Genomic DNA, 72,089 nt, shown 5'->3' on the forward strand with positions numbered 1-72,089 from the left:
TTAAATACTTTTTTATGTAATACTATTTTTTTAAAAATAGTAATATTTTTTTAAAAAAATACTATATAACATTAATTTTTGTTAACCCTCTGTTGTCGACGTTTTATGTGTGTGTGTGTGTTATTTTCTAATTGCATGTGGGACAGGAAAATTAAGGAGACACGTGATTTGGTTTCCATATTACTTCTAATTAGTAATGGCCGACCTATACCATCTCCGAGAAGTTTTATTCTAGTTTTGCGTACTGGTCAATGATCATTAATTAGTTCATATTGATCATATACGCTTTTCTGGTGAAGGAATCGGGTATACTTTAAAACCTATGACCAAGAGTACAAGAGCTATCAGTAGTTAAGAAACTAAATTGAAATAAGGAGCAGGAAATCAAACTCCCGAATGTCTGGGATCAGATAAAAGTCATACTATAAAGGCCATATTACATTTTAGCTAATAACATTCATACAAAATATTCATTGATTTGTTTAATGATTAATATCTACTAAAAACTTAAGCAGTTATTTTTAGTTGGATCTCTACTAGTAGTGAGTCCAAAAAAATTATTTAATGGAAACAAAAAATACTTCATAATATTTTCATAAAAAGAATATTATAAATTTTTACAAAATATATAATCTTATATGATACTTTTTTTAAAAATGTCTAAGTTTCTATAAATTAGAGCTGCCTTTTACATATATCAATATATTTTCTCTTTGATTTCTTATAATTTTTTACTTTTATTTTAAAAAAACAATTATCTTATGGGACAACATCTGATTTTTAATGGGGATGGTTTTTTTTATTTATTAAAGATGTCTAAGTAAAAAAAATTGCTAGTGGGGACAATTGTCCCACAGAATTGAATGTACATTTGCGAGTGATCTCTTCCAATATTTTTTTCTATTCGTAAAGATTAAACTTGACACATCGCTTAGAAAGATCGTATCGAATTCAATTCCATTAACCAACAACATATTGGTAAAGGACTAAAGGCCATGCTATATACTAGAATAATTGATTTTATTTCCAAGCCATTAATAAGACTATATATAAAATACAGGTTGCATATACTGATTTCACAATTCGGTAACCTCAAATTTAGAGCTTTCCACAACGATAACCCTGCCTCACTTTAATAGCTGCTAATGTTAAAAGTTAAAACACACATATATGGTACGTCTTTTTCGATATGATTATAAATTTACTGTGATGCTAATTAAGGTAAACCAAGGATAAGGCTCAGAAAGCATGAAGATGAATCACCATAAAAAAGGAAATGAATAAACGGATTGATAACTTCATGATTTGATTCATTTTGTTCATGACAACTACCTATACCCTATATTTTATTTTCTACCCATCTTTTCATGTAACAAGCATATTTAATTATATGGCTAACACGTGGGACCTTCGCCCTTAACCAACAGTCGTATGATAGAAATACACTCGAAGTGTCACGTAATCTCTTTGAAACAAGCTAAGGATGATTAAGTGGAGGAGACATAATTAACTTTGATCCTTATGCCTCCCTCAACTTTCTAAGAGGTAGAAGAAACACAAACAAGGAAGGCCAATAAAAGTGGGGAGCGTTTTCACTCTAAAGTTGGTATAATTTGTTCGCATTTGGAATTGAAGAGTTTTGGCGTAATGATCTAATGGAAATCAGAACATATATATTGGACATAATCATTTGCTTCAAAAGATTAGCCATCTTGGCCGACCTAAGCTTATATTTCTTTTCATTGTGGGACATCCCCACTTATATATCACAAACATATTCACATGTGCTCATACAAGGAATTTATTGTTGAAAAATAACAACAACAATAATATTTTAAGATATATACGTGAATTAAGGTCATATAAGATGATTATTATTTTAAGATTTTGTGATAAGATATTCTACTATATTAAACTATTATTGTAATTCATCTCTTGACCCAATTAATAAAGAATTTTAATTTCAAATTTCCCAAACTCCCCTCAAACTTCTAACATTGAATTGTTTTTATACTATTTGAAGGATCCTGACATTGAATAAACAATATAAACATGACATCAGATGTGTTTTCCATACTAGTGCGGAGTTGAAGGTGGGGCTAAAATGTTTCTGACTTGTCCGCATGTTAGTGTTAAGACGCATAAAAATTTGATTATTTATAATTTAAATATTGATTTTAGTTTTTTTTTTATTTTTAAATCAAGATATTTTTTTTATTTTTTTAAAATAAATAATTTTAATCCTTTCATTAACTGATCATTTCAAATTAAACATTGACTTAATATAACATACTGGTGCTTACATGAAAGGTTAAATAAAGTGGAAAAAAAAAATCTTCACAGAAATTAAATTCATAATCTTTAATTTAAAGATAAGATAATAAAATTACTATAATACTTGTAGAATAGTATTTATAAAATTATCTAAACAAAATTAGTATCTTAATAGTTTATTATTTTATCTTTAAATAAAAAACTATGAGTTTAACTTTACTATTAAGATTATTTTTATTTTTCACTTTATTTAATCTATTGTTACATAAGTACTATGTCAACAGTTTATTGGAGTATCATATTAATACCAATACATTATATCAAAGTTAACATTTAACTTTAGATGATAATCTACCCGTCAATTGACTAAAGGATCAAAATTATACGAAACCAATATCACAATTTAAAATTATAGGAAACTAATATTACAATTTAACCTAAAAAGTAAAACACACACGCAAAGAACACAAAAAATAAAATAGAAAATGATATGAAAACTAAGTACACAAAGAAGACATAAAAAGTGAATGATAGATGCCAGCAGCTCATACGCTATGCTCATTGACGTGAGAGAGATCGATCTGGTTTTGTTGTTTTCATGATTTTCATCCCCGCGATGAAAAGTAACGGAGAGATATTTTTATATATGTTCTGTAATGTGTGGTACCTTATGTCTCACACCTTGATTTATTTTCCATAAAATGAGATGAAGTTGAAACTTAGTTCAGGACTATTTCACAATTGGATGTTTTAACACTTTTTTCTTTCTTGCTTTGAGAAAATAGAAAGAGGGAATTAACAGTTCTAGGGTTTCATACGGTGGTAAGCTCCCAAATGACAGTAGTTAGACCAAAATTATTAATTTATTAAAAAAGTTTGTTAATTTATTCAAAAAATAATATCACAAAATATTTTTTTAAATTTAGTTAGTTTTTTAAATGTTTCATATTTTTTATAATCTCAAAAAAATAATTTTATGAATAAATACGTCAAACCAAGATTTAAATTTAAGCAACAGGTTAAACCTTAAGATAAAAAAAAAGTTTAATATGGTAATTTTCACGGTCGTTTGAAGGGTAGGGAATAAATGGACTTATATTGCATAGATTTGGGATTGGGCCATTTTGTTTCAATCATTCATTTTGGGCTTTTGCTATACATTTCTGATTTTATTAAGTACACTCCCTTCTCTTTGTTAAAATTGAATTACTTAATTACCTTCTTGTTTCAGACCTTTTTCTCTCCCTCGCACACTCCACTTTTCAGCACACAAACACACTCCATCTTTCATAGCAACAATACATTTATTCTCTTTTTCATCACACTCCTTCCTCTCTTTCACTCCCTTCATTCTCGTTCGATTTCTTACTCCAGTCTCCTCCCTTTAGTCCTCCTTTGCTTTATCTCTCATTCAAGCATTATGATTTTTTCATCCTCCAAAACTCCAATGCAATATGTTGTGCTCCCAACTACTTCCCTTCATGTTTCATTTTGTTTAGCCCCACAGCATCATTGATGTCTCTCGTTTTATCTTTCCAGCTAGCAATGTACGGCAATATCTTAAATTTGTTGAAGTTGTTGTAGTGGGATGCCTCTTTGAGTCACCCAAAATGAAGGATCAATTTCAATTATATTCTTTCCCCCACTTTAATTGCTTCACTATTGTACATTTTTCCTTTGTATGGGATTTTTAGATCCTAGTATTGTACTTGAATTTTTCCAAATGTTTTCCTTAACATTTTGGAAAATACTTTGTAGAACACAAAAATAATATTTCAAAAAATATTTTTTGGAATGTTAAGAAAAACAAATTGTTCTTGAAAGTACTTTCCACATCACAATTTTATTTTTTAACATTCTAAGAAGTATTTTCTACAACACAAAACAGTATTCCACAAAGTACTTTTAAGAATGTTAAAAAATACAATTATGTTTCGGAAAGTATTATTTGAAATGTTAAAAAAAATATTATTCAGCAAAGTAAATTTTAGAATAATAATTATGTATCAATGTTATGGGTATAAATGATATATATGATACCATTTCTGGCATTCAAAGCAGTGGCACCAAATTTTCAGGGTAATGACAGCAAAATTTATAATGCAAATCTTCCTAAGCAAAATTTTTTTATTAATAAAATCAGACAAACTCACACAAAAGGTGAAAACATAACCAATGAATTGTATGTCTATACTATTATATATGATGTTAGGTTAAATTTAAAATATTATTCAATAAATATTATATATCAAGTAAGAATATTGCTTTTACAACACTTCAAAAATCTATTGTTAATAAGGACCCTAACGAAGCAAATCGTCTACCAATGAAGAATAAATTTTGCATTATCGGTTTCGTAATGGCGCTAAACTTCTTTTAAAGTCCAAAAAAGTTATAAGATATTTTAATTTAAATTTAAATTAAGTGTAAATAAAAAAAATTCACAAACAAATCATTTAAATTATAATCAGATGCGGTTAATACTTATAAAAAAATAGACTAGTGTAAAATAATTTTATATTATTATTCAATCACAATTTAACATATGATAAGTTTATTAATTTTTAAGATAATTATTCTAAAAATTATATATCAATAATTATTTATGAGTAAACGACACTATAAACTTATTTTATTCTATTTATAATCATTAAACTCATACTTATTTGTGAATTAAGGGAGAGACACGAACGAATTGTATATTTAATCAATTCATTTAGTTCCCCAATTCTCCCTTTTCGCTGCTAAAAATATACAAATAGATAGATATTAAAAGAAAAGAAGAAGACGAAATTCATTTCCCTGTTTTTCAATATGAACGGTGTAATGTAATTATACATGTGTAACTGTGTTTCTCAAATATCCAATTTCAAATGTGAAAAGGAGAAGTAATAGAACAGTGGCAGAAGGATGACTTATATTTGAAGCAACTGAAAGTCTGAAACAAGCAAGAACAAGACATCCCTTCAAATGTTCAAAGCGGAGTCATTTCCAATCCAACAACAAACACCAAAGTACATCAAATGGAGTTATAAAGTTGGTTTGGAAGTAAAAGAAAAAAGTGGTAGGTTCAATTCTTCCCATTAAGAAAAAAAATACTAACATTTGCTGCTGATAAGAAAAAAACAAGAGTACTTCATACGGAAGAAACGTTATTGTTGATGAGTTCATGTTGCAGTGCCTGTTGGAGCCAAAACCACGAGTCCTTCATCAACTGAGGGCTCAATCTGAACATCAAAACGCAGAACTCCATTTCCGAGAGTGCCCCGTCGCCGTCGAGATCCCCTTCCCTCATCATGCTCACAAGCTCCTCCTCCTTCAAATCCTGCAAACCCATCATAGCAGAGTTACTCCTCAAACTCTCCAACGTTATCACCCCTTTCTCCTTATCCATCAATAACCGAAACCCCTTACAAAGCTCCTTTATCAAACCCTCACCCCCCAGTTTACCGGCGATCACCGGTAACAAATCCTCAAACTCAACACCCTTGCCAATCCCAGCCATCCAATCCCTTAAACCAAAAAGTTGTAGATTTTACTCTTTAGAATGTGAATATGTTTTGTGATGGTAGATGGGGAATGGTTTATATAGATGCATGTGTTAAGTGGGTTCAAGGAAAGAGAGGAGAGAAACTTGGTGAAACCTCATCGGATGAAATTTAAGGAACAGAGAGTTATTAGCTAAATGACTTTGGTTCTCCAGAACAAACCGCAATTGCTTCCCTGCTTCCAAGAAGTTTGTCAGGGGCTTTTTCGTCTATTTACGAGGTTTATCTAATCGGGTTTGACTAAGTTCCCCTAACACACTGCTTGCATGCTGCGTCTAATGTCTATTCAATGCAGCCACGAATTAGAACTTTCCGCAACTTACGCAAGTTTAATTAAGTAGATATACATAGTTCGGGTTAGAAAAACAATATGAGTTATTATAACTTTTTTGGTATTTATATTCAGTTTTCACCAATAAAAAAATAGATATATGATAGGTGATTGGAAACTTTTTGGAAGGAAATAATGTTATTAACAAAAGTCCCTTTAAACGTTATAAAAAATGTTTTTTTAATAATTAATTTAAACAAATACATTGTTAAGAGTATGGCTAGCAAAAATGTTAGGATTTCGACAGATTTAATTAGATTAAGTGGTGGTTTTTGGGTTTGGAAAAAATAATAATTAATTGATGTTGCATAAAATAAAAGATTTTAAGATTTACTCATCTATTAAAAAATCAATAAAATATTACATATCAATTTGCTTAAAAGTTCTCAAATTGAAAATTTTGATTCTCTAGTATTTGTCCAATTTCTTAAATCCCATCTCTTGGTGCCAAATAGTAGTCTAAACTGAGAAATTACGTTTTATGACTGCTTTTCTATAACCATTTTTTTTAAAATCATCATTTACTTTCTGCAAATGAGACCAAAGAGATGGTTGTCAAAGGAGGACCAAAAGACCGGGTAAAATATACAAACACTTTATAATAGCAAAATTCACAAGAAACACTTTTTGAAAGAACAAACATGCATGATTGTATTCTGAGTTATCTCATGTCCCTTTTATTTCTCCGGTTATATTGATAAAGGTTGAATAATTAATCGAAAGATTTGAGTCACATAAAGCATTGTGAATTGATTGCGATCTCAGGTGTACCCACCAAGTATAGCTCAACCAAAATTCTTATAACAATTAATGTACTTTTACAAAATAGACATGTAATTGAGTTGGGTAGGAGAATATCAATATGGAAATGTATAATGTGGTTTAGGACCACCGCTGAGCTCACATTTATAGTTGCTATATATATGATATGATATTGCAACATTCTAAAAATATTAAATAATATTCAAATAATTTATTCGCCAATAAACAGATAAATCAGAAGTTGTCTAAAACTGAAGTTAACTATAGATCGAGTTTACACATATATGGGCCGGGATTTATTAAAACATACTCACATATTTTTTACAAAGAATATTTTAGCAAGTTATATACCTTAGAAAGAAATAAATATATATTAGTTATATATAAAGATTTGCTCATGTTACACTCATTTGTTTTTTAGAATGAGTTCAATAAATTTTACTTATTTTAAGATAATCAAAGTTATAACTTAATGAACATATATTTTCTGAAAAAAAAAGGTATAAGTTAGATAAAATTAAAAGAAAAATGCATTTGACCCGCACACTAGATATATATGAAAAAATTAAGAGGTTTTCTAAATAATCATTTCAAAAAATATTTATTCCCAGGATACGCGCAACTCAAAAAATCAAAAGAGCATCTTATATATCTACAATTTATTTTCTTTAAAAAAGAGGGATATGCAAAGTCGGTTCAAAGTTCATAACAACTTGCTAACGACACTGAATATAAAGGATCAAGTATGAACATGTTACTTTATATGATGTGGCAGCATAATTCTATTTGTTAACCCGCGTGGAGTGAATGGTTAATGGTTGACCAACAACCTAGTCTGAACACTGTTTTTGCCAGGTCAAACTGTGGGCTTAGAACATTTTTTTTGTTGTCAACAATACATAATATATAGGTATTAGGTGGTCATTATAAGCAACATAGTTGAGGCATTAATTTCATGTGATTACTGTAACAATGCTACGGGTAGAAATATATGCCTCTCATCTAATTCACGTGAAAATGTGCATGTTATATAGGTTGAAATCTATGGAATTGAAATATGAATTTCACCAAATCGTTGACTCTCCTTTGCTTTGCCCAAGCTCACACCAGCCATAGGCAATGTACAATTAAAGTAACACGGATTACATGTCTTGCTAGTTGCTTGTTACATTTTATCTTCCATTAAAAGTTTAGGGAAGTTGTGTAAGTTATACCACCGGCCATATCAAGAACTAATAATCATATTCACACATGACCGACTTATTAATAAAACATCATCACTAGAATTCAGATCTAAAGTTTTTTTTAGTTATTAAGCCATCTCTCAAACGGAGTTATCGTAGATATGTCTGAATATTCGTTTTTTTTTTTTAAAGGTATGCATATGGCATGGACATGACTAATTGCCCGTGCTTTGAATCTAAGATTGATTTCAATGATGACGAAAGAAAACCTTTAATAAAATAACAAGGTTTCTATATAAACTTATTATTTTATTTTAAAAAGTTAGTCGTAAAACAAGATTAATTTTAAAGACTTAAAAAGTAGTATATAAAGTTTAATTTTGATATATTGAATGTGATGAGTGTAAAGAATTTTATACTTTGAAATTGGTAATTTTAGTTCACGTGATTTTAACTGTTCAAATTAAATCTTCATACTTTTAAAATTAAAGAAATCTAACCTAACACTTAATTTATTGTCAATAACTGTACTTCACCAAATATTTCCTATATTACTGCAATAGGAAGCCAATGTTAAAGATTAAACCATGTCAAATAGAATTGCTTGAAACTGAAGGTTTGGGCATTTAGCAGTGCTGGATTCTATAGCATTATAATGTCTCTTAATTGAATGACCAACCATTTTATCAAAAATCTTTCAAAATTTTCAGAGCACAAATGCACAATCAGACACAGGGAAGAAGCTAAGAGAATATTTTTATCCGCTGTTCTGCTTCAAATCAAAGCTAGTGCAGTGCTATAACAATAATTTGGAACATGATACAAATATTATAGGCAAAGTTGAATACATGATTTGATTGAAAAGCTGGAGATGTCAAATTCATGGGATTTTGTCAATTTCATCCTTTTTATCTAAGTTCCCTTTCCTTTTTTCTTCTTCTTTATTTTATATTTTTATAAAAAATCCTCTAACAAGTGATAGTTAATTGACTTTCATCGATCATCCATGTGGATAATTTTTTCTTTTCTAAGTGCTAGTGTTGAATAAAATACCTGCCTCACTTAGGTAGTCATGTGATAACGGGTTGAGGTTAAATTAACTTTCTGAGTTACTTTTATTTAGCAAAACTTAAAAGACAAAATATATTTTTATAAAATTATACTAGTAGTATGATACATAATATTAACACACTGTTTTGTTCTCAGTGTAAAGACATAGCTGGTAATTTGATTTCCATCAAAGAAAGATTAGGTAATTAATTTTTTTTTTATGATTCAATGGGGCTAACATCTCAAAGCAAACAGATTACATATGTCGCCAAATCAGCACTACAAATAGCATGCCCTCCACAAACTGAGGGGAATAAAAAAGAATACAATCAAAATCAAGCGATAAACCAAATCTAGCAAAAGCATTAACAATGGAATTATGTTCTTTGAGAACAAAGCTCCGGAAAATTTCCTAAGCCTGTTTAGCCAACAGGTGAATTGAAGAAACAATGTGACTATCTTCCTTAGCAACAGCACCACCCCAGGCGATGGTTGATATGGCCTCCATAGAATCCGACTCAACAATGATCTTGAGACAACCTCTGGCCAAGCCATGAAAAATCGCCCACAGTTAAGATTATAGGTAATTCTAATACTTTTTTGTTCATTAATAAATGACAATTTTTCAATTGAGGATGAGGTTCTAGCTTTTATGATCAATCTTCACGTGGGGATAGGCCTTCTACCTTACAGTAACATTTTTTTGATGTGCCTTTATACCTTAACTTGAGGGAATTGTTATTTGTATTCCCATTTTTACTATGACACTCCCCTTTTGACTTTATTTTCCAAAAATATCCCTTAGAATTACACTCCCTTTCACTCTCCAGTCTGCACAAGTCTCTCCCACAGCCTTCTCCAATCTCCACCACTACTGTCGAAGAGACTAGGCATTCCCTACGGATGTTGTCACCATTACAACTCCAAATGCTTCAATAGTTTTTTGACTTCTTATACCAAGGATACTGTTGAGAATTAAGACTCAAGCTAGGTATAAAAGCATAACAATTAATATCGGGGAATGACTTCTCTTATTGAATGGAAGATCTCGTGGTTGTTAAATAGCCTTTACAATACTAATAGAAAAGCAAGAAATACGGTCCACGTTCATGATAACTAAGACATGATTATACATTAGTAGATAAATAATAATAACCTACTCCCCTAGTTAATAGGAACTAATCTACTTATATGATTAGAAGATAAAAGACTCAAACGTAAACAAAACTATTTTATCAGATACACTGCTCATGAATCATGGGGACAATTAATATTGATAAAATTATGATTTGTTGATGGCTCAATCTTGGAAAGGAGAGGGACTCTATTTGTGCCAAATTCCTTTGCAACTCCACTATATATGCTGAGGATTCTTATGTGGGGTATATTTGCCTGTTACTTCTATCTTTTATAGCAATTTTCTATTTTTATAAACACTGGTTTGATTCAGCATCACTATGGCACTACCTTGCTGTAAATTTCATATTTTTTTGGTTATACAAAGGGCTGCTAGGCCAAAATAGAAACAAAACTAACCATGAAAAACCATGCCAGCAGCAACATCTTCCATCAAGAGAATCAAGATGAAAGCTGAAGCAAAATAAAAATTCATAATATGCATGTGAACTAAGCTACGATTTTGATATTGTAAAGATAAATACAGTAAACATTGAATATCCTTATGTTGATGACAATGCGTTTGCCGAGGAAGCGTTGTGCGGCAATGTCATAGGCAGTCGACCTAATCTTTTCGTTAAAAGGAAGTGGATTTTTGGGAAAATAATTAAAAGGGGAGTGTTTTAGTAAAAGATCCGAGTGAATATAGCATTCCCTAACATGAAGATGCGGTTAGTGAAGGTCTATCAATAGAGAGAGAGAGAGAGAGAGAGAGCACGTTACTCTTTAAACTCAAACTGAAGATTTTGGATTTTCTCACCCACAATTTCTAGCCTCACTGCTCTCTGTGATGGCCTTTTTCTTTATTCCGAAAATACCTCTAGAATCATGATTTCATTGACAAAATATACAGTAGAATTATGTTTTGGTTGTGTAAGAAAACTGTAAAAAAAGGAAATACACGATAGAAACATGATTTGGTTGTATATTTTATCAATGAAATCATGTTTACATTGTGTAATTCTTTTGCACTCTCTCTTACACCATGAAAATATGTTTTTTTTTATATATTTGTTATGATTTGTTTTTTTATATATTTGTTATGATTTTTTAATTAATTAGAGATATAAGTTACTTTTTGAAAGTAATCAATTAACTGTAATATAAATATCTTTTTTAAATTGAAATTAGATTAATTAAGATATAATTTAGCATTTTTAATAGTAGTTAGTAACACATAAATTTTCTATTTTAATTAAAATTGAATTAATTAAATAGAAGTTACCATTTATAATGATAATCAAAATAATTATATAAATTAATTTTATTAATGGTAATCTAGTTAATTATGATATTAATTTGTATCATAATTAATTTGATTACAATTAAAAAGGATAACCGACATCATTATTAATTCAAATTTAAATAATAAAAGGTAATGTACATCAATTAGTTCTATTATTGTTGAAAAAATGTTAACTTATATCTGCAATTACTTATAATTTTCGTAAAAAATTAATAAAATAGAAACATATTTTCGTTGTGTAAAAGAAGATACAAAAAAAAGTACACAATATAAACAAAATTATGTTACCAAAATACACAATGAAATAATGTTTTTGTTGTGTATTTTTTTTTTTTTTTTGCATTCTTCCTTACATAATAGAAACTTGATTTTATTGTGTATTTTATTAACGAAATCTTGATTTCTTGGAAAAGACATTTTTGGAAATGAAATGTAAAACACATATGGGGTGTAAATAGAAATTTTGAGGGTGAGAATATCATCCCCTTTTGGGATGAACATTTTTGGCAACTATATATTCTCATAGAAGACATATTTTGATAACAAATAGCAAACGTGTGCCCTTACAAGTCCTCCGTGACTCCTTAGTACAAGGAAAGGAAATTGTGCTAGAGATAAAAACAAGCCTAAAGCTATTCACTTTGTTCAAAGGTAAATGAAATTGAAAGCACAGCTGCTTATGCTAAAAATTATACCTTCTTTTGGGCAGTTAAAGCTTCTCAAAATTGGATTGACTTAAGATGCTTAACAGATTGAACTAATTGATCATTAAATTAAAAGCAATCGATTCGATTTTAAATGGTTGATGAACCAGTTAAACTAGTTTAATATATTTCACCTATTTTCGATTCTGCAGAGAACTTTACATAAGGCGATAATGTTGCTTATAGTAGTAATGGAAATTACAGCAGAATCATGAACTGAAGTTTGTATAAAGATATGCACCCCTGAGCAAGAAAGAAATTATTTGGTTCACTTAAAATATTTCACCTTGAACGAGTATTAATCACATAAACAGAAATTAATTAACTCTATATGGAATCATTTTGTAGAAGCCATTGGCATTTTCAATCCGAGAGAGTATACTTCAATTGATTAAATATTATGTGTGATAACATGAAATATTATTATTTAATGGTAGTTGAATTCAATTCTTGTGAATAAAAGAAAAAATATTATCAATTGAGGGGGAAAAAAACTTAACCGCTTAAGCAATAATTAGTTTAACCACTCAACGAAAACAGTACAAAAACAAATCATATCAAATTATCATTACTTAAACCACTAGTAGCTTGTTTGGGAGCGTGTCCACTGGCTATGTAATTTTGGTTTACTTGGAAGTCAATGAGATGAAATCTCGTATAAATAAAAGTAAAAAAGTTGAATAATATATAAATAAAGAAAAGATTCATAAACCTAAACATTAAGATTATAAATTAAAGTATAGTATCAAATTCTGTTAAGAGGAAAAGACCCATAATTCTCTTACCAAGTACTATAATTTGACAAAATATGACCCCTTCTATTGGAATAAACAATTTAATGATTCGTGTAAGACAGATTTTATCATGCGTCATTAAATTTGTTGATCACTCCCTTGATGTTACAAGGAAAAATAAAATAACTCGTGTGTGGAAAAAGATAGCTCTCATCCACGCGGGACTGGGTGACTGGCTGGCATGCAAGTCAAAGTCGTCGAGTATGGTGATGCTAGCAAACCTCGAGCATCCTAGCACAGGGGAGGAAAAGCTCAAGCAACGATACACTGTCTCCAACTTGGAGGAGATGAAAATTTTAATTTGGTCTAATTTTTAATTTGTTGAAAGTTTCATGAAATTCGGTTTCACTCGAAGCTTAAATTAGTAAAAATTCTTTTAGTATTTTTTTTAACTCATGAACACAAAAATACGACTCATAAAAAATGATTTTCTAAATATATTACTCCTTCATCTCTAACTATGAGAACTTTTAACTAATTTAGGTCAGTTAAGAAAAATAATTAATTAGTTAATTATTTATACTCGTATTTCAACATTATGTTTTTCTCATCTCCATTCACTTAATAATTTTTTATTAATATTTGGAAAAAGAATAATTAAGTAAAGGTATGTATGAAAAAAATAATCAATATATCTAGAAATTAGAAAATAATTTTATAAAAAAATATAATTTTTTAATAAAATCTAATAATTAGAAACGGAAGAAGTAAAAATTAGAAAACTTAACTACACCGTGTAAATTAAAAACTCTCTAGTCTGCCCATTTGAAGTTGGTAATTTCTCGTTTTTTTTTCTTTATTTTCTAGGAGGAGATGCTCCACCTGAATGTTTTGATTATTAGTTTTTTGTTTAAATGGGTTTTTGTCCTTCAAATTAGGTTATTTTTAGTTTTGTTCTCTCAAATTTAAATTTACCTTTCTTAATCCCTCAATTTAAAAATAAACTCCTTTCAAATTTTAGTCTCTCTTGACTGATTTTTGACAATTTAAATGTACAATAATTAATGTGGCGATTCTTTACCATAGAATAGACTAAAAATAATATTTTTGAAATTAATAAAATAAATAAATCAGTGGATAAAAATCAAAAGGACCTAAATTTGAAAAACATATTTAAGCTTTAATTTTTTTAAGTTATAATATTAGTATATTGATCATCAATTGCAATGCTTTCAAAATTTAATTGATAATTAAATAAGTGAAAACATTAATTATCAATTTGTTGATTAAGTCATAGTTTGAATTATAAGCCATCAGGTAATAATTTTATTAGCGAAAACATTAATTAGCAATGCTTTCTTTCTTCGTTGCTTTTATTTTATTTTCTCCTCCCTCTCTCCTTTCACCAGTAGTTACTAAGCTTATAATTTATAGTATACCTCATACAAGGGTCAACAATGGCACCTAACAAGAGGTTCGAATACTAGTTGATTTGATAGCATTTGGTTTCAAATGTTTGAGAAGGATCAAAGGGACACTAGCTATCAAAATTAGAAGGTTTGTATTAGACATGAGAACTGATGAGGTTCTGTTCTCCTTTTCTCTTTTTTCTTTGGTGTTATGCTTCCAACTCTGTTCCACTGGAGATACTTTGAAGGCTGGCCAGAAGATAACTCTGAACTCATTGGAGAACCTTGTTTCATCTAACCGCACATTTGAGCTTGGTTTCTTTCCTTTAAGTGGTAGCAGCAGTGTTGTAAAAAGCTACTTGGGGATATGGTATCACGGGTTGGAACCACAAACAGTGGTATGGGTTGCCAATAGAGACAAGCCTGTTTTAGATTCTAGTGGTGTTTTTCGAATTGCAGAGGATGGAAATCTGGTGATAGAAGGTGCATCATCAGAAAGTTATTGGTCCTCTAAAATCGAAGCATCTTCGTCTACAAACAGAACAGTGAAGCTCCTAGAATCAGGGAACCTAGTACTTATGGACGATAACTTGGGAAGGAGTAATTACACGTGGCAGAGCTTTCAACACCCAACAGACACGTTTCTTCCTGGCATGAAAATGGATGCAAGTGTAGCATTGATTTCATGGAGAAACTCCACTGACCCGGCACCTGGGAACTTCACCTTTACGATGGCTCCAGAGGACGAGAGGGGAAGCTTCGCAGTGCAAAAGCTATCACAAATCTACTGGGACCTTGACGAACTCGACAGAGATGTTAATTCCCAAGTAGTATCTAATTTGTTGGGCAACACCACCACCCGGGGTACTGGGTCGCACAATTTTTCAGACAAAACCATCTTTACATCGAAGCCTTACAATTACAAGAAATCGAGGCTGCTAATGAATTCCAGTGGGGAGTTACAATTTCTCAAGTGGGATGAGGATGAAGGGCAATGGGAAAAGCACTGGTGGGGGCCAGCTGACGAGTGCGACATTCATGATTATTGCGGGAGCTTTGGCATATGTAACAGAAATAACCATATTGGCTGCAAATGTTTACCAGGATTCGCTCCCATTCCTGAGCAGTCTGAGGGAGAGCTCCAAGGACATGGGTGTGTGAGAAAATCAACATCGTGTATCAACACCGACGTCACATTCCTCAACTTAACCAACATAAAAGTAGGAAACGCAGACCATGAAATTTTTACAGAAACAGAAGCAGAATGCCAGTCCTTTTGCATTAGCAAGTGTCCCCTTTGCCAGGCATATTCATATAATAGGTCAACATACAGTGATCGCAGTCCCTTTACATGCAACATCTGGACACAGAATTTATCTTATCTTGTAGAGGAGTACGATCGTGGCCGTGATCTTTCTATCCTCGTTAAGAGATCAGATATAGGTAATTCCTATCTTCTTAATTCATCTATTATTCGGTAAACATATTGATTCACATTGTTTCCAACTTAATACTTAATAGTTGCGACTAGGGAGGTAACATAACACAGAATTCCTAATTTGGTGAACCAAAAAATCATTAGCGGTGTGCTGGGGCACTTTTTTATTTTGGATACACACGCACACAAATACATACTGCAAAAAACAGATGAAAATTATGATAGCCACATGATTTATTATCACTGAATTACATATATTGTTGTGCAGCACCAACTGCAAAAACGTGTGAACCTTGCGGAACATATGAGATTCCTTATCCACTAAGCACTGGGCCAAACTGTGGAGATTCCATGTACAACAAGTTCAATTGTACCAAATCGACAGGCCAAGTTAACTTCATGATGCCCGAAGGAATATCATACCAGGTTACTAGGATCGAAGAAGATACCAGAACGTTTTTCATTCAAGCGGATGCTTCATATTCCTGTAGTTCCAGAAGAGATCAAAATAACACACCTAATTTTCCATTTAATGTAGTTGATTGCATACAAGATTTTGGAATAGTTAAATTCAGTTGGCAACCAGCACCAGAACCTCCCTGTAATAGGCCTATGGACTGCATGAATTGGCCCCATTCAACATGCAGAGAAACCAGGTGCCATTGTGATTTAAAATATAGGTGGAACAACTCTATCATGAGTTGCACCCAAGGTTAGCATTTTATTTAAACGTCTCTTCAACACTTTTCTGTTTTTCTCTATTAATACCATAAAGGTTTGCTAGATCAGAATTATTTTATTTAACTTGCATGTGTTACCTTCTTCTGGAAAGCATTGTTGATCAAATTCTCAATTCCAAATAAGAGCAATCTTTCAAAAGAATCAAGAGATTTTTCCTCCGAATGTTTATGATTTTCTTACTGTTTCCCGCGGATCTGGAATTGGTCCTTGTCCTGGATTTTCCAAACTCCTTTGAAACAATGTCATCACTTAAATAAATAAAGATTCCATTTCAAGCTATTTTGGTAGTACAATTATAATGGTATTTACTATCTCACTTTTACATTTTATTTCCTTGAACAGAAGAGCCGTCAAGAGAGCATTTAACCCACCGACTGACATTGATTCTTACAGTAACTCTTGGTTCCATGGCTATTCTGGCATGCATAACAGCATTTGTGCTTGTGCGGAGAAAGAAAAAAGCTCATAAGCTTGGTAATAATTTTTAATTTTGCATGTTGCATTAAAAATCTTTTATCTTCACACATGTAATGAAGGTTATATATGTCTTGTTGCTGAGTTCAGATCGGGCAAGCACCCAAATTCAGGAAAGTTTGTATGAGAGCGAAAAACGTGTGAAAGGTTTGATTGGCTTAGGAAGTTTAGAAGAAAAAGATATTGAAGGAATTGAAGTTCCCTGTTATACTTTTGCAAGCATTCTAGCGGCCACAGATAATTTCACCGATTCTAACAAGCTTGGAAGAGGTGGTTATGGACCTGTTTATAAGGTGATTGGTTCAGTTCATTTAATTTTCATTACCAATCTAGCAATAGCATTGAGTCCATGCAAAATTTCCTCATGATATATGAATTTTTTTAATCCAGGGAACGTTTCCTGGAGGTCAAGACATAGCTGTAAAGAGGCTTTCAAGTGTTTCCACTCAAGGCTTAGAGGAATTCAAGAATGAGGTTATTTTGATTGCAAAACTTCAGCATCGGAACCTTGTTAGACTCAGGGGCTATTGCATTAAAGGAGATGAAAAAATCTTACTTTATGAATACATGCCAAACAAGAGCTTGGACTCATTTATATTTGGTCAGTATCACATATTCCATCATACAACTTCCCTGAAGTGCTCTTCAACCATTACAATCATAATTTCACTAACCTTGTTCTTAATTTGAAATGTGAAATGTATATCTTGAAAGACCGGACACGAACTTTACTCCTGGATTGGCCAATACGATTTGAGATAATCGTAGGCATTGCGCGAGGCATGTTGTATCTTCACCAAGACTCCAGATTGAGAGTGATTCATAGAGACCTGAAAACCAGCAACATTCTTCTAGATGAGGAGATGAATCCAAAGATATCAGACTTTGGTCTTGCCAAAATATTTGGGGGAAAAGAAACGGAAGCCAGTACAGAGAGAGTAGTGGGAACCTAGTAAGTTTACTAAGTATATGTGATTGTAAATGTGTCATTTTTAATTTATCGAGTTTGATATTTTACAAATGCTTGCTACATATAACTAAATTTTTTTTGCAGTGGATATATGGCTCCAGAGTATGCTTTGGATGGACTTTTTTCATTCAAATCCGATGTTTTCAGCTTTGGAGTAGTCCTACTAGAGATTCTTAGTGGGAAAAGAAACACGGGATTCTATCAGTCCAAACAAATTTCTAGCCTTTTGGGTCATGTATGTTTCTTGTGTTGTACTCTTGGGTTATGTGTGTTTTTGTGATATGTTGAGTTGTCAATAATTTCTATGGACATATTGTATCAGGCATGGAAGTTATGGACAGAGAATAAGCTACTGGACTTAATGGACCCATCTCTTGGTGAAACATGCAACGAAAATCAATTTATTAAGTGTGCACTCATTGGGCTATTATGCATACAAGATGAACCAGGTGATCGACCTACTATGTCAAATGTTTTGTCAATGCTTGACATAGAGGCAGTAACCATGCCAATTCCCACGCCACCAACCTTTTTTGTGAACAAGCGTCATTCTAGCTCAGCTTCCTCTTCTAGCAAACCAGAAACAAGTCTGCAATTTGACAGCAGTTATCAAGAAGGTCGATAGTCCATGATGGAGGCTATGGTTGGAATACATGAAAAATATTTAATGATATTTTAGTTGTATTTTAGAATAATTTAGAGTAAAGAAAATAGTTTATCTTATAATTTATATATATAGTGTAAAGATTACTTTTGTATTTCTTTGTTATCTTATAATTTATTAATAAGAAAATAGTTTATATAGTGTAAAGAAAAGTATATTGTTATTTAATAGAAAATTCACATTTATGAATATGATAAATTTATTAATTTTTACCATAATTATCTTATAAATCACATCTATCTCGATTTCAAATTGAATTTGTAAATTATTTTACAATGTGCATTGCATATAATTAAGTGGTCGAGAGACTTAAAATAAAATGCTAAACTTGGGTGCAACTCATGATTGAGTTGTTCCACCTATATTTTAAATCACAATGGCACTTGGTTACTCCTTCCCTTGTTTCTCTGCCGTCTATAATGTTACTACAGGGTGGTTCTGGTGCTGCTAGCCAATTGATTTTTATTCCAACATCTTCAATGCACTCAGTTACATTAAATTGAAAATCTGTGTAATTTTGATAGCAGGAACTAGAATTACACATATATAAACTATCTGTTTGAATCAAAAGCATTTTAAAATCTTCATCGATCCAAGTAACTGGGTATGATTTTCCTCCCGGCATCATGAAGCTAACGCCGCCCGTCGATTTGGTGCAATTGAACTTGTACATGGGTCTCCACAAGTTTGCCCAGTGCTCAGCAATCACATATGTGCCGCAAGGTTCACACGTTTTTGTAGTTGGTGCTGCTCAAGAATATATTAATTCAGCTATAAATCATACAGAAATCATGTTTTTCATCTGCTTTATGTTTCAATCCATCTAATTCACAAGACAATACCATACCATAAGGACTATCATCTAGAAGATTCAATTAAGAATATATAAATCATATGGCAATGGCAATAAGTTCAATCATCTACAAGTTTCAATTATTTTAATTAATATATAATAAATAAACTACCGGTCAGATCTCTTGTCCAGGATAGAAAGATATCAACCATAATTGTACTTCTCCACAAGATTCATGTCCAAATGTTGCATGAAAAGCAACTATCAAATTTTAAAATCGTCTTTTTTAAGTCATTAGAACGTGAGACGATTTTTCAATCATCTTAGTATGTCAATTTTTTACATCAATTTTTTTAGCAATCGTCATAAATAGTTTTATTTATTATTTAAAAAATGTTTAAAACATTAGAATTCTAAGACAGTTTTTAGTATAAAAAAATCATGTTAAAATCCTAACATTCTAAGACAATTTTTTTTAATAATCAATGTTATTTTCTTATTTTTTTAATATTTATTATCTTTTACATAAAATTAAACCTACAATTTAAGTCATCGAGACTCAGATAAATTGTAATAAAATATTACTAAATTTTTTTGCTCTAATAATTATCAATAAATTATTAATTGATTATAATGTTTACAATAAATTTTTCCTCTTAAGTCAATCTAATTGTACCACTGTTGTTCCTTTGCAATTGACAGAAGGAAATAATGAATTCATGAGATAATAATATTTCTTACTTGTTAATACCACAAAATATAATAGCAAAATACGCTGAAGAAGTTCTAGCCATTATAGCCATTAAAATTGTAAAAATTATTCCTTTCTTACAATTGTAAAACTGGAAAAGACTTATTGAGAACCTCCTCAACCCAGATTCTCTTTCTACTAACAAAAGTAGTCTAGTAGCATCCAAGATTGGTGGTATATATTAAGAGTAAGAGTAAATACATCACTGGAAGCAGGTGATCCAATTGGAAAATTTCAGAAAATAGAATAGTAAAATAATCACTATACGTACACTAAATGGTTCCAAGTCATATCTATAATAAGGATTTAAACTCTTTGAGAGGCCCTCATGTTCCATATTACAAGGTTCAATTACTTCTTTCTCCAACAATGTCTACCTTTCATAGAATGGTAGTTGCATGCATTAAACTAAAAGGTCAAGTCAAAAGTTAGCCAAGCACAAGTATGAACATCAATCCAAGGACTTATATGGTTCTGGGCTTGCATTATCTAGCATTCTATGTCATTTTTTTAATGGTTTACCAACTATCTAAATACTCATGAGAAAACATTACGTTTGCAGCTAGACTTCAATTGGAAGTTAGACACACACACATGGTCCCAAAAAATATTAAATAGTATATGATATTCTGATTGTATCAGTAATTAATTACAAGTTTGCAAACTAGACACAATAGCTCCGATTAAGATGCTTCAAATTATTTCACGATTTCCCATGTCTAGGCAGATCCAAAAATATGGATTACTAGTGATCCTGGGTTTTCAAACTTACTAAGGAAATGACCCACAAATCAGAGGTAGTTTTGATCACTATTATTTATAGGTATATTTTGGGATTAAATTATATAAGAATTGATAATTTTTCTCTTTTATTTCTTCCGTTTTGTACAAATAATTTTTATTTTAACATCATTAAGTTTTTGTACAGAAAATATCAAAAACTGATGAATTTATGATGCTTAGTGAATAATTAGCGCAAAAAAGGGCAAATTTGAAATTTGAAGATCACAATTAGCGCATTCCAAGCACTCAGCGTGAAGCACAGGCTCAACGCGCTTAGCGACTGGAAGCAAGACTAATTTAGGAAAGCAATCTAATTCAGGAAAGAGGTGCACTTAATGCGAGATTACCCTCATACTCGCTAAGCGCAGCAAGCGAGCTTAGAGTGAAGGTTGCATGAAAACTAAACTAATTTGAACCTATAAAAGAAGGAGAGAGAAGAAGGAAGAAAACACACAGAAATTCGAAGAGAATACAATTTCTGATAGAAGACAAAAGCTAGAAGAAGGAGAAATAAGAATTAGGAGTCATTCCTTCCTTCCATTCCCTTTCTTAAATCCCTTTTTTACTAAATTTTTCTCTTGCAATTGTAAAGCCTCCCATGACAATGAGAAGTTAAATCCTTTTTTGTTGGGAACTTGGCACAAACTACTTTTGATGTAATTTCTCTTCCCATCTATTTAATATTATTACTTTTGCATTATCCTTTCTTGTGCTTAATATTATTGTTTATGGTTTGATCACTCATTTGTATGGTAAGTTTTAGGGGTAGCACTGAGAAATATTATTTTCTAATAGAATTGGAAAAATGTATTTAAATAAAGTCATCACTAGGGATAGGTTGATTTTTGTTTAACCTGTTATACATCTCTATTCTTAATGCAATTTACTGTTTTATCTTTGCAAAGAGATTTGAGAGAGAAAATAGATAAATTAGGTTCTTTCACTCGAGAGATCTTGATTAGAGTATATAAGTAGATGTAGGTATAAATTAGAATAATTATAAATAGAGAAAAATCACTTTTTTTTGGGAAAAATTTAAATTATATTAAACCCAAAAGGATACAACAATAAACGGGGCATACCCCGCAGCTAGAGAAAAGCAAAAGTCTTCCTAATATAAGAAGACCTAGATCAAGATGCTAAAACAAATGCAACAGGTGTGTTTGTCTATACATAAGAAATTTAATATTGCTAAGAGTAACTTTGGTAAGCTAAGTTCCCAATATTCTCATTTCCTGAATTTACTTCTACAATAAGTTGGTTCTCCAATCTTTTATGTTTTAATTAATTAATTTACTTTTATAATTTTTTTCTGTCTTATTTAATTTTCTGCTAATTTAATTCACTATTTTTCTCACAACCTTTTTTCAAATATTTTTCTTAATTGAATATTCATTTACCCGAGTACAAACAAGATTCCTGTAAACTTGACACTCAAACTTTCATTTTAACTTTACTACTTGGGACGAATTGGTGCACTTGTCAATCCATCAACAAATTTCAAATCCAACTAGAAGCTTACATGCATTCATTTTAATGCGAGATTGGTAAAGAGATACTTTAATTAATTGACAAATACAAATACCTTAACCGGAATACAATTTGAATTTTGGCTGAACACTAAATACAACAACTCAAAATAGCAAACATAACAAACAATAATAGAGTAGGTGTAGGAAAAATCCACCAAGAAGTCAATAATATCTCAACATTGTAGTTGTGTAGCAAATTGCAAGAACTATTCAATCCCATTGCTTTCATCCAACTCCGATCCATGTTTCCTATTTTATGATAGTCATAAGGCTATCCCATATGCATGAAGATCTCACTTTTTTCATAAAGGTGTGGAACGACGCACCTGAGTCCATGATCCATGAATCAACAGGACTATCCAAACTGCAAATTAATGTATCATCAAGTTCATTAGTTACTGCATTTGCGGATTCATCATCATTGCGCTTCTTGTTTTTGTGCTACTTGTTCTTCTTTGGTGTATTGCACTGATTGCTAAAGTGACATTTCTTGTCATAATTCCAGCAAGTAATGTCACTTTGAAATTTTCTCTGACCTTTCTCTCTTGACTTTGATCTGCCTCGACCATTCTGACCCTTTTGGATAGTCCTTCCCTTGCCTTCAGTATTCAATGCTGAATTGGAAACATGACTGGAAGATTCTCTTGAATCTCTCTTGCAAACATCTTCACTTAAGATCAAGTCACGAATGTCACTAAGCTTTAATGTGTTCTCCCTTGTAGAACTACTAACTGCAGTAACAGTTGCAGCCCAACTATCTGTTAGTGATGACAATAGAATCAATGCCTTCACCTTATCCTCAAATTTAATCTGCACTGATTCCAACTGGGCAAGAATAGTATTAAATTCATTAATATGATCAGTTACAGATATACCTTCTCCCATCTTGAGGTTGAACAACCGGCGCATCAAGTATACTTTGTTGGTTGCCAACGGCTTCTCGTACATATCTGGTAATGCCTTCATTAAGCCTGCAGTAGTCTTCTCGTTTACGATGTTGAACGTGACGTTCTTGGTTAATGTCAATCTGATCATGCCAAGAGCCTTTCGATCCAGCAAGTTCCATTCTTCTTGCTTCATGTCGTCTGGCTTAACCCCTGATAAGGGTTGATACAACTTCTTCTGATATAGATAATCCTCTATCTGCATCTTCCAAAAGCTGAAATCTCTGCCTTCAAACTTCTCGATCTTCACCTTCCCCTCTTCTAATGCCATTGCTCCCACTGCCTCCTCTAAACTAAGAAGACTCCCACTAATTCCTTTAAACTAAGGAAATCTCGTGGAGTAACCAAAAGTTCTTTATACCCGTTGTTATTATAGAGCAATAAAAGAAGAGAAAGATATAAAAGAAAGAGAGAAAAGACACAAAGTTTAACATGGTTCAGCACACAATGTATGTGCCTAGGTCCATGGCTACACTAGAAAAACTTTTATTACTTGTACATATAAAAGCTTATAAGGTATCTCTATATATAACACTAATGAGACACAAGTTTTTACAAATCAAGCGATGTGAGACTAAGACTACAAAACTCTAACAATCCAAACAATGTGGGACTAAGACCACAAAACTCTAACAATATCATACTAAATCACACTCTCAATTAAAAAGAAAAAACTATCTATAAAAAAAGGGAAAGATTAAAAAAACATAAAATTAATGGATTTACTTGCTTTTTGTCCCTAAATTTTTTCTTTATTACCAACATTAGTCTTGTCTTTACTATAAATTAGAGTGATCACTCATTTATTTGATTATATGACAAGTCTTTATTAGTTTATAGTATAAATTAGGAGTGATAGCAAAGAAAAAGATGAAGACGTTTAACCAAGAAAAATTTTATATTAAAAACATACGTTATAAATTCAAAATGGTGTATGTACTAAAAAGACAGACAGGAAATCCAAAATTTATCCTTAAAAATAATACAGAATACTCTAAATTGTTATAAAATACAATTAAAATATCATTAATTATTTTACACGTACTCTAACAATAGCTTCAATCATGCACTATCGACCTTCTTGATAACTGCTCTCATACTGACCTATATCTGGTTTGCTCGAAGAGGAAGCTGAGCTAGAAAGATGCTTTTTCACAAAAAAGGTTGGCTGCGTGGGAATTGGCATGCTTGCTGCCTCTATGTCGAGCATGAACAAAACATTTGACATAGTGGGTCGATCACTTGGTTCATCTTGTACGCATAAGAGTCCAATGACTGCACACTTAATGAATTCATTTTCGTTGCATGTTTCACAAAGAGATGGGTCCATTAAATCCAGTAGCTTATTCTCTGTCCATAACTTCCATGCCTGATACAATATGTCCATAGAAATTATTGGTAAGTCAGCATATCGCTAAAATATGCATAACCCAAAAGTGAAACACAAGAAACATACATGACCCAAAAGGCTAGAAATTTGCTTGGACTGATAGAATCCAGTGTTCTTTTTTCCACTGAGAATCTCTAGAAGGACTACTCCAAAGCTGAAAACGTCGGATTTGGTTGAAAAGAATCCGTCCAAGGCATACTCTGGAGCCATGTATCCACTGCCAAAAAATTATTGTTATTTGCACCAAGCATGTGTAAAATATTAAACTCAGTAAATAAACAACGACACATTTACAATCAAATATACTTGGTGAACTTACAAGGTTCCCATTACTCTCCCTGTACATGCTTCAGTTTCTTTTCCCCCAAATATTTTGGCAAGACCAAAGTCTGATATCTTTGGATTCATCTCCTCATCTAGAAGAATGTTGCTGGTTTTCAGGTCTCTATGAATCACTCTCAATCTGGAGTCTTGGTGAAGATACAACATGCCTCGCGCAATGCCTACGATTATCTCAAATCGTATTGGCCAATCCAGGAGTGAAGTTCGTGTCGGGTCTTTCAAGATATACATTTCACATTTCAAATTAAGAACAAGGTTAGTGAAATTATGATTGTAATGGTTGAAGAGCACTTCAGGGAAGTTGTATGATGGAATATGTGATACTGACCAAATATAAATGAGTCCAAGCTCTTGTTTGGCATGTATTCATAAAGTAAGATTTTTTCATCTCCTTCAATGCAATAGCCCCTGAGTCTAACAAGGTTCCGATGCTGAAGTTTTGCAATCAAAATAACCTCATTCTTGAATTCCTCTAAGCCTTGAGTGGAAACACTTGAAAGCCTCTTTACAGCTATGTCTTGACCTCCAGGAAACGTTCCCTGGATTAAGAAAATTCATATATCATGAGGAAATTTTGCGTGTACTCAATGGTATTGCTAGATTGGTAATGAAAGTTAAATGAACTGAATCGATCACCTTATAAACAGGTCCATAACCTCCTCTTCCAAGCTTGTTAGAATCTGAGAAATTATCTGTAGCTGCTAGAATGCTTGCATAAGTATAACAGGGTACTTCAATTCCTTCAATGTCCTTTTCTTCTAAACTTCCTAAGCCTATCAAACCTTTCACTTGTCTTTCACTCTCGTACAAGCTCTCCTGAATTTGGGTGCTTGCCCGATCTGAAATCAGACATATATACATACATATATATATATATATATATATATATATATATATATATAAAACCTTGATTACATGTGTGAAGAAAAAAATATTTTAATTCAACACGAAAAACTAAACTCTTACCAGGCTTAGGGGCATTTTTCTTTCTCCGCACAATTGCAAGTACTATTATGCATGCCAGAGTAATAGTGCTTATTAAAATTATTGTAAGAATCAATTCCAGTCGTTTGTATGAACGATTGCTCGGTGGCTCTGCAGTTCATTTAACATTGTTTTAAAATTCAACGGAGTTTGGAAAATTCAGGACCAGAACTAATCTCTGCTACACTCGGAACAGTAAGATATTCATAAGCAAACGGAAGAAAATCTCTAAAATGTTGCTCTTATTTGGAATTGAGAATTTGATCAACAATGCTTTCCAGGAGAAGGTAAGGCATGCTAGTTAAATAAAATAATTCTGATCTAGCAAACCTTTATGGTATTAATAGAGAAAAACAGAAAAGTGTTGAAGAGACGTTTAATAAAATGCTAACCTTGGGTGCAACTCATGATTGAGTTGTTCCACCTATATTTTAAATCACAATGGCACCTGGTTCCTCCTTCACTTGTTTCTCTGCATGTTGAATAGGGCCAATTCATGCAGTCCATAGGCCTATTACAGGGAGGTTCTGGTGCTGGTTGCCAACGGAATAAAACTCCAACATCTGGTATGCATTCAGCTACATTAAATGGAAAGTTAGGTGTGTTACTTTGATCTCTTCTGGAACTACAGGAATATGAAGCATTCGTATGAATGAAAAACGTTCTGGTATCTTCTTCGATCCTAGTAACCTGGTATGATATTCCTTTGGGCGTCATGAAGTTAACTTGGCCTGTCGATTTGGTACAATTGAACTTGTTGTACATGGGATCTCCACAGTTTGGCCCAGTGCTTAGGGGATAAGGAATCTCATATGTCCCGCAAGGTTCACACGTTTTTGCAGTTGGTGCTGCACAACAATATATGTAATTCAGTGATAATAAATCATGTGGCAATCATAATTTGCATCTGTTTTTTGCAGTATGTATTTGTGTGCGTGTGTATCCAAAATAAAAAAAGTGCCCCAGCACACCGCTAATGATTTTTTGGTTTACCAAATTAGGAATTCTGTGTTATGTTACCTCCCTAGTCGCAACTATTAAGTATTAAGTTGGAAACAATGTGAATCAATATGTTTACCAAATAATAGATGAATTACCTATATCTGATCTCTTAACGAGGATAGAAAGATCACGGCCACGATCGTACTCCTCTACAAGAGAAGATAAATTCTGTGTCCAGATGTTGCATGTAAAGGGACTGCGATCACCGTATGTAGACGTATGATATGAATATGCCTGGCAAAGGGGACACTTGCTAATGCAAAAGGACTGGCATTCTGCTTCTGTTTCTGTAAAAATTTCATGGTCTGGGTTTCCTACTTTTATGTTGGTTAAGTTGAGGAATGTGACGTCGGTGTTGATACACGATGTTGATTTTCTCACACACCCATGTCCTTGGAGCTCTCCCTCAGGAATGGGAGCGAATCCTGGTAAACATTTGCAGCCAATATGGTTATTTCTGTTACATATGCCAAAGCTCCCGCAAGAATCATGAATGTCGCACTCGTCAGCTGGCCCCCACCAGCGCTTTTCCCATTGCCCTTCATCCTCATCCCACTTGAGAAATTGTAACTCCCCACTGGAATTCATTAGCAGCCTCGATTTCTTGTAATTGTAAGGCTTCGATGTATAGACGGTTTTGTTTGAAAAATTGTGCGACCTAGTACCCCGGGTGGTGGTGTTGCCCAACAAATTAGATACTACTTGGGAATTAACATCTCTGTCGAGTTCGTCAAGGTCCCAGTAGATTTGTGATAGCTTTTGCACTGCGAAGCTTCCCCTCTCGTCCTCTGGAACCATCGTAAAGGTGAAGTTCCCAGGTGCCGGGTCAGTGGAGTTTCTCCATGAAATCAATGCTACACTTGCATCCATTTTCATGCCAGGAAGAAACGTGTCTGTTGGGTGTTGAAAGCTCTGCCACGTGTAATTACTCCTTCCCAAGTTATCGTCCATAAGTACTAGGTTCCCTGATTCTAGGAGCTTCACTGTTCTGTTTGTAGACGAATATGCTTCGATTTTAGAGGACCAATAACTTTCTGATGATGCACCTTCTATCACCAGATTTCCATCCTCTGCAATTCGAAAAACACCATTAGAATCTAAAACAGGCTTGTCTCTATTGGCAACCCATACCACTGTTTGTGGTTCCAACCCGTGATACCATATCCCCAAGTAGCGTTTTACAACACTGCTGCTACCACTTAAAGGAAAGAAACCAAGCTCAAATGTGCGGTTAGATGAAACAAGGTTCTCGAATGAGTTCAGAGTTATCTTCTGGCCAGCCTTCAAAGTATCTCCAGTGGAACAGAGTTGGAAGCATAACACCAAAGAAAAAAGAGAAAAGGAGAACAGAACCTCATCAGTTCTCATGTCTAATACAAACCTTCTAATTTTGATAGCTAGTGTCCCTTTGATCCTTCTCAAACATTTGAAACCAAATGCTATCAAATCAACTAGTATTCGAACCTCTTGTTAGGTGCCATTGTTGACCCTTGTATGAGGTATACTATAAATTATAAGCTTAGTAACTACTGGTGAAAGGAGAGAGGGAGGAGAAAATAAAACAAAAGCAACGAAGAAAGAAAGCATTGCTAATTAATGTTTTCGCTTATAAAATTATTACCTGATGGCTTATAATTCAAACTATGACTTAATCAATAAATTGATAATTAATGTTTTCGCTTATTTAATTATCAATTAAATTTTGAAAGCATTGCAATTGATGATCAATATACTAATATTATAACTTTAAAAAAAATTAAAGCTTGAATATGTTTTTCAAATTTAGGTCCTTTTGATTTTTATCCACTGATTTATTTATTTTATTAATTTCAAAAATATTATTTTTAGTCTATTCTATGGTAAAGAATCGCCACATTAATTATTGTACATTTAAATTGTCAAAAATCAGTCAAGAGAGACTAAAATTTGAAAGGAGTTTATTTTTAAATTGAGGGATTAAGAAAGGTAAATTTAAATTTGAGAGAACAAAACTAAAAATAACCTAATTTGAAGGACAAGAACCCATTTAAACAAAAAATTAATAATCAAAACATTCAGGTGGAGCATCTCCTCCTAGACAATAAAGAAAAAAAAACGAGAAATTACCAACTTCAAATGGGCACACTAGAGAGTTTTTAATTTACACGGTGTAGTTAAGTTTTCTAATTTTTACTTCTTCCGTTTCTAATTATTAGATTTTATTAAAAAATTATATTTTTTTTATAAGATTATTTTCTAATTTCTAGATATATTGATTATTTTTTTCATACATACCTTTACTTAATTATTCTTTTTCCAAATATTAATAAAAAATTATTAAGTGAATAGAGATGAGAAAAACATAATATTGAAATACGAGTATAAATAATTAACTAATTAATTATTTTTCTTAACTGACCCAAATTAGTTAAAAGTTCTCATAGTTAGAGATGAAGGAATAATATATTTAGAAAAATATTTTTTATGAGTCGTATTTTTGTGTTCATGAGTTTAAAAAAATACTAAAAGAATTTTTATTAATTTAAGCTTCGAGTGAAATCGAATTTCATGAAACTTTCAACAAATTAAAAATTAGACCAAATTAAAATTTTCATCTCCTCCAAGTTGGAAACAGTGTATCGTTGCTTGAGCTTTTCCTCCCTTGTGCTAGGATGCTCGAGGTTTGTTAGCATCACCATATATACTCGACGACTTTGACTTGCATGCCGGCCAGTTTTCCACACGAGTTTTTTTTTTATTTTTCCTTGTAACATCAAGGGAGTGATCAACAAATTTAATGATGCATGATAAAATCTGTCTTGCACGAATCATTAAATTGTTTATTCCGACAGGAGGGGTCATATTTTGTCAAATTATAGTATTTGATAACAGAAATATTGTATATGAACTATCAAGCTGGATCTTTTTATGAGAGAATTTAATATCATTTAACCTATAACCATAATATTTAGACTTACACTAACTAGGTACAATAGTAGTAATTTAACTCCATTTTCTTGACTCATTGTACTCGATTCTCTTGACTGGGATAGTGATGACACGGTTCAACAAAAAGGTATATTAAAGTTAAAGTCTTTCGAAAAACGTTAATAATGTCGTTATTAGTGATATCAAGTCTTTCCACAATTATCATTGATTTGAAGTGACGTGTGTAAAGGAAAATCATGCATTTTTATGTGGTACTGCTAGCGTCAATGGCATCAAAGTCATCGCCCAGGTCTACGCCATTCGTCAGTACTCGTTACCTTGTTACCTCACATTCGGTTGCCTCTATCATCCTAATATTTTTCTTCTTTGTCTTAAACTTAGCGGGGATATTCGGTGGTCTGATACCATCACATAGGATTAGAATAGGTCAGATTAGACTTTAAAAAGTATGAGTCTAATTTAAAACTGGTTTATAATTTATTAAAAACTTATTTTGATTAAAAAGTCTAAGCTGATCTGATAATTTTTTTAAAAATCTTTTTCATATTAGATCTTTAATATTTCTTTGTTCTAGAGTAGTAACCTAATAGGAAAGTTAATAAAAAAAAAAATATTAACAAGAATAGAAAAACCAATAAAAATAATGACTAATATGAAGGAGCACATGACTCACCCAAAAAATTAATTGTATCCAAAAAATAATATAAGTATAAATTGGTACCCAAAAAATAATATAAATATATATATATATATAGGTCGGTCTTTCAGGCTTATAAGGCTTTTTAACAAACCTAAGTCTGATCTATTTAATTTAATAAGTTTTTAAAAAAACCTGAACTTAACCTTTTAATTAAATAGGTCAGTTTAAGTCAAATTTTATGTAGACCAGATCGTAAACCTCTATAGACCGACCTGACATATTATCACTCTTACCACCACAAGATCTGTGGCATGTGGTCTAATAATCTCATATTAAGTGAATAATAAAAAAATATATTCATGAACAATAACAATCTCAGACAAATTAATGGTGATACCTCATAATTTAAGGTGTTATGAAATTTTAAATTCTCCATAATCAATTTTAATATATTAAAGTATCCATGTGTAGTGCAATTATTTGTTGAGATCATAAATGAAATTTTATCCTGAACCACCTAACAATTATCCTTATCAACTCGATTGGCAGCCGTATATTGAATTGAATAGTTATTGGTAGCATTTTAGTATAGCTTAATTATTATTTTGAACATTTTATTTTTTTATTTATTTAATAATTAAGACACCAAATTAAACCAAATAAGTAAATAACAAAAGTCAAGTTAAACCTTCAAATTTTTATCAGTGATGTCTTGTTCGGTCAGGGTAAAGAGCAACTTTGAAGCATAAAGGGAAATATAAAGTTCCTTAGAAACATAAATCCAAAACCACAACCAGCGTAATTATTATCTGTTAAATAATTGATCTAATCTAGAAGACTAGAACAAGAGTTATAAAAAAACATTCATGATGTGACGTATTGCTGTCACAATAAAGAATTAAATTGAAAAGGGTAAAGAAATGACAATAAAATAAACAGGAAAAAAAATCATTATTTTTTTTAATTAACAGAAATAAACACCTGAAGAGTTACATTATTAAATAATAACATCATATTTTAACTCCAAACTTTAAGGTTTAAATTTAAGGGTCTTCTTTTATTTATATTACACTTAATTTTTTTTATTTTTATTCGATATAAAACTTTATTTCACACTTATATTTTAATATTTTTTCCTTCTCTCATTCAAGCAGGAACAAGCAAGAACCGAGAACCGTCGGTCGTGTACCTTTGGGAAGTAGCTGTGATATCTTAATCTTTTTTGTAATAAATTTTCTAACTTGATTTATGTATGCCAATAATTTATACTGTTGATTTTATTGGTGCCTTTGTTTGACAAAGGGAATTCTAATGAATGAACTGGATTGCTTATACATTTTAACACTTCAAGTAAGTCCAATTTGTATCATTAGGGATTGATTTTAGTTTTAGCTGTTCTCTTTTCATAAATTTCGTTAAAATTGAATTTCTATGGTGCTTTTTGAAATATACTTGACCAAATCATTTGTTGTTGATTTTACAAATTACCTAGTTGAAATGGAACAGAATATTGAGACTGATTTATATTGTTATGATTAAGTGTCCCATGTACTAGATATGTTCCAATTTCTTACTAAATTGAAGTGTGCTGAATAATTTGGATATGCACTTAATCTTGTGATTTTTTGTTGGCAGTAGATTCCAAGGGATCTCATTTTGAGTCTATACATTGCCACTCATGGAACTTATTGGCGCATCTATGGATGTTAGACTAAAAAATTTATCCTTTGATATTATAAACTACAAAAAAAAACACGGGTCAATACCAAAATACAAAAAAATAAAAATCAAATTATATTTTCAATTATTGTCATAAAAGAGTTGTCTTATTTTGGTTCTTCCAAACTCTCACTCTTTCTCTACATGGTGTATCATATGAATTGGAAGAGATGAACTCAGATACCAAATACATGTGCTATATATAAGCATTATATCATTAAGAAGGCATTTAGTAACCATTACCACTCATTAATGGTCTTTCAATAACCTTAAGACCAAAATTATTACATTCTTCCACTTGGTCCAAACATTTTGACTCAATGATTAAGTCAATGATCAATCTTCTTGAGAAATGAATATACCAACTATGGTGATATCATTCATGTATTACAATATGCTCAATTTCCCAAGCAGTATACTCAAAGTATTGATAAAACTTAATGAACAAACCCAATGTTTATTCTTGATCCAAAACATAATTTTTTTTTCAAATAAATCAATGTGCACCTAAATATGAGAAAATACCACAATATAAAAGTTTCAATTTTAACTTGTATGTATACAATCATAAAGTGGAATCAAGTCTCATTCTTTCTACATGATCCTTAAATTTAAACGATGACATGCCCTTAGTTAAAGGATCATTCATCATCAACTCTTTCTCTAATAGTTAAGTACTTAATGTCGATGTGCTTACTTCGACTTCCACTTTTGTTATTCTTAGCCATAAAGACAACAACTAAATTATTACAGAAAATTCTCAAAGGTCTTGAAATAGTGTCAACTATCTCCAGTCCATAAATAAAACTTTTAAGTCATACACCATGTGATGTAGCCTTAAAACAAGAGACAAACTCAGCTTCCATGGTAGAAGTACAGAATTGATAAGTGTTTATATAGCTGGGTAGGTTACCTCCTTATGAATGAGTTTTTAAGGGGACATTTCGGATGTCTTTGCTGCACTTTAACATAATATCCCTCACTTTGTAGTGACGAGTCCTAGGACTTTTTGGATGTCTTTGTTACACTTTAACAATCATTGAAAATATAATTAAAATTAAATAAATGATGTTTTAAGAAAAATAACATAAAATAAGATAAAATTAATTAAATTTGTTTATATTTAAATTTAACTTGTAAGATTATTATTTTTTTACTTTTATATATATATATATATATATATATATATATATATATATAAGAGTCCAGAGAGTATTAATCAATGAATCCAATTATTAACAAACTAAGACATATGTAACTTACAGTCCTATCAACAATCACAAATCGACCTAACCAGTGGCACAAGCAAACGAATCCAAAGGCATGCACAACATAGAATTAGCCAAAGCACTTAAGGTCTACGCATTTCGTCAGTACTCTCCCGGTCGTTATACCTTCGTCACTTCATTTCACTTTTGGCCAAGCATCACTATCAGCCTACTGCGTTTCTTCTTTGTCTTGGAATATTATTAAACAAAGTGAGGGTATCAACTTGTTGTAGCAGTCTACATTAAGTTGAATAGTTATTAGTATTTCAGTATCTGTATTGTACGTATAGCATAAATGTTTATTTACTTATAATTAAATGTGGGACTGTGAAAAAAATCAAAATATATAAAACCAATTCATATCTAATCCAATTCAATCCCCTTTAAATCCATTTAAATGGATTGATTTCATATTCAAATTCAATTTTTTAGATTTTAAATCCAATTCAATTAATTAGATATTTATTTGGATTTTTAAACCCAATCCAATTTTTAGACGCCAGCTGAAATGTTTTGGACAACTTTGATAGGAATTTTTTTTGTCAATATCATTCAGAGTTTTTTTTGTCAACATTGGTTAAAACCATTTCTTTATGGATGTTGTCCAAAAATTTTCAACCAATATCAATCAAGGTTATTTTTCGATTAACATCAGTTAGAATTTTTTTGTGTAAATGTTTGTTGATGTTATTTTTTGGTCCACGAATGATAAGATTTTTTTACCGACCTTGGCTAGATTTTTTTATCGACGTCATATGAGACTACTTCTTGCCGACTCAGCTCGAGCTATTTTTTGTCCAAAAACATCAACAAAAAATCTTATATATCTTTTGGCCCTAGAATAAAGTTTTTTACTTGTTCATCAAATTTTTGGGTGAATAAATGTCATAAGAAAAGAAACTTTATTAAAATAAATAAATAAATATTTTTTTTGTAATTACAATTTAATAAAACATTCATTAAGGGATATATTTTTATGAATGATAAAATCTTGTATAATTTTCATTTACAAGGTCTAAATTTTAGTATAATAAAAATGTTATTAAATAATTTTGTATAATTATTTTATAATAATTTATTAAATATTTTTCATGACTAAAATGTCAAAATAAATGTAATTTTATTAAAATAAATAAATATTTTTTCTTGATTAAATTTCAACCAAATATTCATGGACCGGAAGAATATATATTCATCAATGATAAAATCTTATATAATTTTTGGTATTTTACATCAAAATGTTATTGAATAATTTTGTATAATAATCATTATAAATGTTATAATAATTTGTCATGTTCTTTTCGAAGTAAAATATACATCAAATAAATTTTATATAAGAAAATAAAATAAAAATTAAATTCATATAATAATTAGTGTAAAAAATAAATTGCAAACGGTTGAAATAAATATATTATAATTAATGTAACAATTTAAAAAGATAAATATTATTAATGAACAATAAATAAAAATGATATTGATTGCATTTATTATATTTATAATTAATTAAGTTTTTAGTCCCTCAAATTTTTTATATTCCAATTTTAGTTCTTTAAATTCTTTTTGTTTAAATTTTTTGTTTCTTATTTATTTTTATTACTCAATATTAGTTCATGTTTTGTCCATTTTTAATCCTTCATTTATTTTGTATTTGAAATTAATTTTGAACAATAAAAATAAATAAGACTAAAAATAGATAAAACAAATTAAGGAGACTAAAAATGATGACAAAAAGTTAATGGATGATAAAAGTTGTCAAAAAAAAATTGAGGGACTACAAATATAATTAATCATTATTTATTATTTTAGAAGATTAATAAATATGAAATTATCATGTCAAATCATCCTATATTATAAAATCTTCTTTTTATTTATATTTAGAGATAGAATATATCATATAATAATAATAATTTTATGTAAAAATGATAATAATTAATTTTAATAGTTAAATTAATATAAAATTTAAAATTAAAATATTTTAAATTCAAATTAAAACTCAAAAACAATACTATCCTTCTTCTCAAACATTTGAAATCAAATGCTAGTGAATCAAAGTAGTATTCGAATCACACATTTATTGGGTGCCATTAATTGCTGGCCACCTATACGATAGATAGACTTTACAATGGTCGTAACTTAACTCCGTTCACTTGACTGGGATGATTGATGATACAGAATGTTCAACCAAAAAAAAGAGTAAAGTTAAAGTAAAACGAAAAACTTTAATGGTGTCGTTATTAGTGATATCGAGTCTTTCCACAATAATCGTTAATGTTGGGTCGGGTATATAATGGAAATCTGCTATGATTAATACACATGTTACACATGTTGTTAGAATAAAGGAAAAAATGGGTGAAAGTTAAAAAAAAAGGAAAGAAAAAAAAAAAGTTCTACGTAGAATAAATACTTGAATAATGTTTCATTCATTATATATAAAAAGCTCATTTTTTTCATTTTTTCTTGTCTCAGTTGAGAAGCATTTCCTCAACTTTTCTTTCTCCCTCCCAAATTTCGATGCATTTCCGGCAAACTTCTCCTTCTTTCTTTCTGTCGCTTTAAAATTTCGATTGGTTATAAGAATGATTTTTTAAATCATATTTTTTGGTTGACTATAAGAGTGACTTTTTAAGTCATATTTTCGGTTGACTATAATAGTGACTTTTCAAGTCATATTTTTCGGTTGGCTATTACAGTGACATTTCAAGTCATATTTATTTTCGGTTGACTGTTAGAGTGACTTTTCAAGTCATATTTTCGAGTGACTTTAGAGTGACTTTTCAAGTCATACAAAAGAGTGTAATTCTAGAAAAGGTTCCCTCAGTGGGAATCTTTTACAATGATCTGGACTGTTTTATCCTGTGGACTTCATGGTTGATAGTCTGCTTGCACAATTTTTGGCAGTGTCACGAAACGTCTTAAAGAAAACGACATTGTCCGTAACTCAGCTAATAATTTTTTTGGTTTGCCATAAACTATTGTTACAACACATACATACTTATGTGATACTCCGAGTGTTAATGACATATATATCTAAGTCATCGTCAAGACTCAAGACTCAAGGGCCATGCCATTTATCAGTACTCTCCAGGTCGCTATACCTTCATCACTCTCACTTATGGCCTGCCTCTATCAACCTACTGCAATTCTTCTCGGTCTTGGTATATTATTTAACTTTCAAGGGTTTATTGACTCGGTTGTAGATGCCTATTCAACCCAATAAACAATAGTAAGTTATTCAACTTCAACATGAGATGTTTATGAGTTTTATATATGATTAAATGTTCGCTTAAATATATTTTTAATTTTTAATAAATACTTATTTTTTTATTTGTTTTTTATAAAAAAATTGTTTTGGGTTGAGTTTTTAGTAAAACATATTTTTGTTTTCTTTTTGAGATATTAATGAATTTTGATTTAATACCAACTAATTACAAATAAAAAATTATCAATAAATAAATATAAAATTTGTTAATTTATCAGGAGTTAAAAAAGTGTCAATGACTAAAAATAAAATTATTATTTTATTAAAGACTCAACGTAAAACAAAAATTTATTAAAAAATAAATATAAAAATTGAATAATTATTATGAATTAAAACATATTTAAACCTTAAATGTTTTGAAGAAATTATAGAAATAACTTACCAGATGTCTATGAGTTGTTTTTACCTTATTTTAATAAGGTGTATTAGATTCTGGAAAAAATTAATAAATAAGGTGCATTAGAAAATTTAAGGAAAAACTTGTAATTTATATTAAAGAGTTTAATGATTTTTTTTATGTTGTTAGAATGTAAGTTTTATTAAAAAGGATATCTTGTTAGAATGTAAGTTTTTTTTATCCTTCTTCCTTAGTCATCCAATTCATCATATATGTTCATTAAAGAATTTAATGATGATATAATTTTATATTATCAATCTAATTATAAATTATGTCATCCAATTTTTTATATATGATTGAATTATAATTTAAGGACCATATAAAACTATTTCAAAAAACTAATCACATCATACTAAATCACACTCTCAATTAAAAAGAAAAAATTATCTATAAAAAAGAAAAGATTAAAAAAACATAAAATTAATGGATTTACTAGCTTTTTGTACCAACATAAGTCAGTACTATAAATTAGAGTGATCACTCATTTATTTGATGATATGACAAGTCTTTATTAGTTGATAGTATAAATTAGATAACAAAGAAAAAGATGAAGACCTTTAACCAAGTAAAATTTTATATTAAAAACTTACTTTATAAATTCAAAATGGTGTATGCACTAAAAAGACAGACAGGAAATCCAAAATTGATCCTTAAAAATAATACAGAATACTCTAAATTGTTATAAAATACAATTAAAATATCATTAATTATTTTACACGTACTCTAACAATAGCTTCAATCATGCACTATCGACCTTCTTGATAACTGCTCTCAAACTGACCTATATCTGGTTTGCTCGAAGAGGAAGCTGAGCTAGAAAGATGCTTTTTCACAAAAAAGGTTGGCTGCGTGGGAATTGGCATGCTTGCTGCCTCTATGTCGAGCATGAACAAAACATTTGACATAGTGGGTCGATCACTTGGTTCATCTTGTACGCATAAGAGTCCAATGACTGCACACTTAATGAATTCATTTTCGTTGCATGTTTCACAAAGAGATGGGTCCATTAAATCCAGTAGCTTATTCTCTGTCCATAACTTCCATGCCTGATACAATATGTCCATAGAAATTATTGGTAAGTCAACATATCGCTAAAATATGCATAACCCAAAAGTGAAACACAAGAAACATACATGACCCAAAAGGCTAGAAATTTGCTTGGACTGATAGAATCCAGTGTTCTTTTTTCCACTAAGAATCTCTAGAAGGACTACTCCAAAGCTGAAAACGTCGGATTTGGTTGAAAAGAATCCGTCCAAGGCATACTCTGGAGCCATGTATCCACTGCCAAAAAATTATTGTTATATGCACCAAGCATGTGTAAAATATTAAACTCAGTAAATAAACAACGACACATTTACAATCAAATATACTTGGTGAACTTACTAGGTTCCCACTATTCTCCCTGTACATGCTTCAGTTTCTTTTCCCCCAAATATTTTGGCAAGACCAAAGTCTGATATCTTTGGATTCATCTCCTCATCTAGAAGAATGTTGCTGGTTTTCAGGTCTCTATGAATCACTCTCAATCTGGAGTCTTGGTGAAGATACAACATGCCTCGCGCAATGCCTACGATTATCTCAAATCGTATTGGCCAATCCAGGAGTAAAGTTCGTGTCCGGTCTTTCAAGATATACATTTCACATTTCAAATTAAGAACAAGGTTAGTGAAATTATGATTGTAATGGTTGAAGAGCACTTCAGGGAAGTTGTATGATGGAATATGTGATACTGACCAAATATAAATGAGTCCAAGCTCTTGTTTGGCATGTATTCATAAAGTAAGATTTTTTCATCTCCTTTAATGCAATAGCCCCTGAGTCTAACAAGGTTCCGATGCTGAAGTTTTGCAATCAAAATAACCTCATTCTTGAATTCCTCTAAGCCTTGAGTGGAAACACTTGAAAGCCTCTTTACAGCTATGTCTTGACCTCCAGGAAACGTTCCCTGGATTAAAAAAATTCATATATCATGAGGAAATTTTGCATGGACTCAATGCTATTGCTAGATTGCGAATGAAACTTAATGACTTAACCAATCACCTTATAAACAGGTATATAAACTCATATATCAAGCTAGTTAGAGTGTGAGAGATTTTCTGTCGCTGTGAGAGTGCGCGCATATGTGTAACAGAGAGTGAGAGATCTCTCAATGTCTTTTTTCTTCTAAATATATACATATATATATATATATATATATATATATATATATATATATATATATATATATATATATATATATATATATATATATATATATATATATATATATATATATATATATATATATATATATATATATATATATATATATATATATATATATATATATATATATATATATGTATATGTATGTATATATAACCTTGATTACATGTGTGAAGAAAAAATATTTTAATTCAACACGAAAAACTAAACTCTTACCAGCCTTATGGGCATTTTTCTTTCTCCACACAATTGCAGGTACCATTATGCATGCCAGAGTAATAATGCATATTAAAATTATTGTAACAATCAATGGCAGTCCTCTGGATGAATGATTTCTCGGTGGCTCTTTTTTCCAAATTGGCTCTGCAGTTTATTTAACTTCATGAGAAAAGACATTGTTTTAAAATTCAACGGAGTTTGGAAAATTCAGGACCAGAACTAATCTCTGCTCCAGTGGGAACAGTAAGACATTCATAAGCATACGGAAGAAAATCTGTAAAAAGTTGCTCTTATTTGGAATTGAGAATTTGATCAACAATGCTTTCCAGAAGAAGGTAACACGTGCAAGTTAAATAAAATAATTCTGATCTAGCTAACCTTTATGGTATTAATAGAGAAAAACAGAAAAGTGTTGCAGAGACGTTTAATAAAAATGCTAACCTTGGGTACATTTCATAGTTGAGTCATTCCACTTATAGTTTGGATTGCAAAGGCACCTGGTTCCTCCTTTACTTGTTCTGCACGTTGAATGAGACCATTTCTTGCAGTCTATAGGCTTAATACAGGGAGGTTCTGGTGCTGGTAGCCAATTGATTTTTATTACAACATCTTGTATGCAATCAGCTACATTAAATGGAATATTAGGTGTGTTATTTTGATCTCTTCTGGAACTACAGGAATGTGAAGCATCTGTTTCAATGAAAAATGTTCTGGTATCTTCATCGATCCGAGTAACGGGGTACGATATTCCTCCTGGCATCAGGAATGTAACGTGGCCTGTTGATTTGTTGCAGTATAACTTGTTGTACATGGGGTCTCCACAGTTTGGCCCAGTGCTTAGCGGGTAAGGAATAATATATGTGCCGCAAGGTTCACAGAATTTTGCAGCTGCAATTGATGGTGCTGCACAAGAATATATGTAATTGAATTCAGCAATTAATCAGGTGGCATTCATGTTTTCAGCTGCTTTATCTGTCAATCCTTCTAATTGACAAGTCAACAACAAGGCCTATCATCTCCAAGTTAATTTTAAGGCATACAATAATTTTTACTCCATGACACCACTAATGATTTTTTTTTGTTTGTTTATGCTGGCTCACTAATCGCTTCTGTTAAGCTGGAAACGAAACAATGTAAGTCAAGTTTACCAAATAACTGATGAATGAATGAATTAACAAGATATAAAATACCTATATCAGAAGTCTTGAGCAGGATAGAAAGATTACGTCCACGATCGTACTCCTCTACAAGAGTAGATAAATCTTGTTTCCAGATCTTGCATGTGTAGGAACCACGATCATATGAAGGCGCAGTATAGGAATACGCCTGGCATTGCGACTCGGGACACTTGTTGGTGTTAAGGCAAAAGGATTTACATTCTTCCTCTTTTTCTATGGAGATTTCTTGTTCTGGGGGGTTACCCACTTTTATGCTGGTTAAGTTCAGGAACATGACGTTCGTGTCGACACACGATAATGTTGATTTTCTTTTACACCCTTGGAGCGGGAATTCTCCTTCATGCCCGGGAATGAATCCAGGCAAACACTTGCAGTGAATCCGGTTATTTTTGTTGCAGATGGCAAAGCTCCCGCAATAGTCACGTATATCGCACTTGTGGTCTGGCTTCCACCATTTCTTAACCCATTCCGTTCCATTAAACTCGAGAAATTGTATCTCCCCGCTATAATTCATTACTAGCCTTGATTGTTGCGGCCACCCAAAGCTTATTGCGTTCAACTGTATTTCTTTGGGAATCATTTCTGCATCGAGTCCATCAGCTGTCCAGTAAAGTTGTGAATGGTTAATTAGCACTGCGTAGTTTGGTCTCTCATCAATTTGAAGCAGTCGAAAGGTGAAGTTCCCAGGTGCCGGGTCAGTGGGGTTTCTCCATGAAGTCAATGCTAAACTTGCATCCATTTTCATGTCAGGAAGAAACGTGTCTGTTGGGTTCTCGAAACTCTGCCACAGGTAATTACTGGTTCCCGAGTTATCGTCCATGAGTACTAGGTTCCCTGATTCTAGGAGCTTCAGTGTTCTGTTTGTGGACGAGGGTGCTTCAATTACAGAGGACCAATGCCTTTTTGACGCACCTTCTACCACCAGATTTCCATCCTCTGCAATTCGAAAAACACCACTAGAATCTAAAACAGGCTTGTCTCTATTGGCAACCCATACCACTGTTTGTGGGTTGAACTGATACCATATCCCCAAGTAGTAGTAGCTTTTTACAACACGGCTGCTATCATTTAAAGAAAAGAAGCCAAGCTCAAATGTGCGACTTGATGAAACAAGGTTCTCCATTGAGTTCAGAGTTATCTTTTGGCCAGCCTTCAAAGTATCTCCAGTGGAACAGAGTTGGAAGCATAACACCAAAGCAAGAAGAAGGAAGAAGGAGAACAGAACCTCATCACTGCTTCTCATATCTAATACAAACCTTCTTCTGCTAGCTGTTGTCCTTAATTGTAATCCTTCTCCTGCAGTTGAAATCCATTTATGCTATCGACTAGTATATATTTGAACCACACACGTTGGTGTCATTGTTGATCACCTATACGATAGACTTACACTAGCTAGGTACAATAGTAGTAATTTAACTCCATTTTCTTGACTCATTGTACTCGATTCTCTTGACTGGGATAGTGATGATACGGTTCAACAAAAAGGTATATTAAAGTTAAAGTCTTTCGAAAAACGTTAATAATGTCGTTATTAGTGATATCAAGTCTTTCCACAATTATCATTAATTTGAAGTGTCGTGTATAAAGAAAAATCTGCGATGATGAATACATGCATGCATTTTTATGTGGTACTGCTAGCGTCAATGGCATCAAAGTCATCGCCCAGGTCTACGCCATTCGTCAGTACTCGTTTCCTTGTTACCTCACATTCGGTCTGCCTCTATCACCCTAATGTTTTTCTTCGTTGTCTTAAACTTAGTGGGGGGTATTAGGTGGTCTGATACCACCACAGGATCCGTGGCCGTGGTCTAATAATCGCATAATAGGTGAACAATAAAAAATATACTCATTAACAATAACAACCTCAGAAGAATTAATGGTGATACCTCATAATTTAATGTGTGTTATGAAATTTTAAATTCTCCTTAATCAATTTTAATATATTAAAGTATCCATGTGTAATACGATTATTTGTTGAGATCATAAATGAGATTTTATCCTGAACCACCTAACAATTATCCTTATCAACTCGATTGGCAGCCGTATATTGAGTTGAATAGTTATTGGTAGCATTTTAGTATAGCTTAGTTATTATTTTGAACATTTTATTTATTTATTTATTTAATAATTAAGACACCAAATTAAACCAAATAAGTAAATAACAAAAGTCAAATTAAACCTTCAAATTTTTATCAGTGATGTCTTGTTCAGTCAGGATAAAGAGCAACTTTGAAGCCTAAAGAGAAATGTAAAGTTCCTTAGAAACATAAATCCAAAACCACAACCAGCTTAATTATTATCTGTGACATAATTGATCTAATCTAGAAGACTAGAACAAGAGTTATAAAAAAAAAATCATATCATGTGACGTATTGCTGTCACAATAAAGACATTAAATTGGAAAGGTTAAAGAAGTGGCAATAAAATAAACAAGAGAAAAAAATCATTATTTTTTTTAATTGAGGGGAGTAAAGACCATATAGAATTACATTAATGAATCATGAGTAACTATATAACAAAACTTAACACCACATTTTAATCCAAAACTTTAAGGTTCAAGTTTAGGGATCTTCTACTTACTTATATGACTCTCAACTTTTCGACTTCTACTTGATGTGAAACTTCACCCCACACTTGTACTCTAATATTTTTTTGTCTCTCTCATTCGAGCAGGAGCAAGCAAGAACTGTCAGTCGTGTAATTTTATTGAAGGTGCTTATAGCGTGCCTTTATTTGATAAAGGGAATTCTAATAAATGAACTGGATTGCTTATTCATTTTAACACTTCAAGTAAGTCCAATCCCTTTTCCATCATTGCTTCTATCCAATTTGTATCATTAGGGATTGATTTTAGTTTTAGCTGTTCTCTTTTCATAAATTTCGTTAAAATTGAATTTCTGTGGTGCTTTTTGAAATATACTTGACCAAATCATTTGCTGTTAATTTTACAAATTACCTAGTTGAAATGGAACAGAATATTGAGACTGATTTATATTGCTATGATTAAGTGTCCCATGTACTAGATATGTTCCGATTTCTTACTAAATTGAAGTGTGCTGAATAATTTGGATATGCACTTAATCTTGTGATTTTTTATTGGCTGTAGATTCCTAGGGATCTCATTTGAGTCTATACATTGCCACTGTTGGAACTTATTGGCTATGGAACGATGAATGAACTGCTGACATACTTGAATTATCATTTGGTGTTTTGAATTGTTCCAAGAGATATTTTTTAACTTTATATATCTGGAGTCTGTTGTTTGATTTCTGTTAATGACTGTTACTGAATTGAGTCATTGACACATCAGATTGCTTTAATGTTTGTGTCACATATTGTATATGCAATCCAATTTTACTTGATTCAAAATTCTATATGCATCTACTTAGTTCAGGTACTGCATTGTCTGAAACATACTTGCCCAAACCCGTTTGTTGTTCATTTTGCAAATTTCCTTACTGAAATGATAATAAATCGAATATTGGGACTGATTTCTATTGTTATGATCATGGGTCCCATGTACTGGATATGTTTTGATTTGTTACTAATTAATAACTAAAATGAGTTGGAATTCCCTTGAAATACGGAATCTTGTGATTTTTTATTGGCTGTACATCCCTAAGGATCTTATTTTGAGTCCATAAACTGTCACTGTTGGAATTTATTGGCATGAAAATATGAATGAGCTGCTCTATGATACTTGAACTGCATCTTGTGTTTTGAATTGTTCACGAGATATTTTTGAACTTTATATGTCTTGATTCCATTTTGTCTGATTTCTGTTATTGACTGTTACTGGATTAAGTCTTTGATGCATCAGATTGCTTGAAAGTTTATTGTAGGTTGCATATGCATCCACTTTCACTTGATTGAGAATTCTATATGCATCTAATTAGTTCAGGTACTGATTTGTCCGAAGCATATATGCCCAAATCATTTGTTGTTCATTTTGCACATTACTTGACTAAAATGAGTGCACAGAATATTGGGCCTGATTTCTATTGTTATGATTAAGTGTCCCCCATGAACTGGATATGTTCTGATTTGTTAATAACTAAACTGAGCTGAATAATTTGGATACGCATTGAATCTTGTGATTTTTTATTTGTTGCACAGTCCTATTTGACTGCATAGATTGCCAATATTGGAACTTATTGGCTGCCTTGGATAGAATTCGATAGTTTTGATCTATATTGGCTATGAAACTATGAATGAATTTGTCTGAGATACATAAACTGTAATTTGGCTTTTTTGGTAGCTTAACTTAATTATATTACTCCAAAAAAAGCATAATTATATTACTCTATACGACAACATCATTTGCATTAATTATACCAATGTGATTTGTTAGGTAGTCTAAGAAATACTTTTAATTTTCAGAATGAGTATGGTAGACGAAAATTTTAGACTCACCGCAATATCAGAGGATGATGTGTCCAGTCATCAGTCCGACAATGGCGTCTACATAGATGATGTTGGAGGTATGAACAACCAAAGACAGATATTTGGTCTAAGTTCAGAGGCTGTGAAATTCAGACCTTCCTCTTGCACAGATGGCATCTCACGGTCTGAATTTGAGCAACTGAGAGCTCTAGTTTTCCATCTTTTATGAAAATAAGATCCTTAAGGAGCAACTGAAGACACTACAAGAGGAGTCACGTCTAGTTCGAGAGCGATGGCGTCAGTTTATGGAGAGCTTTTCTTTGAGTCCTCCATTTGGACCAGTTCGACATTCGGATCAAGATGATGAGCAAGATGACAATGAATCAGATGATGACTTTAATGGAGATGTTTAAAAATTTATTCTAATTTGTAATTGTATTTTTAACCTAGCTAGACAAGTTTAACACTGTTAGGTTGAGCTGAAAAGTTGAGGATATGAAAGAGGGGTGAAAGTTTCAGAATCCTAAGCATAATTATGATATAATACCCTATTGGCTATTACAAATTACACCAAGTATTCTATGCTACAAAATTTCTTCAACCTATAATCGTTTTCAGTTTAAAAAATATTAGGATAAAGCTCACTAACTTGTATCATTTTCAAATGGATATTTCAAATTTAAGTTCAAGTCTTGGTCTTGATCGCTCAGAGAATGAAATATTACAAGAAATAGCTAGTTTGTCAATCAAGAGTTCCCTTAATCTTCACTTCTCTAGTATATAAAGGCTTTTAAAAAGTAGTCGTTGTAAGTTTGCAAGTCTTCACCTTTCTTTTCTTCGTGAGTGTCCAAGTGAATGTTGAGGTATTAATGCAACATTTAATGTCTTTCGCTGACTCGTCACTTTGATAAGATGAAGAACTCAACTTATCTACCTTATCTCATACTTCTATTGTGCAACAAAGGATATAAAATAACGTTTGTGTGGAAAAGTACATGCATTATTGTGCTTTGTAAAATAGGTAGGAATGCCTTTTGAAATATAAAGAAGACTTTCTTCATTTGACTTCTACAAAGCTTTCTTGATATGTTTTTCGTGTTATGCTGAGTTTATATGCATTTTGTTCCAACTAGGAGATGAGACCATGCACAAATTTTTATAAGACTAAGAAATGAAACACTATGTTTAACTATTGTATAATTAGACTCTTCATAAGACTTTGTTTGTTTAGTCAAAACACTTGAGAGTTGTAAAAACATTATTTGCCCTAACAAACATTAAACATTATGTTGAATTAAATATTAAACATTTAAATCTCCATAAAATATTAAATACTTTCAAGACTAATATTCAACAAAAAAAAACACTTGAGAGTTGTAAAAACATTATTTGCCCTAACAAATATTAAACATTATGTTGAATTAAATATTAAACATTTAAATCTCCATAAAATATTAAATACTTTCAAGACTAATATTCAATAAAAAAATATAAATATTCAATTAAACATTAAACATTTAACTCAAAATAAAATATCAAATATTACTAAAACTAATAATTAATAATAAAATATCAGTCTTAACACTTCAAACGTCAAGTGTAAAATGATTTTTGTGTTATGCAATTCTGCCCGTGGGCCAAAAATCCTTTACTATTATCAGATAAAGGGAGATGCTAGGTGCACCCAACAATATTGCTGGTGCACCCAGCAACTTTTATGAATGGACAATTTTGCCCTTTAATAAAAAATTATAAAAAGCCCCCCCCTCTCCGGAAGAAACTTTTCTGCTGCTGCTCATTCCTTCCGCGAAGCTTGTTCTCCCTTCTCCGCGAACTGCTTCTTCTTCTCCGGCAAGGCAAGCGCGAACCTTGTCTTCTTCTTCTCCGCGAACGAGGTTAGTCTCCCTAACTCCCCTTTGCTTGTATGATACAACATTGTTATAGCTTGTAGCAGTGGAACCTTAGGATAGTAACCTTAGGGTAGAAGACGAGAGGAGAGGACGCCGGAAAAAATGGGGAAAGGAGGCTGACGGCGGAGACTTCCGGAAGACCTGTTAGGGGTTCTTCCGGATGTTCCGGAAGAACATTTTCCGGAAAGTTTCCGGAAGAAGGGTTCTTCCGGAAGTAACCAAACGTCTTCCGGAAGACTCCCGGAAAAACCTCTTCCGGGAACTTTCCGGAAGAAGTGGTTCATCCGGAAGAATTCCGGAAGACGCGCACTTCCGGAAGAACTTTCAAATTTCCGGAAGACCTTTCCGGAAGAACCCCTTCTTCCGGAATGTTTCCGGAAGAACCACTTCTTCCGGAAGTGGTTTTTTTTTTTGTGTTTTTTTTCTAAAAAAAATTTTAAACAGAAATTGTTTTGTTTTTTTTTTAAATGAATTATTTTATTTATTTTGGTTATTTTGTTTTTTAGATTTTATGAAAAATGAAGTTTGGGTTTTTGATGTCATATTTTTTTTATAATTTAAATTGTGTATTTTTACTAAATATTAATTTGTAAATTAATTTTTTTTTATAAAAGTAGTTGTGTTTGTTTTTGTTTATTGTTTATTTTTTTTAATTAGTGTTTTTTCTTTAAAAATGAAGTTGTCTATTTTTATAATTAAAGTTGTGTGTTTTGGAAGTTTTATAAAAATACTAATTTTTTATAATTAATTAGTTTATTTTATTATAAATGAAGTATTTTATTTACTAAAAAAATTGTGGATGTTTACTAAATAATTTTTTTTTACATTAGTTGTTTAATTTCTTTTTAAAATTAAGTTCTGGATGTTTAGTAATGAATTATTTTTATATTAGTTGTGTTTTGTTTTTATAAATGAAGTTGTTTATTTTTTAAAAAAAAAAATTAACTTGTGGATGTTTACTAAGTAATTTAGTTGTGTTTTTTTTTAGAAATGAAGTTTCTTTTTTTAAAAAAAAAAATTAAGAGTTGGATGTTTACTAATTAATTTGTTTTACATTAGTTGTGTTTTTTTTTATAAATGAAGTTGTTTAATTTTTTTTTAAAATTAAGTTGTGGATGTTTAGTAATGAATTATTTTTATATTAGTTGTGTTTTTTTTTTTTATAAATGAAGTTGTTTAATTTTTTTAAAAAAATTAAGTTGTGCATGTTTATTAATATTTTTTTTTTACATTAGTTGTTTTTTTTATATATAAATGAAGTTGTTTAAATTTTTTTTTAAAATTAGGTCGTGTATGTGTGAAAATAATTTGATTTAAGTTAGTCTTATTTGTTTATAAATAAAGTTGATTTTTTATAAAGAAAATTGTGTATATTTTGACCGAAAAAAATACGTGTTCGACATGATTTACAGATCATGGTCAGAACACGAGGTTTAGGTCGTGCCATAGGTAGAGTTGTAGGCAGAGATAGAGCTGTTGACGAGGATGCTGGCGATGTTCCCGAGAGGCGTAGGCCTACTGCCTCAGCCCGTAGGCTACGCGTTCATCAGATGACTACGGAGGGACGTGATATGGCTGAGGACGTCGCTGACATGACTGATGATGTCCCTGAGCAGCCTACGGAGGCACCTGAGATGCGTGCGGACGCACAGGGTGCTGATAGTGGTGAGGGGTCAGATGGTGATGATGCTGCAGAGGGATTCCCTGGTGGTCCACGTGACCCGTCAGTGCTCACATCATTTGCCGAGCATGTTGCACATGCCGTGTGGAGTGGACAGGTATTTTAATTTGTTAATTATTTGTCATTGTTTATTTATTTGTTTATGATTAATTTTTTTTAATAATTGTATAATTTGTACTTCAAATCATGAACGTCCTGATTTGAAGTTAGTGTCACATGGGAGGAAGGTGACACTGATTGGGAGGCCAGTGCCTGAGATTGAAGGCCTGGTGGCTGCCACAGGATTAAGTCCACTGATAGATTGTTCAGTTATTACTGGCGATCCTGGACTTATATCCGCATTTGTGGAGAGGTGGCACAGTGAGACTAGCACCTTCCACCTTCCTGTAGGAAAGCTGACGATCACATTGGATGATGTGTCGTCCATCCTACATTTGCCCATCACTGGCGCCTTGCACAGTTTCCACGCTCTTTCTACGGAGGAGGCCAGATTCTTGCTTACGGAGTTGCTGGAAGTGTCTGAGGAGGAGGCCAGAGCTGAGACAGCACTCACACGTGGAGCATATGTACGATTAGGATGGGTTCGTGACATTTATGAGACCAGATGTCAGGCCCGGCGATGGATTGTCGCAGCTCGCACTTATCTGCTGCACCTTGTCGGTTGCACTCTTTTTGCTAATAAGAGTGCAACATACGTGCATGTGGTCCACCTTGACGCTTTCCGGGACCTCGCTCATAGTGGTGGTTACGCTTGGGGGGTTGCCGCGCTGGTTCATATGTATGACCAGTTAGATGAGGCTTGTAGGACCACCACCCGACAGCTTGCGGGGTACTTGACGCTACTTCAGGTAAATTTTGTGTTTATTAATATGTTAGGTTCGATTATGATTTAAACATGTTTTTATGTTATGTTAACCTCAATTATTGTGTAGTGCTGGATCTATGAGCACTTCCCTAGTGTGCATCAGTGCGTGACTGACGATACATACCAGGAGACGTCCCCACGTGCTTCCCGGTGGTTGATGTCGAAGGCGCACATGAAGGGCATCACAGGAGCACCCTACAGGGCACGTTGTGATGGTTTGACCGTCACAGATGTGTCCTGGTTGCCGTACACGGAGCATCGGGGTGTTAAGGCGTTTCAGGAGATTTCATCGTTCCAGGGTCAGCTCAGATGGGGTCCTATGATCGTCACAGTTCGACCGGAGAGGGTGGTACGCCAGTTCGGTTACATCCAGAGCATCCCTCCGCCACCTATTAGTGCACGATTGTCACACGATCAGATAGATGACAGGTGGATGGAGTTTGCGGATCACTTACTAAATGCGGGTCAGCCTTGTCTAGTGCCTGGGCAGGTATCTGCGGATTACATTGAGTGGTTTTTCCGCATATCTCACCCTTTCATGACACCGACCCAGGCAGCTGACCAGCAGAGGGATGCACCAGCTGCAGACCCTGAGGACTACATACAGCCGCCCAGCCCCCAGGTTCCAGTGACATTTGACCCCCCTCCATATGTGGTAAGATTATTTGCGCGTTTAATGTTTTATGAGTTGTTGTTTATTTTGAATTTCATAATAAATGTTTTTACTGACTTTGACAGGATGATTACGAGGGATATGAGGCGATTGCACAGAGGTTGGAGTGTGTGCTCAACCTTAGGATAGTCACTGCAGGCACAGAGTTATATGACATTATGCAGGACTGCCTGACGATCGCGAGAAGGGGACCCAGTGCTGATGGGACGGTCAGGGCTCGTCAGAGACGCCGCACGGACCATTGATCATTGTATTTATTTTGTTGTGTTGTAGTTGACATGAATATTTGTAATTATTACAGTTTTTGTTTAATATAGTTGACGTGTTTTGCACAGTTTATTATTTTATAATATAGTTTGTTATTCCGATTGTTTGTCATCCTTAAGCGAAGTTTACGGTTGTTTTAAATTTATTTTTAAAAAAAGGGAACCTAGAATCATGAGTTTTGTTTGTAAGAATTACATAAAAAATAAAAGTTTTTAAAATGATTAATAATTCATAAGTGAACCATTTTTCCATGTTCAAGTACTCATGTTTGTAAGAATTACATAAATGAACCATTTTTCCATGTTTGTAAGAATTACATAAAAAACATAAGTTTTTAGAATCATGAGTTTTGTTTGTAAGAATTACATAAATGAACCCTTTTTCCATGTTCAAGTACCCATGTTTGAGATTTTTTTGCGTGGGTGTGCCTGTGCCCTGAGACAATGGAGGGCGGCCATTTCTCATGTTTGGACGTCAAAGAATCCAAAAAAAATAGTCTCGTTCCATGGTTCCGTCAACTAACACGTCAAAACAAAGCCTCAAAATCCAAAAAAATAGGAAATGAACCTTTTTTCCATCTTAAGGACATATGCATCATACACAAGTACATTCAAATTATCATATAACCACATCCAAAAATTTACAACACCTTAAATAACAAACATATTAATAGCACATATGCATCATACACGACTATATTAAAATTATCATATAACCACTAATACAAATATATTCTAAATTTATAACTACATTATTTAATTAAACTAAACTTATCACTATAATAAACAACTAATAAAACATTTTTGTACCATTATACATTTAAGTTACCTAAATCATTTAATATTATACCTAATTAAATCAATAATCCACAACATATATAAAACAGAAATAAAAAAAATTATAAAACAAATATATATATATATATATATATATATATATATATATACCATTATAAAACAAAACAATTATAATCCACAATATATATCATTATACCTAATTAAACCAATAATTCATTATTAACTAATAGAAATATATATATATATATATATATATATATATATATATATATATATAAATTATAAAACAGAAATTAAAAAAAATTGCTACGGAAGTGGTCATTCCGGACCTTCCTCCTTCTGTGCCTAAAATTTCTTCCGGATACACTTTTTATTGTTTTTCTTCTCTAAAAACTAATCGGAAAAACGAAATAAACGCGTACCTCCGACGAAATAGGAACAACACCCACTAATAAAACTTCAAATACGGAACACGGGACCACCAAATCTTCAAATACTTCACTTCACGGGACCACCAACAGACTGCTGAAGGGACCACCACCAAAACAACAGCAAACGAAAGAAACAAACAAAGCAAACGGAAGAAGAAACAAAGAAAGCGCAGTAAAACACAGCCTCAACACGTTAATTTAAAGAAATTTACACAAGGGCAAAATCGTCATTACATACGCATTAAATATTATTTTATTTTTACTTATTATTATAAAATGAAAATTCTTTTTTCTTCATTTTGTTATAAAACAATAATCATGTTTACGAATTAATTAATTTTTACGGTTTAAATTAATATTTGACATGCGCGTAAAAAACAAATTATAAATATTAGTCATAATTACGTTCACTAATTATTTAATTATTTATGCATAATAGTATTAATTATTTTATAAATTAGTTTATGCAATTAAAATTAAATTATTACAAAATAAAATATTTTTTTAAAAAAAAAAACTAACTTCCGGAAGAAGCTTCTTTCGAAAGACAATGGAAATCTTCCGGAAGAAGCTTCTTCCGGGAACATTCCGGATGACGTTCTTCCGGAAGTTGTCTGTGAGTACTTCCGGAAGACACAAATTCTTCTTCCGGAAGAAGGTTCTTCCGGAAAAGTTCCGGAAATAATTTTTCTGGAAAGTTTCCGGAAGAATCTTCTTCCGGAAGAATAATTGCCGAAGGACAGTTTCGCCACTTCACTGTTTGCTGGGTGCCCTAGCAATAATGCTGGGTGCACGTAGCAACTCCCTCAGATAAATTGTGCTAAGATCCTAATCTGTGGGCTTCGCAGGCTGGTTGGGGGCTCGAGTACATACACTCACCCTAATGTCATGTGGACTGCTTGCCAGTCCAATTTTTTAAGAATAAATTAAAATATTGATATAACATTCAATTCTTTAATTTAACTAACGAATTAACCTGTTAATTGATCAAAACAATCCTAATTTAATAATATAATTAAAAAATAACCCTTTTTAATAAATTTCGAAATAAACGTCCTACTTATCAATCAGCCAATAAAGGATACATATACTGTATAACCAAAAAAAAAAAATCATCCCAAATCCATGGTCCATCAACATGAAACCTCCTACAGTGACTAGAATTCACAAACAAAGCTATTTCTTTTTGCCCTCTGCAACGTCCATTCTGTAATGGAATATTCAATTATCTAGCAAGAGGAACCCCGCCAATGTTGACCTAGTGGCGTACTTGGGGCACTAAACCTTCCTTCCCCGGAGTCATATTCAGAGAGAAAGCGATCACAAAAACGGTGTTGAACAAACTTTTTTTTTAAAAAAAAAGTGTACATAGTTTGGAAGAAAGATAGTTAAATTAATTTTTTCTCTAATTTATTTGTTAAATTTAATTTATTCTTTTAATTTTTTTAAAGATAATTTAATCCTCTTAATTGCTTAAATTAATTTAATTATCTAAATTAAATCATTGATACGGGTACAGGGTATGAAGAAGAAGATGCTGAGGAAGAAGAAGATCAGAGCTCAGCTCAAGAGAAGAAAAAGGGGGTGCAAGGAGAAGCAAAGCCCAAAAGAAGAATTGTTAAGCCCAGCTACTTAAAGGACTACGTTTAAAGAATATATCTACATAGCAGCCTCATACACTCAGCCTCATGCTTAATAGGAAAATTGTTAAAAGATATATATAACCAATTATGTTACTTCCATATTCTAGAATGATTCCTACTTATCCAGCTCAGCACAATTCTGTTATGAAACCACTTATATAATACCATGTAATAATGATTATGAGGCAATGAGAATATTCAAGTTTTCCCTTACCTTCCTACTTTCTCCTTTAAGGAGGATTCTGGACCTCGAATTCCATAGCTAACACTGGTGCTTTCATTGTTCCTTCCGCATCCATGGCCGAACCCAACAATGATCGTGTTGAGGCTGCCTTAGCCCGACTCACTTCACGCATCGAGGACCTTCTACAACATGTTACCCCCTCTGCTTCCCCTCCCTTTCCACCTCGTAGCCCGATACCTGTACATTCACATAGAATCAAGTTAGATGTACCGCGTTTTGATGGTACGGATCCTCTTGGGTGGATTTTTAAAATCACCCAGTTCTTTGAGTACCACGGTACCCCGGAGCATGACCGCATCACCATTGCAGCATTTTACATGGAGGGAAGAGCCCTTGCTTGGTTCCAGTGGATGTCAAGCAACGGACAATTCACTTCATGGCCCGTATTTCTACAGGCACTGCAAACTCATTTTGCCCCAAGTCAGTATGAGGACCCCTCAGGGTCTTTGTTCAAACTCACACAGCGGACAACGGTGACGGAATACTTATCTGAATTTGAGGAATTGGCCAATAGGGTGGTTGGCCTTCCGGCTCCATTCCTGCTCAGCTGCTTCGTATCTGGACTCGCGTCGGAGATTCGTCGCGAAGTGATGGTGAACCAACCCCTCACCGTGGCCGAGGCGGCGGGGCTGGCCCGTCTCCACGAGGAGAAGCTCCGCGACCTTCGTTTTGACTTCTGACAACTCCCACGCCAGCGTGCGCCGCCGCCGCCACCATTAGCTTCACCAAAGCCTCCGCCGCTCACACCCTTTGCCTCTCCTCGCCTCTCACCCCTTCCTCCTCTCTTGCCCTCGCCGTCGCGTCCGTCTCCGCCACCCATGGTCCGCCGGCTGACCCCAGAGGAGCTCGCATCCCGCCGTGAGCGCGGCCTCTGCTTCTCTTGCGACGAGAAGTTCCATAAGGGGCATAGGTGCGCCCCTAGGGTTCACCTGCTGATAGCTGATGCGGATGACCCTCTCGAACACGTGGGTTCTAATATAGACCCAGTTGACCCAGGCGACCCGACTCCAGGCCCAATTGACTTACCCGAAACCCCAGCCCACATCAGCCCCAACTCACATCTCCGGCCACCCCGTTCTGGTTCTGATTGACAGTGGGAGTACCCACAATTTCATTCAGGACCAGCTCGTGGCCCAATTGGGGCTACCCTGTCGACCCACCACTCCATTGAAGGTCCTCGTTGGCAATGGCCAACACTTGCAGTGCCACACGACTTGTGATTCCATCACCATCGACCTGCAGCAACATTCCTTCGTCGTCGACCTCTATGTCCTTCCGATTGTCGGCGCCAATGTCATCCTTGGCGTGCAATGGTTACAATCTCTAGGCCCTGTTTTAACTGATTATACTAAGCTCAATATGCAGTTTTTCCATGATGGCAGGATAGTCCAGCTCCAAGGTGATCCGGTGGCTCAACGGGACTTGCTTTTCTCCCCTCAATTCCGACGTGTCTGCCGCAATCAACCCAACAGCATTTGCTTCCACATCACGGTGCTCCCTGAAGATTCCGAACCAGTGATGCCCAGTCCAATTGACCCGCAAGTCCAGCATCTCCTCCAACAGTTTTTCGTTCTCTTTCAGGATCCGACACAGCTCCCTCCGGCACGTGATACTGATCACCAAATTCACTTGCGTCCCGATGCCACCCCTGTCAATGTTCGACCATACAAATATCCTTATTATCAAAAGCGCGAGATCGAGACCCAGGTTGAGACAATGCTCCAACGCGGCATCATTCAGCCCAGCAAGAGTCCTTTCTCTTCGCCGGTGCTGTTGGTGAAGAAATCCGACAATACCTGGAGATTCTGCGTGGACTACCGAGCATTGAACGCCTTAACGATCAAGGATCGTTTCCCAATTCCCACCATTGACGAGCTCTTGGATGAGCTCGGCGGCGCGAGTTGCTTCTCCAAACTGGATTTGCTGCAAGGGTATCACCAGATACGCATGCAATCGGAGGACATCCCCAAAACTGCTTTCCGGACACACCACGGTCATTTTGAATTTAAGGTTATGCCCTTTGGCCTTTGCAACGCGCCCTCTTCGTTTCAGGCGACAATGAACACACTCTTCCGGCCGTACCTTCGCCGCTTTATCATCGTCTTCTTTGACGATATTCTCATCTACAGCGTCTCCCTCAGCGACCACTTGCGTCACCTCCAAACTACCTTTCAGGTGCTATATGACAATCACTTCGTTCTGAAGCTCTCCAAGTGCCTTTTCGCTCAACCTCAGGTGGAGTATTTGGGTCACCTCGTCTCGCACCGCGGCGTCCAACCGGTGGCTTCAAAGATAGCCGCCATTGCACAGTGGCCTAATCCACGCTCCGTTCGTGCTCTACGAAGTTTCTTGGGACTTGCCGGATTTTATCGCTGGTTCATCCGTGGCTACGCCACTATCGCGGCCCCATTGGTCAAAGCCACCACCATTGAGCCCCTCCACTGGACTCCGGCCACACAAACCGCCTTTGACACCTTGAAGGAAGCTCTAACATCTGCCCCGGTCCTCGCCCTTCCCGACTTCAAACTACCATTCACAGTTGAGACTGATGCATCGGCAATTGGAATGGGCGCCGTCTTATCACAACAGGGCCACCCCATTGCATTTTTTAGTAAACCCTTCAGTCAGAAAATGCTCTGAGCTTCCACCTATGTCAGGGAATTGTGCGCCATTACCACCGCCGTCAGGAAGTGGCGGCAGTACCTCCTCGGACACAGCTTCACTATCCTCACTAATCACCAAAGCCTGAAAGAACTCATGACCCAGGTCGTGCAAACTCCAGAACAGCATACCTATCTCGCGCGTGTAATGGGCTACGATTATCATATCCAGTATCGCTCAGGGAGCCATAATCAGGCCGCAGATGCCTTATCCAGGTTACCGGAAGGAGCTTCTCAAGCCTTTCTCATTCTCTCCGTCCCTTGCCTCACTTTTCTAGATGAGCTCCATGACCAGCTACGCACCAATTCGACCTTTCAGCAAAAGCTGCTTGATGTTCAGAATCATCCCGATCACCATCCTGAGTTCTCCATTGCTGACAAACTGCTGTTGTATAAAGGCCGTATCTGGTTGCCTTCCGATATACCCATCATCACCACCCTTCTGACAGAGTATCATGCCACCCCTACCGGTGGCCACGCCGGCGTCGCCAAAACCGTGGCTCGCCTCATGACCAATTTTTATTGGCCCGGCCTTCGAGATGACGTCTCTCGTTTTGTTGCTCAGTGTGTTGACTGCCAAGTCACCAAGTACGAAACTAAGGAACTTGCAGGGCTTCTCTGTCCTCTCCCTGTTCCCAGTCAACCCTGGTATGACTTATCCTTGGACTTCATTACCAGCTTACCGGTGTATCGTGGCAACACCGTGATCCTTGTTGTAGTGGACCGCTTTTCTAAGGGAATTCATTTAGGCATGCTGCCGCCGAGCCACTCCGCCCTCACGGTGGCCAAACTATTCTTGGACATAGTGGTGAAAATCCACGGCATGCCCAGAAGCCTGGTTTCGGATCGTGATCCTCTCTTCGTCAGTCAACTTTGGCAGGAGCTATTCAAGGCCAATGGAACTCAGCTCCGGATGAGTTCGGCCTACCACCCACAAAGTGATGGGCAAACCGAGGTCATGAACAGGGTCGTAGAGCAATATTTGCGCGCGTTCGTCCACCGACGACCCAAGAATTGGGGCCGGTTACTTCCATGGGTGGAGTGGTCCCATAACACCTCCTGGATGGCAAATACTGGCACTACTCCTTATGAAATCACTTTTGGTCGCCGGCCATTCAACTTTCCGGACTATCTTGCAGGTTCCTCGAAGGTCGATGCTGTAGATGACCTCTTGATTGAAAGGGATCAGACATTCCAATTAATTCATAAGAAGCTGTTGAAGGCCCAGAGCAAGATGAAGCTTTACGCGGACAAGCATCGCAGGGATGTTCAATTTGTTCCTGGGGACTAGGTTCTGGTTCGTCTTCGTCCTTACCGCCAGTCCTCCGCCAAAGGGGGTTCCTCGACCAATGTAAAATTGGCCCATCGCTATTACGGCCCATTTCAGGTCACGGCTAAAATAGGACCCGTAGCATATCGTGTGAACTTTCCGGCAGGTGTACGCATTCACCCGGTGTTCCACTGCTCGAACCTCAAACCTTTTTAGGGCGAGCCCACTTCCACTCCTGCAATTCCTTTACCACCCAATTTCCATGAGAATCAGCCTCTTATTTTTCCCTTTGCCATTCTGGGATCTCGTCGCGCAACAGCCGAGCCTCACAGCCCTTGGCAGGTTTTGGTCCAATGGCAGGGGCTCTCACCGGAGGAGACCTCGTGGGAGGACTGGGACCAGCTCCGTCAGGACTATCACCTTGAGGACAAGGTGATCCTGCAAGGACCCAGGGATGATACGGGTATAGGGTATGAAGAAGAAGATGCTGAGGAAGAAGAAGATCAGAGCTCAGCTCAAGAGAAGAAAAAGGGGGTGCAAGGAGAAGCAAAGCCCAAAAGAAGAATTGTTAAGCCCAGCTACTTAAAGGACTACGTTTAAAGAATACATCTACATAGCAGCCTCATACACTCAGCCTCATGCTTAATAGGAAAATTGTTAAAAGATATATATAACCAATTCTGTTACTTCCATATTCTAGAATGATTCCTACTTATCCAGCTCAGCACAATTCTGTTATGAAACCACTTATATAATACCATGTAATAATGATTATGAGGCAATGAGAATATTCAAGTTTTCCCTTACCTTCCTACTTTCTCCTTTGAGGAGGATTCTGGACCTCGAATTCCAGAGCTAACAATCATCATCATCGAGAAATCATATTTGATGACAATTTAACATTGTCTTATTTTAAACGATTATAAAACATATATTTTTTAATATTATTAATTTAATTTAGACAAAAAAAGATAAAATGAAATCAATTTAAAAATCATAATTTAAAATTTTCAATAAAAAATTAAAACATCAAATAAAAAAAAGAAAAACTAATTTAACTTTGAAATGCTAAAAGGAGGAGAATTGAATAATAAGGAATAGGAGTGGCAAGGTGACAGAGGGGAAATCAAATCAGGAAAACATCAGCACATATAAAATGGACCAAGTGGATGAAATGGAGGCACCTAAGCAAATAGGAATATCCATGATGCCTAAGCGCCACGTGGAAGGACTCATTCCTTGTTCCTTCTTTCTTCCCAAAAAAGCAAAAACCACAAAGAAAAAGAAAGGAAAAATATCCGTTTATGCTATTGATGTTTTTATAAGGCAACACCACACAAAACCCAAACTCTTCTTGTTCCCTTTCCAGCAGACACCTGGCGTCCCCGCACACCACAAAACCACTCCTCCCTTTGCTTCCTACTTCTTCCTTCTCCAATTTAAATTCGGTCATTCTTCTAATACTTCCTCCTTCTATCAAAAATTTATTTCTCTTCTTCTTTACATCTATTAATTATTTTTTTAATTATTCTTTCTCTAAATATTAATGAAAAATATTTAAGTGGATAAAGAAAAAAATTTAAAATAATAATACAATTAATTAATAAATTTAATATGATTAAAAATATCTTAATTGACCAATAGAATAACTTGTATATATTTTATTATTGTTAACTTATAAAATTATGCAACTATTTGTTTTGTGTTGGAATATCACAAAATTTCACCAAAGTGATATAGAATAAATATATTTATTTTATCTTAAACGGGTGATATCCAGTTCAAATAATAGAAAATATTAGGTGTGATAAGAGGGTGAGTTTTATAATTTAGAATAGTTTTATAAAAAAAATTATTTCTCAAGTAAAATATGTGTAGTATCTACCAAAAACTATAAAAAATATGGAAAAGATTGTGCATATGAATATATATATATATATATATATATATATATATATATAATGTTATCCGAATAATAATTGCGTTTTTCTTTCGGTGACTTCTATTTTTGAAAGTAAAATGCTACATTATTTCTAATTTATATATTTCTATCAGTTTAAAACTACATTATTTGTTTGATAAAAAAATGCATTTTATTCTATAATTTTTTTTTAAGAAAAAAACACTATATGTCTATATGTAGTAATGAAGATAAAGTTGTAAATATGCACGCAAATTAAATTCTATTATGTGTGTGAATTGTATTCACTGAGAAAAACTTTGACTTCCGTTATTGAACATTAAGATGATAATTAAACAGGAAAGACATCACATGTAAATATATATAATGTTAGGAAATATGCTCTGTAAGCCTTTTTAAGAAATAAGAAGTAAAAGTGAATAACACCGAATTTCTTTTTATATTACAAATAAATTGAGCTAATGCAGCATAGAGCAAAGATGTTTAATTGTTATAAGACCTTCCATACATAAGGTCCACATATATTGCACCTGGTATGGACCTATGACATTATTTTTTTTTTCTAGTTAATTTAAACGTGTGTTTACGTAAGTAATTGATTAATTATTTATAAGTAATTAAGTTTAATGGGGAAATTTATTTAAATAATTTTGAAGAGTTTGTTGCACAATTTATTGAAATAAGTCAATAGTATGTATATCCTATTTTTTAAAGTTAACTAAGAATTTCATACTCTTCATTTTCCTTTTTTTTAAAAAAACGTAATACTTGGAATAGGATAATACAGCTAACAACTAATTTTTAAAACGTCAATCTACACAAAAACTGTAAGCAATTAAACTAAACAATAACAAAATTATAAAGTAATATACGTGAAAGTTGCACTTGTATCTAAACATTATTAGCAAGATATATCTACTAAACTGTACAAAATTAAAGAATATGTTGGACAATTTAGTTAGTTTTTAATAAAAAAAATGTTTGATTATTTGATAAATAAGTTTTTTTTAATATTTTTTAAAAGATTAATTTTTAATTTTTTATATTTTTTTTATTTTTATTCTCAATATATTTATTTAATTTTTTATTTATTTTTCATAAATAAATTAGAATTATTATTATTATTTTACATTTTTTAAATATTTTAAGAGTTAATTTAATAAATTAATTCTTTAACTTTCTAGCTACCAACTCATTTTTCTAACTTTTTAAGCTAATTATAATAAACATAAAAATAACTTGGTAGAATAGAGCTTGGCATCATTGTATATATGAAAAATAAAAGAAGACAGAAAGAAAACAAGTAGATTAAACAAATTTCCTTATTCACGCATAATCCAAAAAGGCACAAAGCCAACCCAACCAACGATGGAAACATTTCTATAATGTTATTTACGCGCTGTTCCATTCTACAAAATCAAAGGCAGATAGGATTCGGAGTGAAAATTACTCTGGTATTTATGGACTTACTAAATACAAGAGGGCAGTTTCGGGTTTTGACTATAAACCTAGGATATATATATATATATATATATATATATATATATATATATATATACACAGAGAGAGAGAGAAGAAAAGCTAAAGAGAAGAGTCTGAAATCTGAATCATAAATCATTGGTTTTGAGATGAAGAACTGCGAGCTATGCAAGCTTCCAGCTAGGACCTTCTGCGAGTCGGACCAGGCTAGCTTATGCTGGGACTGCGACGCCAAGGTCCACGGAGCGAACTTCCTCGTCGCGAGACACACGCGCACGCTCCTCTGCCACGCGTGCCAGTCACTCACGCCGTGGAAGGCCTCCGGCTCTGCCCTCGGCAACACCGTCTCGCTGTGCCAGAGTTGCGCCGGCGGAACCACCGAACAGGGCCCAGAGAGCCAAGGAGGGAATGACGACGACGACATAGACACCGACGATGAGGATGACTACGATGACGATGGTGAGAGCGAGGAGAACGAGGTTGCAGCCGACGAGGAGGACGGAGACAACCAGGTTGTCCCTTGGTCCTCCGAGCCGCCGCCACCGTCCCCAAGCTCTTCCAGCAGCGAAGAGTCGATTAGCCGGTGCAACAACGTGGACGAGGTTTCGACCACATTGAAACGACGTCGCGAGAACGACGATTTTCAGGTTTACAAAAACTAATATTTTTTCAATGCATTACACTAATTAAATTCAATATATGAATATTTCTCTCAAACGAAAAATTCAATATATAAATATTTATCCTACAAGAGAAGAAAAATCATTCATTTATTCATGCCATCTATCATTAAAGTGAATTTGTTTATTTATTTTGTCGATTTTACCAATTTTTGCGTTTCCAAACTTATTCAAATTAAACGGGTCTATTTAACTGCATGAGGGTTGTAAACATCGATTTCTACAGATAAAAAAATCCTTAACAAAGTCCGGTGAGTTTTCTTTTATTTAAAATTAATTCATTGGTTTTACAGGGTTCGAATTCGAATAATTGGAAATGTGAACGGAGCGAAGTGGACAGAGGATGTTGGTTGGCTCGGTTGCGGCGGAGAACCGCCGATGATGTGGCGGTTGAGCGACGGAGGGCTAGAGCGGCGTTTCCGTACGGTTGTTGTGATGATAGAGCATCTGAAGACGTTTGATCTGAAGGGGCACGAGGAATCTCAACCGCGTGATCTACGGGGCCGTACCATTGGATATTATTTATGGGCTCTTTGATTATTAACTTTCTCTAACACATCTCGGGTTTTGATAATGACAATCAAGTGTGTGGATCGTTTTTTTTTTATTATTCCTATTAATTTTTGTTTTGATATTTTGAGGGTCAAGGTGGTGGGGTGATGTAACTTTTTACTTCTATTTCATTATTATTGTAAAATAACATTTTTTTTCTGTTTATAAGTAGGTGAGGATGCTTAATGTTGTGATGAATTGATAGGAAAAACTACGAAGCAAAGGAATGTGATTCCTGATTCATGATATCAAATTCTCTAACTACATGCTTTTATCTTTTCTTAGGGTGTTTTGCTTCTCTTGATTCATTGGAAGGCAATTAATTAGATTTTTTCTGTGGAAAGTCAATTAATTAGGTAATAATGATGTGCAGGAAACATTGAATTTTGACACGTAGAGATGATTTAGGCTGCAATTCGCGCCCAAAAGTAAAAATTATGCTGAATTTATTGAAGCTGTCAATCTTTTAAGATATTTCCTTTTGACTTGTAAATAAATTTTAAGCCACTGATTAGGAGTTTTCTTGCGACACATTTATATGTATCTCAATTCGATTTGAAACTTCAATAAGGTTATTTAAATTCAAATTTAACTTTTTTGTTTTGATAACATGAGATGGAAAGTTATTTCGGTCTGTAATATGATACATTAATTTTAATTTTAATATTATATAAAGTTAAGTAATAGAATAATTATATAATAATAGTTAGGGTATATTTTATGATACTTATTTCAAGATAAATGATATAAATATAAATATAGTATCATATTAAAATATTATCCATTAAACTAAGAAGTTTTATTATTATATAAATGTTTAAAGTTTTCTACTCTTTTAAAATATGACATTGAACTGAATTATAAATATAAAGACTTAAAGTGCAGTTCAAACTCATTTTTAGAATATATTAGTGTAATTTCTTAAACACAAACTTATCCAAAGTTTCTTTACTTGGTCTTTCTCAATGGAGCAAAGATTTCAACCCAAATAAGATGAAGATGACACACACCTAAACGTGGATTCACATCTTTGATCTGCCTCAGTAGTATTGGAGGCCCCAAATCTTACTTAAGATCACTGCTGAAGTTACACCCATTGCCATGGATGCTTCCACCAAAAATAGAGTCTTCGGGCATTATGCTAGGATTCTTGTAGATGTCGACCTTGCTGGCCTTTTACCAGGTGAGATTATGGTTGAAAGGGATCATTTTGCTTTTATCATCTCCGTTGAATATGAAAAGCTCTCGTTGTTTTGCAGTCACTGCACTATATATCAAAGGAGATTCTTCAAAAGCTATATAACTTCAGAGCCTCAGTAGAATATGATTTGGCTCGATCAGTGTAATAGAAAAGGGAAAAATAATGGTGACAAAGCCAAGCATACTCCAATGCTAGCCAAGAAAAACTCTATATATCAAAGGAGATTCTTCAAAAGCTAAGAAACCACAGGCCAATATAACTTCAGAGCCTCAGCTAGAGACTATTGTTGCTAATATGGCAGATGAAACTGAAGAAGAAATTTCAGATCCTGATGAAACAACAGTAGCAGTGGAGAAAGAGCCTCCGTTTATCAATGTGGTTTCTAAATCTCAAAAGAAAAAGATGAAGAAAAATGGAAAGTCTCCTCAGGGCGCAACCTCAAAAAAATTCCAAAGAGGAAGCCTTCAAAATAGTTTCCTAATGAAGATCTACGACCGTTTTCATTGAAACTGTCTTCGTCGTATTGAAAGTCTTTACATGGTTTCAGATAAAATTGTCATTAGCGCGTTCCATACATTACAAAATTGACACCGACCGGAGATTTGAAGACGATTTTTCATACAACCGTCCTTGTTCCAACATCACTAAATGCTTTATTTGTAGTGAAATGACGACAGTTTTTTTTTAAACCGTTATCGTTTTGAGGTTTCAACAATATTTTGATGAAACCCGTCATTGAAATGTTAGCTTATTTACAAAATTGTCATTGCTATTCAAAGACAACAATTTTTGGAGAATTGTCATTGAGCTTATGTCGTACAAAATATTTTTTTAGTAGTGTAAGCCTGATATTATTTTCATTGCTGAAACTTGGGTGGACATGTCTAAAATCTTTGCCTTCTTTTGGAATAGCTTATCTCTAAAAGTTTTTGCAGTCAAATCAACATATGGCTTCTCTATTAACTAGAATCAGCAGCTAGTTTTCTTTTCAACAATTTGTGCCAACTCTTCCCACATAAGCCACAGGTCCCTTAGGGCAGAATCCAGCAAAATAACCCTAGGCCTTGGGGCTTCTTCGGAGATTTCAATTGTGTTAAGAGCTCATGAAAAAAGAGGTCTCTTATGTAGACTTCAGGTCTTGGACTGACCAAAATTCTCTAGTTCACATTCCTGCCAAAGGGTCCCTCTTTACTTGACGAATGGCAAAGGGGAAAATAACAGAACAGACATGAGACTGGATAGGCTGATTTGTAATAATTCAGGGGTGAATTTTTTAGATTCTATATCTTTTATAGCTCTCCCTAAAAGCAGCTCTGATCATCACCCCCTGTTGCTTGCTTTTGAAAAGGACCAACATCACCACCCATCCTCTTTTAAATTTCTTAAATGTGGTCTGATCATTCAATGTGCAAAAAGGTTTGGTTCAACAAGCTGGTTTGGTTCAAATTATTTAATAAATTTTGAAAAAAAATTGAACCAAACTTATTGAGTTAAATTTGATTGGTTTGAATTTTATTTTTAAAGAAAAATTTAAAATAAATAAGTAAATTCCATACTTTTTTATTATTTAAAAATAAATAAATTTAACAAGAAATTTAAACTCTTTACTTTATTGTTTTTCTTCATAAAGTAAAATTGTTTATTATTTTTTGTTATATAAACTAAAACAAGTAAGGAATTTTCTGCCTCCCCAATTTGACATGTCAATCTCATTGTTATATATATAAAAAAAAAACATAACAAAATATATGAAGCAATAAAAATTCTCATAAAAATATGCTATGAATCGGTTGAAGTCTGAGTTGCTTGAAGCGGAGTGCAATGAGATTTGTTATCAACCAAGAAAGAGAAAAGCGTGTGAGAAAATGCGATGACCCAGGGTTTGACACGCAGCTGAACCTGTGGCACTGGAAAGCAAAAATTCTGCTCTCTCTTTCATTCAAAGCTGTGAGGAAGTTGCTTCGATATAGCAATTTGTGCTAATGCGTTACGACCTATCAACAAGTATATGAATTAACAAATTAATAAGAATCTCCCAGTTTCAAATTACCATGCCATGCTTCATGTGTCACGTTTTTAAGTTGTACCATGTTATTTATTTATAAATTATCATTAGGATCTTTTGTTTAATTTACTTTTTGTTAGATTATCACAATCTTGAGTTTTTGGTAGATATATTATGAGTATTTCGGACTTCAAAACTTAATTTTACTTGAAGTCCTTTATTTTTTTCAAAGATTTTATTTTATTTGCACCAAAGATATTCCCTTAATATAGTCGAAAATTAATTTCTTTTGAAATATAGAGACAACTAAAATAAATTTTCTTTTTTCTAACAATTTTTTTTTTCATACATATATGACAAGAACTAAAACTCATTCGAGATGTTTTCAGAAGCTTTCACCTTTTGATGGTTATGGACTAATTCTTTTAGTTGTTGGCTTTTCGGTAAAGAGAGATAACATTGCACTAAAAAACCAAAAAAGGGAATTACATTCTAACAAAAGGTGCCCCTCTGCATTAGCTAAGAGGTGGTAAGTCAACTCGTTTGTTTTTTTTACTTTAAGTTCTTTACTTTTTTGTAATAAAAAAAATTATTATTATTTGCATCAAAGATAGTAGGAGATTAACTTCTTTTAAGATGTAAAGATTATTAAAATTGAATTTATCTCTTTTAACTTATTCTATTGAAAAATGCTAAAAGTTAAAAAAAAATTGTCAAAAACGCAGGAAGGTTGATTTTCGTGAAATTCTTCTTTAATTTTATAATTATCTTCACCAAGATTTGTTTTAAAAAATCACCACCAGAGATGTTATAATTCTTATGATTCATCCCAAAAAAAAATCATACTAAATAATACTGCTCTATTTTGATACACATAATAAGAAATCAAATCCTCAGTAAAGAACTGAACCCTAAATAATATATTTAAAAATTTAACTATTTATAAACTGTGTTGAAATTTATTGGTCTCTTTCTCCAAGATGTATTTTGCAAAAAATAGAATTCAAATTTCTTCTATATATTTAAACATGTGTTGTAATTTATAAACTTAGAGCATTTCTAATGGGATTTTTTTACGTGAAAAAATTATTTCTTACCATTTTTTTTATTAAAGTGAAATTGAAAGTTTTTTAAAAATAAGATTTATATTTTTTGTAAGAAATTATTTTTTAATAATAAAAAATAATATTTATCTGATATATAACAATACCATAATTAAATGAAAATAAAAAAATATAAAAGTGAATTTTTTAAAGTTTCTTAAAAAAATATTATCATTTTTAAAAAAATTATACATGAATTTTTTTTATAATAACATGAAAATTTAGTACTACAAAAATTACTATAGAAAAAAAAAACTTAAAAAATTCAGTTAACAAATTTCCATCGATGATGCTTTTTAAGTACAAACTATAAAACTAGCACCAAGTTGCTTGATTTGCTTAATATCTACTGTCACCAACTGATAGTAGAATGTCGTAACTGCACTGCCTACGCCTAGCCACATTTTGATATGCTCTAACCATAATACATTATTTTAAGAGAGATTTTTTCATTAAATGTGTGGCCAAATATCTGGGAGCTAGTCGCCTTGGCCCAAGATTAGTTGGCTGGGTTAGTATTACCATCATTATAAAAATGCAATTAACAATTACTAATTAATTAACACAATTAAATACTGATTCGCTTTGCATGAGCATGATCCTCAATCATGGCTGGCGCGGCAGGCAATCACAACAAGTGGGGCAAAGCTTTCTACATGGAATTTACCTTTATTGAAATCAGGTACAAAAAAAATCTGCTAACTGTATAATAAAACAGGAAAACTATACCTATAAGTTAAGAATTTATGTTGAAACGAGGTTGACTCAAATATTTATTTGTTTTTTTATTTTTTTTAGTGTATTATTGATTTTTTAATTAGAGACAGATCTACATCAGGTATTTAAAGAAAATTTTATTGTCTGGCTATAGTAAACAAGCTGATTTTTGAAGATTATTAATTTTCTATAATAGAGGTTATTAGCAAGATTAAGTTTCTTATGTATAGATAAGCGTACATGTTGCATTTGTTCTAACATCTTGATATAGGTCTTTTTGTGTTAGAGAGACTTTTAATTTTCTCTAGTTGCGGGGTATGTCCCGTTTATTGTTTTATCATTTTAGGTTTAATATAATTTATATTTTTCCATAAAAAGTTAAAAATTATAACACTAAACACTCTAATCAAGTCTATTAAGTGGATGGAATTATTCTTACTTAATTAAAAAATTTGAGTTTGAATTTTAGTTATAATTATATTAAATATTTAAAAAAGAATTTTATGTCTCATGATTCAAATATAAACATAATTATTTTTAATAAAAAAATAATAACACAAATTAAAAAAAAAAGTCGTACGAAACAAGAAAAGCTATTTAAATAGAGCCTCAAGAGAGGTTGTGGCTGACGGGGGTTCTGAAACAAAATCTCAGCCAATCAACCAATCATTTGAAGAAGGAGGAAGCAACCTAGTCTAATCACATAATTTAATCGGATTGGTGATTTTAATTTAGGCGATGTAATCAAGTCACCCACAACCGCAAATGGGAAGATGATAAAGGAATTACTATTGTATAATGTTCACAAAGAAGAAAAATAAAGAAACTACATAATATAATAATGAAAAAAAAGGAGATATGTATGAGGGTAGTGGCTAGTTTTTATCTTGTGGTGGAGAATTGTTGGGGGGGGTGTGTACAGTGTGTATGGGGTGTGTGGTGGTGGTTTGGCGCTTTTGTTTCTACTCGATTTATTTTCTCATATTTGGCCACTATGCTATTGACGATGGGATTCTGATCCTCTATCTCTCTTTGTGGTTTATTTTCTTGTCGTTTGATGCATAACATTTTGCAAAAGCTGACCAACGACCACGTGGCGCCAAAACGACAATAGAATTTTTACCAATAACTATTCATTTCTTCCCGTATTTGTAGTACAGTACAGTGTTGAGGGTTTCTCTTGGTTCGTTATGCTTTACAAACGTCCAATGCCTATTGTTTTTAATTTTTCGGAGAAATCTCCATGTATTCTTTGAACAGGTTACATGATTAATTTTTTATCCGAAATTTAATTATATTTAAAGTTCTTTATCTCTCTCAAAAAATATATTTTCTATGAAGATTAAAATTAAAATTTTTCTCACAAACGCAAATGTCAACCGAACTACACTTATTAAGTATTTTATTTCATGTTTGATAATGTTAACGTTTATTTGAGTATGAATATTAATTAATTATTTAGAAGAATATTTTTAAACTATTAAATACTATAATTTAAATGTTTATGATAATTCACGATGACCTGATGTGGAGTTAGTATACGACTCATGCCATGTTTATTGAGAATTCTTTATTTTCATCTGGTGCGACTATAAAAGCTATTCTTAATTAAGTATTTTTAGTGTGGAAATTTTATCTGTTAGAGAATAATAGTTCTCACTTTCTTTTTTATCCCATTAATTATATATGTTTAACAATAATTTCTTAAAGATGAATTTTCTCTAGTATTAAGTACACAATTCGAATATTTGATATTGTATCCCCTAAGTATCATTAACTGAACAATATCCTGGACATGAGTCTTTTCGTGTTATTTGACTTGGGGTTGGAGCACTATGCATTCTGTGTAGTCTTTTATCGAGCTTTCATGTAAGTTGTTCGGTTATGAAGCAATTAATTACAGACCAACTAATTAATTACAATAATGGTAAAATATTTTTTAAAAGATATATTCTTGTTTGTACGTAGGTCTCGTGTTTTTGTTTGAAATCATAATAATTAGAGTTTTTGACTCTTGGATAGGATCGATTTGAATGTGTTTTTATAAGTTTTAATTTAGGAGTTAGGCATGTGTTTTAATTGATATACCGTTTTGAGGTGATCTTGTCTAAGATGCACAATGTTTGATTATGTACTGGTAATGGAGAGATATGCATGTGTTTGTTGTTTGTTAGTAAAAAGCATGTTTGTAAGAAAATTGGAAACTGTTCAAAGTATAGGAATTATATATGCTGCTGATTTATTTTTTTCAAATTTATGTAATACTCTTGTTGGATTGTAATTCCATGTTTCCATATAAAGAATGGATCTTAGTTCACTACTAGAAAAAGTAGTTTTCACAACACAACAACGACATCGGTCAAAAATAACCGCTGTAGTATAACACGCGGTGGTAGTTTCGTAATTATCAGTTAAAAAACAACAACGGTGATGTAGATACCCGTACTCGAATAAGAAAGCTGAAACTTCCACAACGTTTGTTTCATGGAGACCGATGTGGTGTGCACGACATGTAGATGGTCACGTGACACTCAGTGAGGGTAAATACTAATAGGTAAAAAACAACAACGTTGGATGTGTGAATGTGTAAATACTAATAGGAGAGGGTTGAAAAATGAGTTTGTTATATTAGTAGAGTTACAAAGATTATTAGGAAGGCAACAGCCCTACTTTTCTCAGTTTTTGTTTGAGGGACCAATCAAGTGTCTTTTGTACAAAGTGTATGAGGGTTCATTGATAGTATGATGTTAATGCTAATGTGAGAGTTGAGTCAACATATATGGAAGAGTTACTCAATCCACAAGTTGAATGATTTTTAATATGTTGATAAATGTAAATATGTTCATCCATGATATGTTGATAAATGCACATATGTTCATCCATGTATGATTATGACCAAATTTATTGTTCTTATTCTCACCTAAGAAAATAATTCACATAAGATACACCTTGTTGACCAAAATAGAATTTTGATATTTTTGTTTATATTTTAGGTTTTAATTTAGTTCTTTAAGTTAAAAAAATATATTTTAGTTTCTTAAAAATTTTCTGTTAAACCAAATTAATCATTTAGTTAATTTATCACACTATTTTGATCAGTATGATAAGTGACAAATTGTAATAGATAACACATCAACCAAAATTAATATTTTTAGTATCAAAAGCTGATTGAAATTAGACCAATTTAATTTAACATAAATACTATAGAGAATTAAAGTGAAAATTTTAAAATTTAAAGATCAATCTGAATCCTAAAATATTGATAAAAGACACAAATTATATTTTAGTGTGTATAATAGATATGGACAAAATCTATATATTGAGAGAGAGATGATTCATAAATTAAATACATGATATCTTAAAGACTGGCTCATGTATATCATATTTACAAGTCAGATATTTTAATTTATATATTGTGGATGTAGCTTATGTAGTTGACTTATCAATTAAAAAATAGAATATGGTGATTGAGTTGTCCAATTCATTTTCAGCCATACCGTTAGTCCGTTGGTTCATAATCATGTCTCCACCATTGCTCCCATTCGAGTAATTAATTTAAAGATGAAATGAGTCTTTCAACATGCATGTCTGCTCGGCTGGTACACGTTTGGAACTGACGGAGGTTGCAAGCCAAAATAAATTTCCTTCTATTTTTACTTACGAGCTAGGAATTAGGGTAAATTAAGAAGCTATACAAGGATGAGTTTTTGCCCCCATAAATTAGGAGGTCAATAAGGATAAACTTGAAAATTTGATGACAGAAGATAGTTGGGCAGTGGATAAGTCAATTTGCAAGCTCTCATTGCTATATTATCTATCACCATAAAAAGAAAATAATCATTTAATAAGGATTTAATGTTAGAATAGCCTATGTTAGTGTAACATTTTGTTTTAAAAAAATTAATTTATTACCATATAGATACTTTGAGTATATATTAGAAATATAATATACTGTACTAATAAATATTATTATCAGTATAGAATATTAATATATATTATTATTACATAAATTAATGTTATAATATAATATATTATTTATGTGAACTAGTAATACTTATAATATCAGTTTAACTTTTTATTGGATAATGGTTATACTAACGAAGATATTTTTTTAAAAAAAATTACAGTAATATTTTCTATATTATACTACTATTATTATGTAAAATTTTTTGGAAGATTTTTAAAAAATTTAGAGTAGATTTCAAAAAAAATCTAAGTCTGTTAGATCTTATATTTTTTAGGATAATATTGAGTATCATTATGTATTTCAAACATGCCTCATGTTGTGATAGACTTGAGCCTTCATATTTGATTTTCTCAAGTTGTTCTCGTGATTTGACATTAAGAATCCACAAACGCACAAAGACTTTGAAATATTTTAAGATAAATTATAATACGGGATGGAGATTCTTCGTATCATGATTGAAAACTTGTTTCTTTATTAAAAAAAGTTTAATATTTATACATAGTGTAAAACAATTTTTTTAAAATATTATCATATATGATGATATCATATATGATGATATCTATCATAAAATTTATGAGCATTATCAAATAGTAAGAAG

The 72,089-nt window shown here is 32.8% G+C and overlaps 6 protein-coding genes across 7 annotated transcripts; 2 read left to right on the forward strand and 4 right to left on the reverse strand.

The window, feature by feature from the left end:
- Positions 1–5,163: 5,163 nt before the first annotated feature.
- Positions 5,164–5,966, reverse strand: LOC100808976 (calcium-binding protein KIC). The gene has a single exon (XM_003540280.5). The coding sequence runs from the start codon at positions 5,777–5,779 to the stop codon at positions 5,411–5,413; it is 369 nt and encodes a 122-aa protein (XP_003540328.1). The 5' UTR covers positions 5,780–5,966; the 3' UTR covers positions 5,164–5,410.
- Positions 5,967–14,343: 8,377 nt separating this feature from the next.
- Positions 14,344–18,863, forward strand: LOC100807185 (G-type lectin S-receptor-like serine/threonine-protein kinase At4g03230). The gene is made up of 8 exons (XM_006592764.4): positions 14,344–15,861; positions 16,125–16,568; positions 16,940–17,071; positions 17,162–17,364; positions 17,462–17,672; positions 17,786–18,023; positions 18,126–18,276; positions 18,364–18,863. Exons 1-8 carry the CDS (start codon positions 14,580–14,582, stop codon positions 18,664–18,666), a joined length of 2,964 nt encoding a protein of 987 aa, XP_006592827.1. The 5' UTR covers positions 14,344–14,579; the 3' UTR covers positions 18,667–18,863.
- A 3,619-nt stretch (positions 18,864–22,482) lies between these two features.
- Positions 22,483–24,402, reverse strand: LOC106795434 (uncharacterized). The gene is made up of 2 exons (XM_014765037.3): positions 23,440–24,402; positions 22,483–23,295 (listed from the first exon to the last, which is right to left on the reverse strand). The coding sequence occupies exons 1-2, from the start codon at positions 23,777–23,779 to the stop codon at positions 23,006–23,008; spliced, it is 630 nt and encodes a 209-aa protein (XP_014620523.1). The 5' UTR covers positions 23,780–24,402; the 3' UTR covers positions 22,483–23,005.
- Positions 24,403–24,474: 72 nt separating this feature from the next.
- LOC100807714 (G-type lectin S-receptor-like serine/threonine-protein kinase At4g03230) lies at positions 24,475–42,494 on the reverse strand. 2 transcript variants are annotated; one of them, XM_014765031.3, is made up of 8 exons: positions 41,055–42,494; positions 40,306–40,767; positions 39,862–40,008; positions 25,877–26,079; positions 25,569–25,779; positions 25,218–25,455; positions 24,965–25,115; positions 24,475–24,877 (listed from the first exon to the last, which is right to left on the reverse strand). In XM_014765031.3, the coding sequence occupies exons 1-8, from the start codon at positions 42,283–42,285 to the stop codon at positions 24,578–24,580; spliced, it is 2,943 nt and encodes a 980-aa protein (XP_014620517.1). In that variant the 5' UTR covers positions 42,286–42,494; the 3' UTR covers positions 24,475–24,577. The 2 variants fall into 2 exon arrangements, with proteins under 2 accessions (XP_014620517.1, XP_006592828.1); XM_006592765.4 differs by lacking the exons at positions 39,862–40,008; positions 40,306–40,767; positions 41,055–42,494 and adding exons at positions 26,207–26,335; positions 26,617–27,072; positions 27,322–28,831.
- LOC121173213 (G-type lectin S-receptor-like serine/threonine-protein kinase At4g03230) lies at positions 38,074–39,384 on the reverse strand. The gene is made up of 3 exons (XM_041007595.1): positions 38,824–39,384; positions 38,571–38,721; positions 38,074–38,483 (listed from the first exon to the last, which is right to left on the reverse strand). Exons 1-3 carry the CDS (start codon positions 39,075–39,077, stop codon positions 38,184–38,186), a joined length of 705 nt encoding a protein of 234 aa, XP_040863529.1. The 5' UTR covers positions 39,078–39,384; the 3' UTR covers positions 38,074–38,183.
- An 18,838-nt stretch (positions 42,495–61,332) lies between the features above and the next one.
- LOC100809520 (zinc finger protein CONSTANS-LIKE 3) lies at positions 61,333–62,746 on the forward strand. The gene is made up of 2 exons (XM_003540281.5): positions 61,333–61,913; positions 62,240–62,746. Exons 1-2 carry the CDS (start codon positions 61,416–61,418, stop codon positions 62,405–62,407), a joined length of 666 nt encoding a protein of 221 aa, XP_003540329.1. The 5' UTR covers positions 61,333–61,415; the 3' UTR covers positions 62,408–62,746.
- The last annotated feature ends 9,343 nt before the right edge of the window (positions 62,747–72,089 follow it).

Source organism: Glycine max, chromosome 12, assembly GCF_000004515.6.
Source record: "Glycine max cultivar Williams 82 chromosome 12, Glycine_max_v4.0, whole genome shotgun sequence".
NCBI lineage: Eukaryota > Viridiplantae > Streptophyta > Magnoliopsida > Fabales > Fabaceae > Glycine > Glycine max.

Coding starts and splice junctions, on each gene's coding strand:
- LOC100808976 (XM_003540280.5), bottom strand. CDS start 5,779: ATGGCTGGGATTGGCAAGGGTGTTGAGTTTGAGGATTTGTTACCGGTG.
- LOC100807185 (XM_006592764.4), top strand. CDS start 14,580: ATGAGAACTGATGAGGTTCTGTTCTCCTTTTCTCTTTTTTCTTTGGTG. Junction 16,569..16,939: donor TATCATGAGTTGCACCCAAG/GTTAGCATTTTA, acceptor TTCCTTGAACAG/AAGAGCCGTCAAGAGAGCAT. Junction 17,072..17,161: donor GAAAAAAGCTCATAAGCTTG/GTAATAATTTTT, acceptor TGCTGAGTTCAG/ATCGGGCAAGCACCCAAATT.
- LOC106795434 (XM_014765037.3), bottom strand. CDS start 23,779: ATGGCATTAGAAGAGGGGAAGGTGAAGATCGAGAAGTTTGAAGGCAGA. Junction 23,296..23,439: donor CAACCTCAAGATGGGAGAAG/GTATATCTGTAA, acceptor CTGTTACTGCAG/TTAGTAGTTCTACAAGGGAG.
- LOC100807714 (XM_006592765.4), bottom strand. CDS start 28,594: ATGAGAACTGATGAGGTTCTGTTCTCCTTTTCTCTTTTTTCTTTGGTG. Junction 26,080..26,206: donor GAAAAATGCCCCTAAGCCTG/GTAAGAGTTTAG, acceptor GTCTGATTTCAG/ATCGGGCAAGCACCCAAATT. Junction 25,116..25,217: donor GGGAGAGTAATGGGAACCTT/GTAAGTTCACCA, acceptor ATTTTTTGGCAG/TGGATACATGGCTCCAGAGT.
- LOC121173213 (XM_041007595.1), bottom strand. CDS start 39,077: ATGTATATCTTGAAAGACCGGACACGAACTTTACTCCTGGATTGGCCA. Junction 38,722..38,823: donor GGGAGAATAGTGGGAACCTA/GTAAGTTCACCA, acceptor ATTTTTTGGCAG/TGGATACATGGCTCCAGAGT. Junction 38,484..38,570: donor TTTCTAGCCTTTTGGGTCAT/GTATGTTTCTTG, acceptor ATATTGTATCAG/GCATGGAAGTTATGGACAGA.
- LOC100809520 (XM_003540281.5), top strand. CDS start 61,416: ATGAAGAACTGCGAGCTATGCAAGCTTCCAGCTAGGACCTTCTGCGAG. Junction 61,914..62,239: donor GCGAGAACGACGATTTTCAG/GTTTACAAAAAC, acceptor TTGGTTTTACAG/GGTTCGAATTCGAATAATTG.